Below are 60,948 nucleotides of genomic sequence, written 5' to 3'. Positions count from 1 at the left end.
TGCCACATTCACACGAACTTTATGATAAAAACTCGCAATGCCATTATTTTTGAGATAACAACTCTTTTGTACCTTTGTGTGGTTGCATTAGTTCACAATATACTGCATCCACCACACGACCCCATAGATATTCAGCTTTGTTGACGAGGTGAACGAGCTTTTGGTTTGTTATGTCCTCAGTTTAGCGTTTACGCGACCTCTCAATATTTTATTTCTTTTTCCTCTTTTCACATTTAGCAAATCCACAGCCGAAAATTCGCTGAGATGTGTAAAAAAAGAAGTTTGAATAAAACACATACGTGTAACGTATTTATAAATATAACGAATAATTTTTGATGTATAACTAATGAAGCGAAATGGTGTAGTGTGTTTAATGGTCGGCCTTACCGACTACAGCAGTCTTATTCAAATCCTTGCCAGATCACGTACACCTCAGTGCAGCTGCAGACGTATATTCAATTTGCCTTAGCTACACAGTGAGCCGTTGAATCCCTTTAACTGAATATTCCGTGCGAGAATTGTTCCGGGGTTGTTATTTTTAAATATTGTAACAACTTTCCTTGCCGCAACAAAATTTTCAAAAATACTTTACTTCTTAAGTTGTTACTGAATACTTACTTCTATAATTGGAAAGAACAGAAAAGTTTAGGAGAAAGACTTTGATAGGATGAATTCTGCTGAAAGTGGCCCGGATCAGAACACTTTGTTGGCCGTCAACCATGTGATCGAAAAATGTACGGAGAAAGTAACATTTTCAGCGTTAGGCTAAAATTTGCAACGTTTTTCTCGATTAATTTCTCGCGAAGTCGAAATGAGTTACGCTTGAGCCTCGGACTAACACTACGTACATTACCCAATAAGTTGCAAATAGAAAACTCTGCGCAGATGTTATCATAAGAAATATTTGGATCATTTTCGTAAAGTATTCTTTGAAAGATTCTTTTTCTTAAGTTGTTTTTTTTTTTTATTTAAAATCTGAATAAGACACATATCCCACCATATACTATATTCCACCGCCTTTTCCACTTCAAAAAGTGTAAATAGATTGGTGCTCAAGCTGTGCTTAGGCAAACCTACAGCGAATCACCAAAGCTATTGCTCCTCTTGGGCTTTTCCCCTGTAGAGGGAATTTTTTACTAAACTTTAATCAGAATTTTATTTCTTTTGATTTCCTTTTTCTACTCATTTATTAACTTTTCAAATGAAATCGAAAATAATTTGTACAAAAAGTTTACTAAAGTCTGCCAAGGCCAACTTGTGCACTCACTTTCCATGACAACAGTTGAAGAAAACAAAGAAGTCCAAAAATTTTTGAGTTTTTTCAGCAAAACTTTGCTCCTTGCTAAACTCTTCAAACCAATCGAGTAATTGTTGTTGCTCTTGTTTCTGCTTCTCATTCAATTCATTTGAATAATCATTAAAATCTGCGGTGAATCCCGCAAAGTAATCAGAAAATAAGGCGTGAACTTTTTCTAGAAACACATGCGGTTCATATTTTTTAAGGAATTCAGCAAGTAGTTTATCTTCTTCCAGATTTTTCGAAGACGCAATAGTCTCCAGCGTTATCTTATTCAAATAAGTTAACTTATCTTCATTGTTTTTTGCATCCTTCAAATACTCAAAAGATTGTACAAACTTATCATATTCTTCTTTCGAGAATTCTTTGTCTACCATTTTGCCGTCCGCCACTAACTCCTTGATTAGTTTCGAAGAAAAATTTCTACATTGTTCGCCAAAATCCAACGTAAACTGAACGAATTGGTTTAAGGTTAAATCGAAAAGTTTATTATGTTCGTTCAGTTGCTGATTGCTAGCAAATGTTGAACTGTCCGCATCTTGTACTGGGCTGGAGAAAATATTCTACAAATTTTTAAACATTTATTAAATAAGCATTTTTTTTATTTCAAAGATTAACCTGAATAGCGAAGATTGAAATTAAGAGGAGAATATTAATCAAACATTTGTTCATTTTGTTTTCATTAGACGCTCAACGGTTTTAGTGATTAAAGTGCAACTGAATGATCTTATATTTGCGAAAGATGCAACTTTCATTATTTTCTAGACTTTAAAGATGATGATAAGCTGATAGGAGCTATTTAAAAAACTTATAAATATGTAAGAAACTTTTAAATACTTTAACACTGGATTACCGAAGCGAGTTTATTTGACCCATTTTCGTATTTTATGGTTATATATTTGGAAAAACTAAATTGATCATTTTAAAAGATAAAATTATGAAATATATAGATACTTATTCTTCGCCTCCCCCTGCCCTTAGTTCAAAAAATCCATATGTGCTACACTATCTCATTTAATAATAAAACATAGGAAACAGTTATATTTTTAAGATAAAGAGCCGGACTTATTGCAAATATGTCGCAGATGTAGCTGCCGATGACCATTGGTCGCAAGTGCCGCTTGCTAAGCCAGATAAATTTGGCATCAAAACGATTAGAAGCTTAAGTTCTTTCTTTTCTTTTCAACACTGTAAACTGTCTGTGTTTGCTTTTCTGACTTGCAGACGAAAAAGGAGGTTTAGAAATAAGGTCGCCCGCCTGCTGAATGTAATATTTTTATTATTATTTAGCCAGAGAATCAATTCTAAGGCTAAAATCATAAAGCTATAGCCTCTGCCGGCCTTATTGAAACACGCACTTAAGATTTGAATCCACTACTATTGAGTTGTTAGTCAAGGCTCTTTGCCTACTCGGCCACTCTGGCGGATAAAATACAATAGAAAAATCTGTTTCTTTACAACAAACCTTCATTTTTTTACATCTTCAACTGTTTGCTACAAATTGACTTATTTCACGCAAAAAGCCAGCAACCTAGTGTTATTTCGTAATAGACATTATAATGCCCTATATACTGATACTACTAAAGTCATACTTAAAAATGCGGAACTTCCAGCCGTACTCTATGCGGCATCACATAGACGTCGTACATTACCAGACAGTGTTTGGCAGGCAGCCTTGCTTCATAATAAGAGTGATATCCAACTTGTGAATACCAAATTTGATAAAAAGTCACGAAAATGACAATAAGAAAACACATAGTGTCCGCCCAAGGCTGGTAACCGATTACGAGGTCAGAAAACGGTTGATAATTCGGTTAACGTCGACATTTCGCCAAACAGAAGCTCATCGCTAAGCTCAAATTGCAAAAATTTTCAAACCAAAATATACAAAATAAAGTAAGAAAAAATTTCGCAACTGTACCTGTGACTAGTTACATCTAATGTTTTACATTGACAAAGCGAAACGTATAGAGAATCAAATATCGTTTTGTTGGGAACGTTTTAACACCGCAATGGAGATTTAAATGCATAGACCTAGCTAAAAAATTCAGTGAAAACACTGTTGTGGATGCCGGCCCACCATTAAATACTGTAGCCCGATTCGCTTAATAAAGTTATTGATGTCACGGCTTTTCAAAATAAGTCCTTATATTGGCAGTAGTCAATAAAGTGATTAGATCGGAACCATTTTCAATAGAATTCGTCCTTAGGCCAAAGCAGATCAATGGGCCAAGTTCCATCAAAATATATAGAAAATTGATGCCAGTCGATAGAATAAAAGAAAACAAGACGGATGGACAAGCTTACATCGATTCAGAAAATGATTTTATATACGTCAAGTCCTTCTGGGTGTTACATAGATTCGCAGAAATAAATATACCTTTGTACCACAACTCGTGTAATGACAATTATGTATACCTGTGTACACGTTATAGCGTCTCCGATGTACATTTCGTTGCATTACGAAATGTGACAATTTGATTTTATGTTGTAAGTAACATTAGTTGCAAATACAACTCTGTAGAATGTTGGGTTGTTTAATGCAAAGAAAATGACAACGAAAAACATAATTGATAGGCGTGGGAGATTGGCACGTCTGAAAACAGAAACAGGCACGAGAGAAGAAGTCGATGACAAAAGAGAGAATGGAGAAAACCTGGACTTTACGGGCTTTCCTTACATTTTTGCTACCATCCAGACACCCATCGATAGGTTTACGCTTAAAAAAAATGTATGTAACACGCAGAATAGCTGAAGACAGACCCACCTTTTTTCTAAATCGAACTAAGCCTGTCTCTCCGTCCGTCCGCTTGTATATCGACAAAATTTGAAGCATCTACGCCCATTTTTGGGTCCTAGCCTATGTAACAATTAAACGTACACAAATGCGCACTTGAAAAATTAGCCTTTATACAGAAACAAGATATCATTTTTGTGTTCTAGCATACAAGTAAGAATTGTGTTAGAAAATGTGGGGTAGGGTATTTACTGACGGCCTTGCCCGACTATAATCTTCTTACTTGTTTCAAATATCAACTATGCATAATTGCTTTGCGGTTAGAAATTTCACTTCACATATGCGCTGTCAATTACAAAAGGCAAACAAATGTTTGCATATTTTCACAGAAAGTAATTAATGGTTCATCGTACAAATAAAATCTTTCCAATATGGTCGGCATTGAAGTGGAATATGAAGTAAAGTCAGCTTTAAATGAACAAACTATTCTGTTGAAACTTAATATTAGCAGTTTTTAAATTAAGAGATCTGCAACACAAGCAACAAATTAAGAGTATACTGCCTACAAAGTCACTATCAGTAGTAGTGGGAATGCAGCGCTCTAGTGTTATTAACACCACCGGGTTATTCGTCGTTCTTTTTTTATATATACAATATTTTGCGATTTGACATAACTAAGTACGCACATATATTTAAATTTTGTTCTTCGTCCTATCATTTCTCCTTTATAAATTTTGAATATTTATTTCTTTTTAACTCGGTTTAAATGATAGATAGATAAGAATTTTCCTTTATGTTATCAATAAATATTCCTTTTAAGACCCATCACCGAAGGATGATACACAAGGATATTTTAAGTGTGAGCGGACCCCAGTGTGAGCAACACACAAAAGGATTTGAGGTGGATTCACGTTTTACTATATGGAAAGTAGTTCTGAATCCATGTCAGCTTGTCTACTTTGTTGTGTTCAACGTGTACGCCACAAGTTTCAGGACATTTTGATGAAATTTAATGAGCTGACATATTTAGGCCCAAAGACAGGCGTTAGCGAACATGGTTCGGATCAGGCCACTTTTCCAACCACTTCACGTATAACGGCTTATTTTGAAACGCCGTTTACCGCGGCCCACTGTAATGTTTTTCGGCTTTTTTTTTTGTCACAAACATCGAAAAGTTAAACATATTTATTTACTGCAAATAGAAATCAATAAATGCCGGGAGCTTCAAAAAGGCTTATTTTTAAAAAATTATTTTTAAAAAATCTATAATTTTATTAAGCCATTGTCAATGATAAGTAGTTTTCATTAATAAAATCTTTATTTTTATTACTATTATTCTTTTCCCAGAGTTGGCTTAAATAATTCAAAGAAGGAGACAATTTCATTAAATTTGTCTTTTAGCTCACTAGTTCCGCTAAAATCCTTATGCCAGTCGAAGAGTTTTTGTTGTTCTTGCTTTTGAGTTTCGTCCAATTCGTGGGCGTATGTTTCGAATTCTTCGGATATATGGTCATAAAACTTCGTAACCGCTTCCCGAATTTTCTCACTAAATTCCACAAGTTTATACTTTTCGATAACTTTTTTCGTTTGTTCATCTTTCACTGTAAACTCATCGGTGGCAAAATCAATTATATTTCCTGTTAATGTATATAAATCCAACATGTTTGGGTCGCCTTCGCTATTCTTTACTTTTTCAAAACTTTTGACGAATTTATCCTGTTGTCTGTGGGAAAGATCCTTATCAGGCAATTCATTGTTTTGCTCCATTTCGTCTACAACTTTCGTTATAAATTCACGGAGTTCATCTCCAGTTTTAAGTGCAAACTCAGTGAGGTCTTTTAAGACTTCTATATATAATTTATTGTGCTCATCGATTTGCTCATCGTCCGGTATTGGTGAGGTGACGCAATGCTGAAAATAAAGACTTTTTTTTTTGAATTGCCTAACAACATTTCTTTAAGGACTTACTTGAACCACTAAAATTAATCCCAAGCAAATAATATAATAATTTTTCATTTTTGCTTTCTTCACACTTTGAGAAGGAATTCACAACTGGTGTATGTTGTTTGAAGTTGATTTCTATTTGCAAGTTTTCTACACATTGCTTGTTACGCGTTGTTTTCCCTAGAACACAACGATGAGCTGATCAGATTTCATAAGAAAGTTCAAAGATTATTCTAATTACAATAAATAAATGTGCCCCAAGGTAATTCTTTTGAAACTTATTATCTTTTTGATGTGGTGTGATATTCTTATATCAATGAGATTAAATGAGACAGAAATGCAGCTTGAAATTAGAAAAGCAAGAGCATTATAGTGGAGCGACGCTAATCTTTACATACCCTATACCACTTTGCCGAGTGCGGTTATTCACGCGATAATTTTCATGAAAGCCCGCACATTGAAAGGTTAGTTCTTTCTCCACGTAAGAGTTTGGTTCTGTTAAATTCACTGGGTTTCAAAGTAAACTCTAGTAGCTTGTGGACAGATTCTTTGATAACGTTAAGCCGGATAAATAGTCAAGGTAAGCAGTGCAAACTATGCGTCAAAGCGAAAGTCATCCACGATTGGAAAGCGATAGAAAAGCTAACCCAGTAGAGTTACTGCAAGAGGAATCACAGCCAACAAGTTAAGTATGGAAGTATGGATACTTGTGGTTGTGCGAAAGTGGTTTAGTTGGCCAGAATAAAAGTTATTGGTAAACCATTACATTATGCATCGAGGTTAGAAAACAACCACCTGCTATTGAGATGGAGACGTTTAGCAAACTAACAAAACTTCCGCGAACTACAGCTTACGTATTTCAATTCATGCGGCGAATAAAAACCCCATTAAAAGCGAATATAGACGAGGAAACAAATCTCGAATTTGAAAAGCTTAACCCGAGTAAATTACAAGAGGCAGAAATTTACTTAATTAAATGTGAACAAATCATCATTAAAGTCCCGAAATTAATAAGCGTTTGTTTGGAAACTCATTTCAGAAGGAGCGGGTGGTGTGGATTTTGTGAGCATCTTGTGAGAACCGTACAATCGTTTAAAATCGTCTATTGGAAAGTGAAACTTGTTTTTAGATGAGCTAACACCAGTATTAGTGGAAATCGAAAGTACTGTAAATGTCCGACCGATTACATATGTTAACAGCAATCATAACGATTTGCGAGCTTTAATTCCACTAATTTCTTCACTCATAGTAAATGTGTCTTACCCTCCATAGAGATGAAAAGCGATGGGTCAGCAATAGCGCAAATATGGCCTTTGCGACAATCCTTGATTAAAAATTACTTAAAGCGTTGGCGTAGCAAACTTTTATGTCAGCTAATATCCATACATCATTACAGAGACGATTTAGCTAAGAGCGTTAAAGTTGGTAATGTTGTCTGACCTCATGAAGACAACAGGCCAAGACTATTGCGGAGGCTACGAGAGATGAAACAGATGTACCAAGGTAAAGATGGCCGAGTAAGATCCTGAGACATCCGTTTACAAAATCAGAAAATCTTAAAGAGACCTGTACAACTTCTGTACCCGTTAGAGCTATCAGCGGCCTCCTAACTTCTGGTTAATAACCAAGCGTAAAAGCCGACAACCAGAGATAAACGCGTTAATAAAAAATTTCATAGAGAATTCTTGCCATCAACTGCTGCCTTATTTACTCTACAGTTCGAAAATAACTGATGAAGGGTATTGAAAGAAGTCCTGTTATATCCCAGGAGAGGTACGCCAAATAATAAGAGCCCCAGGATGCATTCTACCTGTTTGACGCGATAAGTAAAACATCCTTTATGTGGTAAAATGCAATTTTCGGCCCAACGCAAGCCGCATTGCCTGTTTATCTCACAAGACTGATTCCCTAGAATATATTCTAGAATATTCTGACATATATATGTCAAAATCAAAAGTAAACTAAATAAGAACAAATCACTTCCGCAAAATAACGTTTTATACCCTATAACGCTTGTTGTACAAGGACGTATTAATTGTGAGCGGAGATATACAGCACTCGGAAGGACTTGAGATAGATCTACCTTCTATCATACGCAAAGTGATTCGGAATCGATCTTGGTTCGTCTGTTTTCTTGTGTTGAACCTTTTTGAGATGGTTTGATGAAATTTAATGCACTGACATGTTTTGACCCAAGGACAGACGTTAGCGAACATGGTTCGGATCAGGCTACTTTTCAACCACTTCCCATATAACGCTTTATTTTGGAACGTCGTACGCCGCGGCCCACTCTTGGGCTTGTTATAAACATCGAAAAATTTAGCATAAATAAATGCGGGATTAATGCCTGCGAAATTTTTATTTCGTTGGTCAGCCTATTTAATAAGACGTTGTGGGGTAATTTATATAAAAAACTTCTGCTCGATTTTAGAAATTTTAACTCTTAACTTGCAGCAGCCGAAGTAAAGCTTTTTCAATGCTTATTTTTAAAAATTTGACTCTACAATTTTATTAAGCCATTGCTAATGGTATATAGTTTTTATTAAAAAAAATCTTTTTTTTCTTTTGTTGCTATCATTTCTTTGGCACGGTCGGCTTAAATAATTCAAAGAAGGAGACAATTTCATTAAATTTGTCTTTTATCTCACTAGTTCCGCTAAAATCCTTATGCCAGTCGAACAGTTTTTGTTGCTCTTGCTTTTGAGTTTCGTCCAATTCGTGGGCGTATGTTTCGAATTCTTCGGATATATGGTCATAAAACTTCGTAACCGCTTCCCGAATTTTCTCACTAAATTCTACAACTTTATATTTTTCGATAAACTTCTTCGCTTGTTCATCCTTGTCTGCAAAATCATCGGTGGCGAAATCAATAATATCGCCTGTTAGTTCGTATAAATCCAACATGTTTGGGTCGCCTTCGCTATTCTTTACTTTTTCATAATTTTTAACCAATTTTTCCTGGCGTATGTTGGAAGAATCCTTATCGTCATCTTGCTTTACTTCGTCCACAACTCTCGTCACATATTCACGGAGTTCATCTCCAGTTTTAAGTGCAAACTCAGTAAGGTCTTTTAAGACTTCTATATATAATTTATTGTGCTCATCGATTTGCTCATCGTCCGGTATCGGTGAGGTGACGCAATGCTGAAATTAAAGACTTTTTTTTTGAATTGCTTAACAACATTTCTTTAAGGACTTACTTGAACCACTAAAATTAATCCCAAGCAAATAATATAATAATTTTTCATTTTTGCTTTCTTCACACTTTGAGGAGGAATTCACAACTGATTTGTGTTGTTCGAAGTTGAATTCTAATTGCAAATTTTCTACACATTGCTTGTTACGCGTTGTTTTCCCTAGAACACAACGATGAGCTGATCAGATTTCATAAGAAAGTTCAAAGATTATTCTAATTACAATAAATAAAGGTGACCAAACGTAATTCTTTTGAAACATCTGAAATCTCTTTTTTTATGTGGTGTGATCTTTTTTTAAAAATGAATTTAAGTGAAGCAGAAATGTAACTTGTGATAAAAAAGTTGGAAATTAATATTTTAGATCTCTGAGAATAGCAAAAAAGGAAAGGAAATGTGCTCAGAATATCTGTTGCAAAAGAAAAAAGATATAAGAAAATATTTTTGGTGTAGTCGACATCCTGCATGAGTTGTTTTATTAGGTTGGCTAAACTTTTATTTCAAAATGCTTGAGAAGTTACTCAGCAGTCGAACGGTGGATGTCGAGTTTCTTTTCCACAGCAAAGCGGTTAGGTGTGTCCCACTTTTCACGCCCAAAAATCTGGTCACCTTAGACTAATAAATTTTTAATGTGTATGATCAGCAGCTGTATTACATTATTATATTAATTAAACAATTAAACCTTTATTCACTCAATTTATTGTAATAATCTAAAACAAAAGTTTTTTTTCTTCTAAGCAAAGGCACAACAGATAATAACAATGAGTGTACTTTTATAAGTAAATAGTTGTAATTATAAGATTAAAGAGCCGATAGCCTGTGTTGCTAGTGCTCAATGTCTTTTCTTTAGTCTAAGAATTCATTTCATTAGTCTAAAATTAAAATAATAATAATAATAATATAAGATTAAAATTAAGGCAGCGAAATGTTGATTACCGATTTTAGGATTGGGACACTAGAAGAGGATCTACGTTAAGGTGATCCAAATACCTTTAGGTTTTTGAATCATTCCTGGATGATTATTGAAATGTAATTAGAAAAAGGGTTTCTCAGAGACACTACGGCTACATAGCAGAAGCGGATATTATTCATCGTTCATTAAAGTACATCTTTCTGGCGCAAAGCTTTTTATCCCTGTCCTTAATTTAGTTATAAAATTGATCACGATCGTATATATATTATATATATATGTAATATGTAAAGATAATACATAGTATAATATATAAAACATATAACATGTAACATATAGTTTATCATAAATAAAAATCCTTTGTTGTTTTTAAAAAAAATATTCTCCTTTATTCTCTTGCTATATGTTCGAATAATTTCTTATAGCACTTTGTTCTGTTCCATTTGAGACATAAACATAAAACATAGTTTTTGAGCACGTCAACTATTTTTCCTGCCGATGAAAATCGTTGTTCGTGCCATTTATTTTTCTCCTTCGGGAAGAAATGGAAATCGTGGAGTGCCCTATAAGGACTGCTCGAAGTGAGGTGTGAAAGTTCGTATTACATTTAACGGCGCAGTTGCTACATGACCAGTTCCGATAGTCCGAAAAACAGACTGACTTTTTTCTTCCATAATGTTTCGATCGCGAACAAGAGTTTGTTCAATTTACCTTGAAACGACCCTGTAGTCAATTGCACCTAACTTCCCGTTTCGTACGCATATATCCACGATTTGACACCTGTCAAAGTCTTATGGAGGTCTCTTGCTTATCTTCGCTGAAGCACAGATTTCAACTCACTTTAAGCAAACCGCTATCAAATGACAAAATAGTCTCAAGATAGTTATGGTCAAAAATGTTAAACTTTCCAATAGAAACTTTACATTGCATGTCACGCCTTATAGGCTTAAAGTGTAAATGGTACAGTGCATCTTTAATTTAGGTGAACATTTTGTCGAGAAGCCAAAGATTTTGCTTTTAAATTTTATGAGCTAAAACATGCATTACTTTAGTTTTACTATTAAAACAGTGAATGTATGAAATTTAACATTAGCAAGTTAGCAGTAGAGCGCAGTTTCATAAAGTTTATTTTACTGGAGCGTACACTTTTCTCTCTACGCCCCGAAAGCTGCCAGCAATGTTTCCCTGATTGTCTTTTTGCTTATTTTGCTTGACAGTAAACATTAAATTACATGAAATCATGCTGCAGCCATCGTGCTAAGCATCAACTACTTTACACATTTTACGTGCTCTGCAAGCGTGCATAATATGTGCATATCCTTTGGGGGCTATTCATTACTTTAGATATCATCTTATGAGTCTTAGGCGAGTAGTGTTTCCTATTTTTAGATAGGAGAAAATCACATCATAAGTACTTTTTATGCTCTACGCTTTACTGTAATGTCCGGTCTAGTTGCTGCAAGCAAGAATTTAAGAGCAGACCTATTTACTTTCAAATCCTGCAAAATACATACGTAATAATAGGTCAGCAAACGAACAAGCAAACAAACGACCTACTTACGCCATACGCCATCTATGGAGAATACTTTTTGTTTAAGAGATAAAATAGCTGAGGGCTCCCAAAAATTTGTTTTTGCAAATGACACTGTCCACGAAAAAAAACAATTACGAAATACAGTTGACAAAATGCCTGAACAAGCATTTGCAAGCCTGGACTTATGTAGATAAGATATGGGGACACAAACAACGTCTTTGCTTAGCCTGCATTCTACTAAACGCCTTTACTTTGGCAGCATCGTTCTAAACGAGAATTATGACAACGCATATTTGGCAATTGTAGAAGAAAACGTAATTAATTTACAATGAAAGAATGGTCGCTTAACCAAGGCAATGCGTTATCAAATTTTGCAAACAAATTTCTAGTGAAAAACAAGCAAAAGTACTATAGTGGGCCACGGCCTACCATTAAATTCGCTAAACTACCCTACAGTTATCCATTTAACGACGGGTCAAAACAATGGAAAAGTGCTCGAAAAAGTGGGCTGATCCGAACTATTTTTACTAGCGTCTGTCTTTGAACCGAAACACGTAAGTGTCATCAAAATAACTCATAAATTGTGACCAATAGGTTGAATACAAGCAAGCGAGACAAATAGATGGACAGACTGACAGACAAGCTCAGAAAGTGATCCTGAATCGATCAGTATAGTAAAATGTAGGTTTAGCTCAAGACTTGCTTCAAATTTATTGGTTGATATGTTACGTAATCAAAAAAAAAACCAGATGAATTAGTCTAAAACATCTCTAACTTGTTCATTGAAATGATCGCAAGAATTCTCTTTTCTAGATTGTGAGCGAAGACGGGACCCGTTCCGTGAGGAGCTTTTGTGCATCCAGTTTTTATGCAAACCGTTGAAAATAAATTCATATGAAATTTTTTACGGCGTTTGCCAGCTCACGCACTTTCAATTTTACGTTGCATAAAACTATATCAATGCGTTTTCAAGTAGTTTCTGTTTTCGTCACACCACAGAGGCGTTCGTCACTTGTGCTCATGCGACCACATGTCCATCTAGCCATTAGGTGCTGAATCATTTAGCCATTTTATCTAGCATCCTCAACCAAGTGAACTGAAAATTTTAAAACATTCTTATCAGTGACATACAATCTGTAGCGTATGCATATATAATGGTATTTAGCCAGCTAGTAGGCTGATGTTTAATCAACCCAGAGATAGTGATCATCCATACAATATTAATATAGTGAGCAGCTCCTCAAGCAAATGCAGAGCTTTGCGACCTCCTGATCAACCCCTGTTTCTCTGTCCGAATGCCAGTTCATCTGATCGTCATTGCACGCTTCACATCAGCTCTATGGGGTCTTCACGATTGCAATGTTTTCCATATTTTGTATTTCCGCAATTTGGCGGCTGACCTTGCCATCTTCACTCTTTTTAAAATCTATCATCCGAATATGTAAGTGTTCATAACCAACCCGCGAATCTACTCCTCCACTGCCTCCGATTATTTAAGCAACTTATCTGTTCTTTCATTGGAGACTTACATACTTACACATGCGCACTTCTAATCTTCACGCCAAGGCACTAGTTATTGCACTACATCACGTTCTGAAAATTAAGCAAAATAAAACAAGTAAGAAAGTTGCATGCGGATGGGGCCGAATCTCGTATATCCACTGCTATTAAAATCTTTGGCGACTCATGCTATTATTAATTACAGAGCGAATGCGATAAAATTTATCTCCTTTTTACTTAAGTATAAGATATTGCTAAATAAATTCAGTCTGCCAGGTCGTGACGCCTACGATTTAATTTATGCTACGCTTTTCGCATTCTACTCTCCAAGTTCTTCCAAGTTCAAGTACCCTACCTACACTACATTGTCTAACACAGTTCTTATTTTTATTAGAGAACATACAAATTGTATCTTGTTGCTATATAACGGCTCTAGAATAAAAATAGGAATTGTGTTGCACAATGTGGTGTATGGTATTTATTTTAATCTATGAAATATTAACGTACCTGTACGTGAAATAATAACTTAATCTAAGTGTAAAACCGAAGTGAACCCGACTTTATTCCTCACGAGATAGAGAACTTCCTATTCACAATGAGTCTGATTCACTTCTTAATGTGAATTATCTGCCGTTGATTTTCTAAATTTCAGAACATGAAGAAGAAGAAAAGATAGATCTAAGTCAAATTGTTCTTGATGCTTCAACACGAGGCCGAATATAGTCAATGCATTAGGAGATTGCAAAAATTTTAACCAACGACTTCTACAGGTAAAAATGCTGAACAAATAGGAAATACCGGGGTACACATAAATTGAGTTCGACGGATTTGACCTTCCCCAACATAAAACAACAGCTTCGCGTTTAATATTACTGATCTATTCAGCGTACGCTGACGCTAGTCTCTGAACCCGAATAATTGACTTTTCGGCATTTAATCTGCTGTCAAAGTCCACCGCACACGTTCAGAAACTTATGGTGACGCTCTTCCATTATATCCCGATTGTTAGTTAGGAAAATATGTAATAGGTGATGAAATTCGATATTGTATTTTAATGAAAATTGACAAAAGCTTATCTTAACTTATCTTTAATTTAAGCAAAGATTATTTAAAAACGCTGCAAGTGGATGGCTTGCAGCTCTTGCAGTCTTACGTGCTTCGTCAACATATTTAATGCTTTCATTGAATAAAAGATTTAAGGATTTAAAGGATTTGCATGTATTTTTATAAACGTCATGTAAACAGTGAAAAGGTATTTTTGTCATTAAAATTTATATTTACAAGGGAAAATGAACATCAATACAACCGAAAGAATAATTTGAAGTCTTCATCCTTCCTTCTGCATTCTGCCCTTCCATCGTATTCGACATGTGTGTTGTTGTTTTATCTTAAAAACACAAATTAACTGTGTATATGAGCATTTTGCTTCGATGCAATATTATCTTTTTCGTTATGTATGTTTTTATACACAGTTGAGGTTTTTGCTTTACATTCGTTTACACTACGGTTTACATGAAAATCGTATGTATCGCTTGCGGCTTTGGAGATATTGATGAATTTTTCCTGCTTCCACTAACTTAAAAATACAATTCACATATGAACGTAAATTTTTTAAATACATGCACGTATGAGTGTATGAGTACATAAGTCATTAGTCGTTGCGGTTTTAAGCTACGAACGACGTCGTACATTGCCTCTAAGATAATGGTCTGAAGTTCATGCTCGCAAGTTTGTACTGGAAATGACCCAAATCGATCCAAGGACAAGTCCGCAGTGCTATATAAATTGGAAACGTCTCTAGTTCAGAAACAAACTCCAAGATATACAAAGTCAAAAATTTTCAAGCATGTTCCGTATGTGATGTAAAGTACTCCTGCAAAAATAAAAGATCAGCCCTTCCTACCCAATATCGCAGAGTATTGTAATTAATTTTTTTCGTTTTTGTTTCTAAAATTTTTCTCTATTTTAACTAATCGTGACGGGTACAACAGATACGGTCAAAGCCAATGTTCTTACTTGCTTTTACTGCAAAATAAAAAAATGCTTAATTGGATAAAACTTCCTGTCCTTGGCATCATTGTTGGTTCTTTTCATGTACGCACAGCGATGCATGCCGTATAAAGGATATTCTGAGAAGTAGTTGTTAACAGCCCTATGCAAAAATATAATAATGCAGATGAAACCAGAGCGCTTTTCGTTCAATTTGAGACTGCATTTACAAAGTTGGAAAGTGGGAAAAAAAGACCGCGTATAAGATGTTGAAGGCTAATATAGGCCCTCATTTTAATTCCACAGGTAGGCTTATATATCTATATCTGGTGCAGCTAGGCTGTATTTGCATTAAGTTATTTGTGGGATTGGGAATAAAACTAATGAAGGTAACTGACAATAGATGGAATGAAACACGAAGAGACAGCTTATCCAGCTATCCGTCCATCATTAGTCGGTCTTGTCAGTTTTATTGAGTGTACTTTCGTACATACCTTTATAAAGTTAGAAGCGGGTCTCATAAGAATACACAGCAAAATAAATTTTACTCTCAAAAAGACAAAATTATAATAACAAAACAAAAGCATGTATACAACATACATACAAAGAATTCAAATTTTGTTTATTTCCGTTGTTGTAGCTCCTACAGTCGTCGTATGACGTCTGCCTTTCGTGTTCGAGTAAGGGAGACCTTTCATGTGATAGGTATTGAGTAAAATGGTCCTAACCGTTTGCATCCCCACGTTGGCCACGCGTGGCCTAATCAGGACATCATCTGTTTACAAGTAATGTTAATCAAAAAATGTATCATAAATGTAACGATCGCTGTAGTATATTCCCACCCAGCAATGTTCACATTTCCTAGGCGAATTTTAAAACGTAGAATCGCAAGCTAGGATGCTGAATAAACGCAATAGCATTTTCAGTGGAACAACTCGTACAGCGAAAAATAGTGTTTGCACATGAAGAAGCCGTAGTTAAGCCACATCAGTTATGCGCTTTTCGCTCTCTCTTGCATTTTTACTTGCATCTTATTTTTGTTTTGTCTTGTTTTATTTGCACGCATAAATTGTTGTTGAGCCAGTTGTTAATATACCGAAGAGTATTGGGATCAGAAATAACACAAAAAAAAATAGTGAAAAATATCGTTTGTCTACGGTACTCTACTTCCTCTCGTTTTAAGAAGGAAAAAAAGGAAAACCGCACCCTTTTCCCGGTTTCTTTTCTATGATTTTTTGAACATCAAATCGATAAGCAAAGGTTTTGTTACACAATCAGGTGACCAGATACACTTAATTACGTGTTAGCTTTTCTATATTTGTTCCTTAATATTTTCTCCTCCTTTTTGTAAAAAAGAGAAAGTTAAGAAGAGATGCAGTTTATTGGTAAAGAAAGAAAGGATGCCAGTATTTTAAATCGCTTGAAAAAAAAGGAAAGTGACAAATGTAAAAGGAGGGCTACACACGCTGTCATTTGGTCTCTGTTCACAAAATTTCTGGTTACCTCATGTACAACCTACGGCGCAAAGTAACGGAAGCAAAAATTGAAATGCCATTCGATATCAAAGCAAGACAAGAGAAGGGTTTTGTATAGAAAACATTGGCGTACAACCAAACGAAAAGTATTAAATGAAATGCAAAAATTTCATGGAAATTCTAATTGGAAAAACGTGGGGAAATCAACATCAATTTCAAGTTTGATTTCACAAACAGGGAAGATGTCACCCTGACCTAAGCAAAGTAAAAAGCAAACTACGCGCAATCAATTAGCAACCTGTCAAGCGAACATGGCGTATCGTCAGTTTAGCCAAATACAAGCAATGTTCCATTAATTTCTAGTTTTTATTCATTTCAATTTGTTGCTGAAGAATTTACGCGTTTTTCTGCGTTATCGGTTATGCGCTCTTTTAAAAGGAAAGAATAAAGCGTGCAAAGCGCAAAATTATTTGTGATATTTAAATGACAGAGCCATTGAAGCTTCCTCTTATTTGAATTGCAAAATGTCAACGTAAATTGAAGGCTGAAACTGAGTATCTTGCTAGAATAGAAAAGGACGGTTACGTCGCTTTATGAAGAATTTATTAGAATAACAAATAGAGACACTCTCCAGAAAAGGGTTACATATATGTGCTGAACTAATTACAACACAACAAGACTTTATTCCGCCTTGCGCTGGTGGATATTAGTTGCCAATTATTCACTTGCAATGCTACACGTCTCCTTTATGAAATTTCCTCGTCATACGTAATGAATTTAGCTTTGTTTTTGTCTTTTTTTTTTTTTTTTTTTTTTGGAGAAAATAAATGCTGTGCGTAGCAAACAAGTCATTCATTAATCATTTTGAAAAAGTAGTCAGAAAAGCCAACGTGCAGGCAATAAATTCGTTTTTCTTTTCTTTGGCATTTGGTCATAAGCTCCAGCACATTTTGACTCGTAGCAGAAGAAGAAGGAGAGAGATAAAATACTACGCAAATATAGAACATGAGTGCGGGTCTGCGAATTACGTATGTGTCCTTCTCTAGCAATGGTTATTAAGAAAAATTATAAATGGCATGCTATCAGAAAGACATGATAAGCATGTGCATCTCAACATCTGCTTATGACAGTGTCAAGTGAAGCAAGAAAGGACATCCAAGCAAGCCCACAGGTGCCGTACACTTGAAAATGGCGAACCATTGAATTTCACTCCTTTTGAAAACTGAGTACATTTTTTGAAATTCATCGTCCTATTGCTTTCTTACTTTCTTGCAATAGAAAAGAAAGAGATCAAAGGGAAAACTGGTTTTTTAATTTCAAATATTCTCTCTAAAGAGAAGTGAATCTACTTTGCTTACGTAACTTTGCATTTCGTTCTAGAAACATAAGCATGCTTTCATAACACGAAAGAGATATCAAATTTATTAACTTTCAGTCCGACAGAAATTTTAAGCCTTCAAATGAAATCAAAAGAGAAGAGAGCTGCAAGCAAAATTTCCACATTCATAGCTTGGCGGGAAAGTTCTGTCTTATATTACTACCTGTAGGTAATTTTATTTGACAGGTCAAGGCATACCGACAAAGCGCGTCATATGGAGTCTTATTAGTTGGCGTATCTCACGAAGGATACAAGAGGATTAATTTCAATGCTCTTCATTCTTTAGTTGCTTCTTGCAAAGTGAACAAGATGGCAGCGGGTAAAGTGAATTGTATTCGGTATGAACTTCGGAATGGAAGCAACCCGTCGTTTGCTTGTAAAATCTTATGAGATGCATTACAAAGTGAAATTGTAAATGTTCGGACAGGCGAGAGATGGTTTGCCAAATTTCACCCCGGAGTTGCAATGTCAAAGAGGATCGCCCATCTGAGCTATAATAACAATTTATGGCCCGTCATGATCGACTGCTGCGGAGCAAGTCAAAGTTCTTCAAATTCTAATGTTTAGTTTAAAATGTGATATAGAACTCTGCTGCCTACAAAAGATAAAATAAGCTATGGCGACCAAAGGTTTGATTCTTTGTGTGTACTTAACATGTAGATACGTAACCATATCATTCTAGCGTTTATCCCTCTGCATATATTCTTTAACAAGGTCTCCTTGCGATCAAGACATTTTAGCATTTATGCGATGCCACATTTAAAGTAACTGGAACAAAATCGGTTTTCGCGATCGATAGAAGATCAAGTTATAACCACTTGATGTCACACGATTAACATGCTATCTAAGGTTTTTGCAATATTTTGGCACAACTACCGCTATACCTAGAACTTAAGTTTGCAAAAAGTTCTCTGAATAAGCGATCGGCCATAGTTGGCGAGTTAAACGCTTTTGTCATTGCACCCAAAGTCTGGCGTTCGTAACGGGGTATATTTCGATAGTAAAACAAGCACAAGCGATAAAATGTAGCTTGTCTTTGCACAAAACATATGGACACAACTTCTGTGGTCAATTTACCGATTTTCAAGTGTGTGAGAAAAACTTTATTGCGAAATATACACCGTTCGCGTGGTAGGAAAAAGAAACCAGCATAGCATGCGTGGTGCGTGACGCTTTTTATTTTCCCAAAACCGTTAAAATAGCCGTAAAGCACTGTTCTATGTTTTGAAGAATTACCGTACGCGAACGCCTATGGTAGGCGTACAAATATGTCGGTAGCAATTGTATCCATACAACTATCAAAAACGAATATAAAAATTTCATCGAGGACGAAGCTTCCGGTAGCAATCTCACAGAATTGATGAGTTTTTGGAAATCACTTAACTAATAGTAAGTTATACTATATTCTTTTTCTTTATGCAGAAGATGTTTATGATGGGGAACTTGTTTGGTCAATAGCTGAACACGGTTTTATGTTATTGGCATTTTTCTTTGGTTATATTTTTATAGATTTTAGTAGAGTATATACTGCGCAATTTAATTTCATTTCGGTAATATATTCCCTTTGAAATATTGACTACAAAATTAGGTGATTTTCGATTTTCGGGCTACAGTATGTTCATCAATTCATTGTTGAATGTCTTCTTTGTGTAAATGCTGTACGTTTTGCCAGTGCCTAGCGCTCATACATTGCTTGGAAAATGTACTCCACCAAATAAAAAATCACGCATGGGAACCACGGTTTGTCACTATGACTTTGTTGCGTCTACTAGCTTAATATGATTTCGAGGCAGATTGGCCTTCAATAAAGTAACACATAATAAAACTCTGAGAGCTAGAAACTGAAGAATATTTGAACTAAGCCTTGTTATATGTGGTGGCCCAAGAAGTTTAAATGGTTTTGAAAGGATTTTTTGAGTCACTTTCCTTCCTTACAAGTTATGCTTTCAACTTATTTTTCAGTTATGTTTTGCACAAATGAGTATTCTTGATGATGAGCTGCCAAACCGTTTTATTAACAACGTATTGTGTTAACCCATCGCAAATATCAAACATTTACTTAATAACACTTGCTACATATGCCAACATGAAGCCAATTGTACAATTGTCTCGCTGGGGTTGTAAAAGCGATAATCAGGCTAACAAAATTCTAGGTTATGCTCTGCTATTCCCTACCGCCACAGCCAATACTTTCAAACATGATTATAGCATTACCCTCGATGCTAATGAATATTGAAACGAGGAAAATTTGCTACGTTTACATTGCGAAAGCAAATGAATTGTGTGCAAGTGTAAAGGTAGGTATCTATAAAATAACAATACTACAATTTGAAATGTCGTAAGGATTAAAAAGAAAAAATGCGCGCAAAAGAATGGTAGTGCAAAGTATTTCCTGTTATCACATCCATCACCGAAAAATGATTTTGTCGACACGTTTGCAACGCTCGGGTGGAAATTTCACTGACCCCAGAAAGTATATATATATATATATTTGATCACCATCAAGTTCTAAATCGATTTAAACATGTTCGTTTGGAAGCTTTTTTATACAGGTCTTAACTAAGAATGGGTCAAATATCTCAAAGATCACGCCTACAATACTACGTACACTAGGAACTCGTCTGTTTTTCAAATGGAACAAAACAATTGATAACGTACAGCAATTTGCACATGTATTATATGGACAATGCCTTCGTACGTGTAAAAAATGGGAAAAGTCGACTACGTTTGTGAAATTGAACATGTCCGTTTATGCATCGGCCCCTTCTTTGTCGCATTTGTGGTACACATACCCCCGTCCGCGAAGAATAATATAGCACCAACAACTTTGCAGAATAATTTGAAAACGATCGAAGCAGGTCAAAGAGCAGGCTAACTGCGCCCACACCTGTTTGCAATCAAACTGAGAACATGTTTGCCTTCGTGTCCTTTACTCGTTGCTCATAAACTACATATAAATTTCCACAAACTGATGTGTCATGATAAAGATCACTGGACGGTGTTCCAAAAGTTATTTACAAGAAGACCGCGTGACGAAGTGACCTCCCTTCGATATTGCCAACCAATCAGTGGTTTCAAACAATTTAATTAGTTTTCCCAATCTTCGTATACATGTCCACACTTGGCCATTCTTGTTTTATCTGTTCTTTTTTGATCGCCACAGTGGTGTTAAGTAACCCAATAGGAATTGAATCCATTTTCTTTCTTATTTACTCGTTTTTATTAGTCAAAGATTGGTGGGTTCTTTTCTTCGGCTAGACCGCGATGGATCGGAGAAAACACATATAGACGAATGCAAGACAGAAAAGGAAACAGACTTCGGAAGAAGTCGTCACTTTGAAGAAGTGAATGCAAATTCGTCTGAGTAACTCCGCGTAGGATGATCGTCTTTGCACACTCTTTCGAGTATACTCCATCCCAGTGTCATATCCTATTTAATACCAAGCATATAAAATGGTCTTACGGTAAAGGCTATCAACCTAGAAGAAAATAACAGCGCAGGGCGGGATGGGGTCAATCTCCACAACTTCTAATTATCTGTAAATGTAATTTAATTCTTTTTAATATGCGAAAATATTAAGTTTACTTGACAAATATTTGACGTCTCTTCTCTTCCCTAACTTTATATAATTTTTAAAGCTCTTATATAGATTTGTTCACTTCAAACATTTGATTTGCACTTAGAAAGTTACACAAAACCATTTGAAAGTTGTTTTACAAGTGCTTCTCCTACACCATAATGTTTCTGAAAATTGTGCAAACCTTCCAATTCCGGGTAAGAAGTTATATTTTTTAGGTAAATTGTTTAAACTTTCCTTAAAAACTGAATAGTTCGTAATCATGTTATTATAGTTTCGAGAAAAAAAAGAAACAAAAAAAGAAAAACAAATTTCTTGTACATGTCAAGGAATACAGCAAAAAAGTAAAGTGCGTCTCTTTAAAAACGCATAGCGACTCGTGCAATAAGTATAGAACCAAAGGACGCAACGAACAAAGACATATTACTTTCGTGTCAGGTATAACCAAGTCTAAGTTTTATGTCGTGACCGCTGTAAAAAGTAAATAACTTTGATCGTTTACGTAGCTTCAGTAGCATTTTTGTCGGTCTAAAACGAAATCAAATATAGTGTCGTAAATGACATCAATGTCAAAGTTGTCTATACCTGAAACTTTGAAAGAACGCCTAACATTGCAAGAAAATTACTCCGTTAGATAGCATAGTTGATTAATGATGGGATTATTTTAACTTGGTTGCACAAGTGTAGGCAATGAGCATTGTACAGATCGGTTCAAAAATGCGTGACATATGATATTGGTATTGCTCGACTAAAAGTTCAAGATTAAAAAACGGCTGTCATCTGCCAGCATACATACGCTGACACCAGACAAGAAACTGAAATAATCTCGAAAGAAACTGAAAATATTTTCATCTGTAACGAGAAATACGGAGGTCGGAGGTATTTATTCAGGATTTCATGGCTAATGGGTTAATACGGCGCAAAGAACTTTAGGATGTCATGACTTGGAGTGTTCGGTTCTGGGCGTTAACTGTGCAGACGTGACAGATTACGTATGCGAGGACGTATCTAGTGTACTTACTTTGTAAACAAAAGACCGTCACCTTTACGCAAACTCTAGTAAAGATTGTGACAAACGTTTTCGTGAAATATATCATAAAACGAAAGGGAATGAAGTTTTTTTAAGGTTTTGCTTAGCACTAAGAACTTCGGGAACAGAAGAAATTCATTTGCATCGTGAATATATGACTTGGTTACACGTGTTTACATGTAATTGCACATATAGCTTACATTGCATCGCTGCAACAAACCTAGTAGAGGGCAAAACTTTCAATTTCGCTCCATACATTTGAACTGACAAGCAAGGCAAGTAATTTTATGTGAACAACAACAAACATACTGTTAACATTTTAAGCAGCGCGTGATACGACGACCTAAAATGCTGTCATTAATTATAAATACTATACATATATAATATTAAATGCTGAAATATAGTTTTAGTACAAACATACTTCGTTTTGGAAAAAGGCTTCGGTTTTATTAGTGCTTATGTAAGCAAATTCTAATCATGTGATTATGCAAGTTATGCCTTGTATTTGTATAATGCTTAGAATTATTGTAAGTACAGCATGCTGACAAATGCGTTCATTCTGTTCACGCTCTACTTGATAAGAATTCATCCTACAAAGAAAAGGAAAGAAGAACAACGAAATTAGGCTCCAGGTAGAAAATATGAAGTGAACGCACAAAATATGAAATAACAGTATTATATAGAGAAAGCCTCAATATGTGCTCAGTGCTAGCGAGTTATAACTACATATGGAATCGAAATGCATTTAAAGTGTTTCATAAATAACTACTCGCGTAGTCTTTGCATTGCCTTAAGCCGCTTTCTTGCAAAAAAAAGTTTTTCAAGCTTCATTGCTAGTCCGCGTTTAAAAAGAAAGAAGAGGAAAATTCTAGAGCCTACGGTAATTTTTACTGATTGCTAACGGGATACATATAAACCATATCTAAATAAGACTAAGTAAAATATAATGAAGAAAACCGTAAGGTGTCTTATTGTCTTTGTCGCGTAAACGACTAAAGGAATTCGATAGACAAGAAGGTCTGCATTAAATCGAAATTAATCACTTTTTTCGCCTATATTGTATAAAGTAAAGAGAAAGAAGAAGAATAAGAAGTGCATAGCAAGTTATATGCCTTTCTATGCATACGAATCCAGAACGTAATGCGCGCGTGACTCCTACATAATTCCTACATAATTAATAGAAAGCGAGAGCAAAAGCAGTAATACGAAAATAGTGACGACATATGCGCTTTTAGATATTCAGACATTAATTAATAAGTGTAAAGTGCTTCTTTTTTTAAGCGCACCTTAGGTAAAATTTGTAAAATCTCTCTAATATATATTTGGAAAACTATCTTACTTCCTTCGGACTTTATGCGTATATGTTGTTTATTTATTTTAGGATATAATGGATCTTTCGCCAGACACGGATGCTGCTGTTAGTCCTATCGGAGCAGATAGCTTACCCAATGAAATATGGCTGCAAGTTTTCGATAATTTATCGCATGGCGACTTATTGCAGATTACTTTAGTATGCAAACGATGGCTTCAACTGGTTAACAGATATAAACTACAACGCGGTTCGAAATTGGTCATTACCAAGCGAAATCTGAAGAAGATTTGCGATGCTCTAGAGTCCACGCAATTTAAATGTAAGAAGGTTGAAGTATCTAACCCATGGAGCGAGTTCAATAGCGTTGAATGCCAATTTTTATCAAGGATTTTCAAATACATAGGATCCGAAGTTGTTCACGTAAAACTGCATCGAGTCTCAACTCTTACAGTGCTGAACAACCTTTTGCCAAAGTTAAGAGAGTTGGATTTGTCAGATAGCTGGCCGGATACACGAGCGATGGTGGATCTGAAAAGCTTTTCACAACTTACGACGTTATTGATTCCCGATTTTTTTACGATACAATCCCAATTATTGGCAAGCCTGACTCAAATGCCGAACGTTCGCTTACAACAATTGAGCATAAGAATTGAGAGCTCCGCTGGTGATTGGTTGGACGTGCTAGCAAAGCATGCAACCTCGTTGCGTTGGCTCAAGCTCGGCACCGTATGGTTAGATGCTTGGGCAAGTGCACGTCTGAAATTTCAACATCGATTGCGAGAAATCTTTAGAACGTTTACACAACTGGAGGTATTGGATATAGGGACTATTTCCACGAGGTACAAAAGGCTTGTTTTAGAAAATATTTGTGAAACAAATCGTCTCAAGAGAATAGTTTTAAGCGACAATAGTGCCGATGCGTTAGAAGTAATTGTACGAAAATGGTCTGGCAGCTTAGAATATTTGGAGATAAAGCGTTATAGGGAAACAGAAAACGATGCCAAACAACTGAACCTCATGAGCGGTAAATTGCGCAGTTTGACAATGTATGACACTAATGGTTTAGCAGATGAACGTCTGCTTTATAGTATAGCCCCAAAAAGCAATGCAAAGTTAACTGAATTAAAATTGTCCCATGCGCAACTAACTAGGGAAAGTTTTTGCCATCTGACTCAACGTCTACCCAACTTGGTCGTACTTGATTTTAGAGAACTTCAGTCAACAATAGCAGACGAAGAAATGATAAACATATTTCGATATCTCACACGTTTGCGGCAACTTTTCCTGCGACCATGCGTCAGCCAGAACGATATTAAATACCTCTGCTCAGAATATAATATTAGCAATTTAAGAAGTCTTCAAACGCTTAGGTCTTGTTTTTGTCCCATCAAGGTTCTCCAAGTCTTAAATTTAACGCATACATTTAATGAATTAACCAAACTTCACTTATATTCTTGTCCACGAATCGAAAAACTTTCTTCTCCAACATTTATAGATATTGACGCACGTTTTCCAGCTCTTCAAAAATTGCGTTTTTACGGCTTGCATTGCCGCAGCAGTAATCAACAATTGCGTAAGATTTGTCCCCGTTTACAGAAAATAGCCACTGACACAATACTGGTAAAAGTATAAGCAAATTAAAAAAAATATGCAAAGTGTTTTCGTTGTATGACAATAAAATAATAAATAATTTTTTGATGAGAAATGCACTAAAAACGGGTGACTTTAATTACAAACAGGACTAGCCTTCGAAAATGATTGGAACTCAAGGACTTGTGTAAATATTTTGACAGCTAAAGACGGTTTGTAAAGCAGCTTGGAACTGGGCCGAGGTATTACGCTATTTGTGCCGGGAAGTACTGCTGCCAACCTGAGGGCTGGAAATCACAGTTATATCAAACTGTACATATCCACCATCATCGCAGGTCATCAAGGGAGCCTTTACTCTAACTGCACAAGAAATTCGTTCTAATAAAAAATTGATTAGTGCTCTATTTCTTTGCCAAAGCAGTCATATTCGTTGGAAGTATTGCAGATTTCAGATTTCAGAATTATGGTTTCTCAAATCTTCGAATACTTTATATATATCTTAAAGAAAAAGTGTCCACACTCGGAATGCATTGATTTTACAAACGAGAAATTATGCAATCATTGTTCTATTTGGCTTAGTACTTAGTGTTGTTAGCTTAAATTTATTCGAGCGGGTTTCGAATACTTGTTTTCGTGTTTTCTATTTCCCTTACACCGCTCGTCACCTAACTTACTTTTTAACACCAGAGCTGCTGACCTTGTGCTCTTAATCGCTCAAGGAGTGTCTTATAAGGGCGTTCTAAAGTCAAATTGACCCACGTGACTTTTCTAGTGTTAATACACATATCGTATGCGCTCTGTTTCCTTTTTATCTTCTTTTCTTTTCTCCATTTATAATCTAAGGCTATTGAACGGCATAGCCTAGTAGTCGTCTTAAATCTTTTATGTTCAGATTAGTATAAGAAGTTTTGTTTTATTATAAGACTAGGATTTCTAAATACGAAACTAAATGCTACCATTACGACCATCTGATAGGATTGAGATTTTTGAAATCAGGTTCATGGTTTTTAAAACCTGCACCGCTTGTGGTACAAGGGTGTATTAAATTTGTACGGATGTGTGCAACGCGAAGAAGGTGCTGAAATAGACCCATTCTTCATCATACCGATCGATTCAAAACCGATTTTTAGAAGCTTCTCCGCCCGTCCTGCTTCCTTGTGCTCTACTTAAAGGCCGTAATTTTTCACATAGTTTTATGAAATTCGGTACACCGACATTTTTTGACCCAAAGACGAACGCTATTGAAAAGGTCCGTATCAGATTTTCGACCACTTTCCATACACAACACCTTTTCGCTAAAAGTCATTGTATGAGTAACTATAGCGTTGTGAGACTATTTATTGGGGACCCTGACCTACTATCTTGTTTTCACTTGTTTTGTTTTGCGTTAGTGCAACGTAAATGTTAATGCGCATATAAGGTGCCTGAATTGTCTGTCTAACTCTATGGTCAGGACCGAAAATGAGAGAAGCACTCGGACTATAGCTAGATAAACGCTTTGTCAACACGATTCTTTAGATATCGATCTTTGAAAAGTTTTTGGATGATGTTAGGGAACTTTTAATCGAAATAAGTTGCCTTGCAACTTCGTAATGCAGGTTCGGATGTGCCTGCACAAAAATTTGATGCTGATGTTATCATATTTTCCGGATGAATCCTCTCAACTAACTTGCTTTTTATTATTTACATTTAATTCACTTGCTGGTTATCATTTGGTTCAGTGTTTTTTAAACGTTTATCAGTCTTCCTTTAATAACGTTTAAAAAGCGATATTTATAGCTTAAGGGTGAGAAAGCTGTATATAACTTTTTCTTTTTCCGGCAAAATGCTTTCGTTCTTTTCTGCTGATTTATGATATTCACATGTTTAAAGTTATTATCATAAATCAAAATAATTCGAAAATAAATTGTTGCGCGACCGTTCAGTTACTAAATCGCTGGCTTAACCTAAGATAAATGTAAAAAGGAAATTACTCAATATCCGATCAATGATTTTGTGTTGTGTGCGCCATTCTTTCCATTTCAGTTTAAGTTATTAAAAGCTTATACATACTCTCGCCTGTACTTGTGCTCAAAAGTAGTTTGAACAATGGGATAACAAGAGTTGATGCCTTTCATACTTAATATTACATTTTTGTATTTTTCATAAAACAAAAACCACGGGAAGGGAAAACACTGTAATCAATATTTAAAAAAAGGTCGAATGCTTAGCAAAAATCCACAAAGAGGTTTTTTAGGCTTTACATAAATAGTGCGGTCGTTTTATGGCGAAAATTATTTTACACTACAACAACAAGTAAGTGAAACAAGCAAGAAAATTTTATTCGCTTGCGAATATTTTATATCCATCACCGTTATCTTATGAAAGATTAAAAAATAGGAAAAATATAAATTTGCATACTCTATAAAATTCGGTGGGCGTGGGTAATTTTTGCGTATTTGTAGAATAATTTTGTGGAAATTTACGTCGCGGACCTGTGTTTTGGGGTTGTTTGAAACTCTTTTGAAAATCTGTAGCCAATATTTTCGTCTTTGCGACCGGGAGCATGCGTACTACAGATACTACACAGTTGGACAGACGGACGGACGGACGCACGGACTAATAGACGAGCAGGTGGATAAGCGAACATACGAACATGGTCAGGGGCATTCCAAATATAAATACTTTATGTGCTCTCTGAAGCTTGCTTCTTCCGTTATAATGGTATTGAAAGACAAATAAATTTTTTAAAATGTTGGGTACAGGCGCGGCCAATTTTTCTCATTTTATTACAGACACAACAGCATCGCCCATAGGATACACGTTAAAATTTTTGTGAATTTAGCTGCTGCATAATGTAGGCTTGTCCTTTGACCAACTTGGCGTATCTTTAAAACCAACTTGCAGGCAAGAACTTGCAACGTTTCTATATGAAATTTAAAGTCGATAGCTTTGTTTGTGCGGCCAGCGGCCGTACAACATACGTTACACAAACGACCAGACGGACATGTGTAAATCAACTCATAATATAATGCCGATCGGGAATATACATTTGTGGGGTCTCTGACGCTTCTTTCTGGGCGTTGCAAACGTTTTCACAAAATCGATATACCCCTCGCACCTAGGTGATGAGTATAAAAAGCTTTCATTTGTATCAATTTTGTTTTAAGAGATATCCTTATCGGATATAGAACTTTAAGATTAACTTTCAATGGGACAAAAACTTTAAGAAATATACCAAAATTTGGCTCAATGTTTTTCGTATGCGGTGAATAACAAATTGAAAGAATTGTCCTATGCGTATTATATTAAGTGTTTGACTTGATCTACGACTACCCGTTAAGAATTGACGTGACGTGTTTAGGACTTCTACCTTACCCCGATTGTTGAGATTGCGAGCGTCCCATAATATAAGATTGATAGAGGAAAATATCGAAATCTATTGGAAATGCTACGCTTCTTCATATATTTATTCATATATATATTTACCTAATTACAAAATCTGCATTATATTTTAAAATTCCTTTTATGTTATATAAATTTATTTTTGATGTTTAATAATAGAACAGCGATCAGGGAAGGTCTGAGCCGAATGTCAGCTTCTTATCCCCATTTCTCGTTTAAAATTAAACCACATTCAGATTTTTTAGGAACAATGCCATTAACAATGGAATCGGTTATATAAGTCATATAAAGTTGCATATAAAATATCTAGTATATAAATTTCAAGTAAAGCTCTCTTTGAGGCAAAATCAATGCGTATAAATCAATCTTATGAACCTATCAAAACTTGTGCAACGTCCAGACAAAAGCTTCAGAGTGCATATGTATACTTGGTTAAGACAACATTCTAAACCGATTTAAGCATGTTCGTCTATCTGTATAAGTCTATGTCTGTCTGCCACGCCCACACAATATTATAGAGTAAGAAAATTTAGGGTTTTCCTTTCATTTTGTTGCTTTTTCGCATAATGACGGTGGTTATAAAAGATTCGGTCGAGACCGAAAATGATTTTGTTTTTTTTTTTTTTTTTCTAATTCTGCTTAGCATAATATTCTCTGTACGGGGTTTTTCTCATTAAATCTTCACTCGATTCCCCCCATTAACAATTCATGTTTTATGTTATGTTTAAAGGTTTAAAGAAAAGCTAACAAGGGTGGGTGTAAAAGTGCAGATTCACGCTTAGCGCAACGCCTTGTATCGTAGGAAACTTAACGCATTTTGTTTTCAATAAAACTAAAAATAAAGTAAAGCAGGTTTTACCAGCGTTGGTTTGAGGGCTAGTTGCTTGCTTCCCATTATAAAAGCCACTATTTCTATAAAACAGTAAAGTGAAATGAAATGTGATATAGAATAATGTGATATAAGGAAATAGCTGCGATGGCGACATCCGACATCCGTAGTGGCACAATTAACACTTAAATGCAGTGTTAACTTTTTCCCAAGGAATTTTATCATGCGGATTATAATTAAAAGATTTAAATGCATATTACAGTAAAACGAGAACAAAAGAGGAGAGTGAGTTTTTTCCCTTTTAATTGTTAAAAGCTATAAAACGGAAATTTTAATTAATAGAGCCGCTCTTGTGCATTCTTTTAGGTGAAAGAACGAAGCTTTAAATTGTAAAGAAAGCCCCCCTCAAGCTTTTAGCTTCCATTCCGCTTCAAAAAATGTAAATTAAAAGAGAATAATATTATTTTGCAAAAATTGCTTTGGTCTAAAAACGCAAGTAGTTTATCGCAGATGGTCCATGTCATCCTGCTCGATTTAAAGATTCTCCTTTTTACTTGGTCGAATGCTTTGCTTTGCCATTCATTAACTACTGCATCATATCAATTATTCTTGTACCCATCACCGAAAAATTGTAGGAGGTATATTCGTTTTATTAACACGTTTGCAACGTCCGAAAAGACGCATTAGAGACCCCATGGAGCATATATATTCTTGATCAGTTACCGGCTGTTGTACACATTCTTTCGGGCGCAAAAGTGAAGCTGTCAACTCCAACGGTGACAACTTCTTGCACGCAGCTTGGTATTGAAAATGGGCCAAATGGGTCGTGGGAAGCGCCCACAGCACAACGTAAACCGAAAACATGCCTGTTTTTCAAACGAAATAAAAAATTGGGTTTTTGATTATTACCCACAAACTATAAAAGATCAATGTACAATAATTTTAATATGCGTACTATGCGCGATGTTGTAACGCTTGTAATAGCCCGCCAACCCAATATTAGAGTGTATCAAAATTTATTTTTTTTTACAACACATTTATAGTTCGCCCGCCTTGTCTGTGTGTGCTACTAGGTGATATTTGTGGTAAACATTCTCCGGTAAGCGAAAATGAAGATATCGCCTTCAAATTTGCAAACGAATTCGAACTCTTCCAAGGACACGTCTCCAACGTCCACACACCTAAACGACAAACATTTTTATTTTGAAAATAGAAAATATCAACCGCGCCCACTCCCTATTAAAGGCATGAAAATTTTTTTGTCTTTTGTCATTTTTTGGATAACGATGACGGGTATAAAAGATTCGGTCACGACCGAATATAATATTCTTGCTTACTTATATTTCCCTTCTCATGTGCAACGGATAGATTACTTTGATTCATTATTATTATTCTCATACCTACCTAATGAATATCATATTGTACACAAGTAATAAGTAAGTAATAAATTACTTTCTTCCCATAGTGTATTTGTAAAACTAGATTTCATTATAAATAGGTATACGATTGCCACTAATTTGAACTCAGCGAGTACACCTGCTTACGCACACACCGTATTTGTATAATAATTATTGTATATATACCTGCCATCAAAAGATGAGAGGCATATTTATTTCGTTAAAACGCAGGCAACTCTTAAAAGGACGCTTCAGAGACGCCATAAGGTGCGTTTACTTTTGATTAGCATAGAATTTTGAATCGACTTAAACATGCCCGTCTGTCCGCCTACAAATTGTAAACATTCTACCGGTTACAAAAACAATGCTATCATCATTAAATTGTGCAAAAATATTGAACTCCTTGAAAACTGGTCAAATCGGTCGAGCGCCACGCTTACAATACCAAAAGACACGCCTGTAAATCAAACTGAGACGTTATACTACTTCGTTCACTCTAAGCATTTGTTAATTTTTCTATTTATATCTCTATATCTAGCTCTCTCTCCCTCTCTCTGTAAATAACTAGAAAATCTTCTCGAAACATGTTTTAATTATCAAGCTATCGATAACATTCTTCAGCTCTTACGAATATTCGAACGAATATACGCTTTTAGAGAAAGCGCTGTCGTGTCCAGTTCGGCCAATTACTATCATTTGCATACTTGGCTTTGTTGTATTCCCACGTTGTCATCCAGCTTTCATTTAGTAGTTGACGGCTGATGCTAAACTCAGAAAAGCATTTCTCTGACTGTTAATTTCGTTCGTTATCGAATTATTGACACGCAAACGTTTCGTTGTTCTTAACGCGACATCACACCTGCTGACGCATGATTTTATGTCAAATTATTCATGGCATTAGTAAGCTTAAAATGGATTAAAAATTTTTGACATTAAATGCGAGCTCGCTGGCATAGCGAATGTTCACCCGGAAGTAAAGGAAGTGAAATATAAAGTTAGATGTAATCAGTTTTTAATGAACAAAAACTATTATTTTTTCAAGGATTAATCTAAAATTAGTGGAATCGGAATGAAGAACTTTATTACGCGCCTGAATACACCACAGGGGTCGAAAACGTACTTGAGGATGATAATGATTTTCATTGTTAAACTGTTTCTAACTGATAAGGAAAGTTGAGGTAATGCTGTTGCAACATTCTATATGTACGTATGTATATGCATAGAATGTTCTTACCTATACGATGGAATTTATCACACGGCAAGATGACGAAATCATCGAGTTTAATTATCGAAAATGAGCTTCAGTGACACAAATGCTTAACCAGCTATTTACCACCCCTTCAAATGATCCTTTTCAAATAACGCCTCACTATACTTCCGATAAATCAGCAAACTGGTTCAAACGTTTTTACTGAGCCAGACCGACACACTCATACTGTTCTACATTATTTCGCCATAAACTTTTCAAAATGCGGTTTTATACGTAAATTAGTTGTAAAAATGGTCCGATTCCATGTTCGCTCCTTGGTCAAAATATGTCAGTGAATGAAATTCCAACAAAACAGTTCGAAAAGTTCGACCTTGTCTATGTTGACCGCATAAATGCTTTTTCAGACATTGAATAGACAGGCAGACAAATGGACAGATAAGCTTAAGTCGAATAAGAACATAATTTCGATTCGATTCTCGATAATCAAGTTGTGACACACTTGACGTTGCTGGTTAACGTTCGATCCCCATATTTGTTTGTGGACATTAGTAAATGTTGCTACCTTTTGCGTGTTTTTGCGTTTGCCACCCCGAGTCTACATCGCGTAAAATATTTGTAAGATACACATATCTTGCGGTGCAAATTGTATTGCCGATTATCAAGGAGCCAAGTATTACTATGAATTCTAGTCCAACCGGTTTTTAAGTATGGCCTTCAATTGGAAAGCCTCCATACATTCGCGTCATTGCAGAATATTTGCAATCGCAACTCGAATGGATGGATATGCAGGCTAACTTACTACCATTCATTGTCTCTTTTCGATTAACGTAAACTCCTTCAGTTGGTGCGGGGTCGCGTCTACCCATTTAACCCCTTGAGTAAATAGTAGAGAAATTTTAGTTGTTTATTGTACACCAAACCAATGGTTACTTACTATCTGAAGTATAGATTCCAGACGGAAGCGCATATTTGTATCAATTTTTCAGTTATCCTTCTTCTTCTTTTGTGACTCAGCAAATCAACAGATGATTTACTGCGTTGGTTAAAGAAGGTTCAATGTAAAAACAAATTTAACTAATCTTTTCCAAGTTTTAATTATTTTATTTATTTTTCTCCACCTTTGATGTATAATAATATGTCTTGAGATGTTATTTATTTTGCAAATCGTCTTGCGATGATAAAGTGCAAATACAAAATGAATTTATTTTCTTTTGGAATAATTAAGCTTTAATACATAATTAAATTTTAGTTCTGATCGAGATAAAAATATGCGTACATATACATAAAAACATTTTCAAAAAGAATTCAAAAATGGGTGAACTTAATATTTGCAATATTCAACGAAAATAATTTCACAACATATAATATATAATAACATATTTTTAACATATATTTAAAAAAAAACGAAATTACGTAAAACGGTAGTTAATATGGTTTAAATGAAATTTTCCAAAAGTTCAAAATATTTTCGATTCATGTACGATGCTAAGTTAAAATTTTATACAAACATATGTATATATGTACATATAATTAATTTCATTTTCCTGCAAACATTTTGAAAATTTTAAATTTAATTTAATATTTATTGTGTGTGGCTTAAATTAATAATTTTAAACGAATATCTGAAAACAATTACGTTTTAATATCTAAAATATAAAGTATGCAAGAAATGAATTACTAGAGCAATTACTGGCGCATGAGAGGCATTTAAGTGCTGCGCGGTATTTACAACACTCTTTTTTTGGGAAGTATTGAAGGGTCCTTGCAAAGTGGCAAAATATGCCCGCGGTACTGATAGGCACACGCCTTTAATACGTCGTACTTGGCAGGAATTAGAAGTTGACATTAGTGAAGAACATCCGAGTATCTTATCGAAGACTCTCAAGTTGGCTGCAAACGCACGTTCAAAATGCGGGCTCATTGAAAATCGCCTTCGATAGTCATCCGTTTTGGCTTATTGGGCCAAAGGCCTGCGGTAGCGCTAACCGAAAATCTGTCAAATATATAGCGCATCGCAAATTAAGCGAAAGCTGGAATTTCTACTCATGATATGCGGTCTATTAAAGTTTTAATTACATATAGAAACGAAACGAGACGATTTCGACCAAATGAAGTCCTTAATTTGACAAGCATGCAAAGCTGATGTAAACTCACCACCAGACCATAAAGCAATTTTTGAAAATTTTTAAATTAAATAGACTTTTGCCACGACTTTACACATATGCAACAGTTTTGTTTGGATTATTAAAATAAAATTGTGTACAGACATATTCGCAGATACGTTAGTTTATTTTCAATTACATGCAAACATTTTGCAAATTATATAATTTAATTTCACGCAATCTTGTGGCTTTAAGCGAAAAATGCCTAAATACAATTTAATATAAGGCGGGAATTCCAAAACCATAAAAAAATACTTTTCAATGATAGTGAATGAGTGAGATAGCGTTAACAATGAAGAGCGAGATATTTACCTGCGAAATCAATTCAAGGACTTTGCTTGTTCTTTCTTTTACTTACGGCACGCACAGCTTTACTGAAAATTTTTTGAAAATACATTAAAATAGGATGTCAAACATTAGCAATACAATTATTAAAAGAAAAGGAGAAAAAAGAACAAATCCTAAGTCGCATTGCTAATTCTATAGTGCACTATACCTACAATGCATACAGACGAGGGCACATCTCTGAATATGTCAAGCCGCTCCTCTATCCAGTTTAACCAGTTACCTCGTAAACTAGTGCTCTTTTTCCATGTTATTAAATGCGATCAACTTATATAATTATTTCCCTTGATTCTATCTACCACGAATCCTCAAATTATCATCCCCAGATGCGGCTGCGTCGAAGCTGACGCTTTTTAAAAATGTTCAGAGAAAATTCACACACGCAAGGCTTTTAATTTTATTAACACATCCTTCAAATCTCTCAGTCACGCGGTCTTTCATTTGGGCAACGTTTCATGAAATCTCGCTTAACTTGAAAATTTGTTCCAAATTTTTTGCGTTTTGCTTATATTTGCTTGCGTTTCCCGAGCTTTATTTACCCCTTGAGGTTAATATGAGATTTGAATGCATTCCTTAGTCCTGTAGAATCTCTATCTGTGTTCCATGCCTTCCTGGTCGTAAATGTTCTTTCTTCAACATCTTCAGAGTCAACTTCCGTGCTCGGGAAGTTGAAATCGTTTATGAACTTATAAACCTAATAGCGTATGTAAGTACACAGCGACGGCTTCACTTCTTTTATATATAGAAGTATTTAGTAAATTCTTGTTCTTGTAATTGCTGGAATCAGTACAAAATTTTCTTGTAAACGAAAAGTCTATTTATTTATATCTAATAAAGTAGTATAAAGTAAAGTTTTCTTTAATAATCGCTCGAAATCTTACTTATAACATATATTTGGCGAACACGAATAACGGAATTGTGAGCCGAGGTTAACAAAGATAACAAATGCCATCGAAAAATACAATTAATTTAAGTTTCTTTTTTTTCTCTAAAAACCGATTGCGTTTTGTATGGAAAAAGGTGAGTACCACAAGCCAGAATGGCTGTGCTGTCAACCCTTTAAAGTTTAAAGTTTGTACTGATTATGCTTTTTCGTTGCATCTGCACTTACTTCACAAATGCACGTAGTGTACTGGAAAACTCATAAAAATAATGTGTTGGGTTGACTAACGCATGTACGTTTTGGAAATTGGATTTTGAGGTTACCCTTATCCCATGCTCATGTAAACAACAAGCAATAAATAAGTTTTCAGGCTACCTGCGTCATTCCGGAGGTTTGATTACATATTTCATAAATTTGCAAGCAGAAGCTGCAGCAACGGCAACTGCATAAAGGGCACTTTAACTAAACGAAAAGGAAAAGTGAAGTTTTTGGTTTAAAGCGAATTTCGGGAGGCTGTAGAAAGTAGAATTTTCGAGTTATATATGAAATGACACTTAGTTTATCAAGTCTTTTTCTATAATCTAAGGGGTTTATTAAAGAAGGTGCGCCAGCGGAATATGGAAAAGCAATTTATTTCTGAAAGAGAGTTCAAACGTTATATTGATGCCAATACTCATCGTGATATCATCGCCAGCAAGCATTATAGTAAATGTAGTTTAATTAAAAGTTCGCTGTCGTTTATTTATTTCCGGAAATTGAATGTATTTGCATATAAGAGAAGGACATACTTTTTTTGGTTCAAGTTTTCACTTCGCTTTGAAGGTAACATTACAATACATTAGCTTGCTGCACATACTTTATATGGTAGAGTCATAAACAAGGATTAAATGTGTTCGAAACTGAAACAATTAAAATAAAATATATTTGAATTTTTATTTGGAGACACGTTAAACTCGTTGCATACTGTTTGATACCCGGCATCACCGAAAGGCATGGGTAAACTCGTTTTGGGAAAAAGTTTGTAACACACGGAAGGATGCTTTAGAGACCGGACAAGGTATGCGTATTTTTGATCAATTGCAGATTTTATATCGATCATGTATGTCTATTCGTCTGTGTAGATGAAAACTACGATATCGGTTTCAAATTTGGTAAAAACATTGCCAGTTGTTTCGGGCAACAATGATTAAATCGAAATGAACCAGCTCTGTCGAGGGTCACATTTACAATACAACATAAATCAGAAACACCTGTCTTTTTAATATAAAACAAGTAACCACATTATAGCCGACCACAACTTACCATAAAATAATGTACACAACTTCGATTAATACGACTTCGATTAAGCGGCTTTTCATACAAAAATGTATATAAAAATTTATCATTATATGAGAAGTGATCGAAAAGGTGGCCCTACCTGCGTCATTCCCATTAGTGTTCGTCCGTAGACCAATGCATGTTGCTACATTAGGTTCAACCATAATATCGGGAAAATGCAGACTCGCAGGCTGGACACAATAATTAATGGACAGACTTCAGAACGACAGGTAGGCAGGCAAGCATAGATTTAGAAAATGTTTCTGATACAGAAATGTCATTTTTTTTTTTGCTAGGGTTGGAGGTGCACTACATTCGGCCAGAGCCGAATTTGTTGTCCTTATTTGTTTTTGTCAAGATGCCATATGAAAGGATATTAATGTTCAATACGGATGCTACCCAGCTGTTTGCAAAGTATTATATATGAGAATATTTAATGGCTTTCGCGTTACGACAAAGATGCATTTGCTTTTATTACCGCTATCCGAATTTGAGGTAAACTAGTTTCATGCGTTTGTTCGTAACGCGAAGGTCCTAGAAAAATGTGATAATAATTAGCTCGGAGTTTTGTATGGATTTGAGCTGGTCCGTCGATCTATCGACTCCTCTGTTATAGGAATTCTCGCAAAAGTTTAATAAGAAACGCTAGGTTTTGCAAATACAATTTTGGGTTACTTCCACTAATTAGGACGGCAAATAAGCACGACTTGCCTCCAAAATCCTATAAAATCGTTTGTTTATATTTTTCTTAACATTGCATTTACCTGAAGCGGTTACTTAGCAATGACAACATAAAAGAATTAAGTTCAGCATGTATTTCAAAACATAAATTTTGTTTATTTATGTACTTTTTTCTTATATGCGGCCAGTCACCCAAGGGAAGTCTCCTAGGAAGTTCTGCAGGAACGATGTCAATGAGGAAAGATTATAGGTAGAGAGAGAGATGTTCACTTTTTCATCTAGATCAGAAAAGAAGAATAGAAATACGAAAAAAATATAAAATAAGGAACATTTCGAGACATAACTGTAAATAATCCATAAGCCACGTGCAAGTAAAATACAAATTGGTGAAAATGCGCTTACGATTACCAGAAAGTTTCGTAACTTTTGTTTATTTAAAAGTGGTAATGAGTATCCAAAGTTCCTTTCAAAGTGAGCTGACAGTGGTTATGCAGTCACCAATCCTGTGGAGTTAAATCTAAAAAAGAAGAAGCTGACATTATCTTTGAAGCTGCCTGGAAAGCAATCGTTTCTCAGCACTCGCTGCATGTACAACTAATTTTTTGTTCCTTTTGTTCCCAAGTTTATTGAACACTAACACCATCACGCCTATGCCCTAAAAAGGCAGCTTTGGTCATTTTTCTGAGTTGGAAGGAAAGCTAATAGAATAATATTTGAAGCAATTATCAATCATTACACCTTTCATTAAAAAGAAAGAGAATTTTTTTGGAGTAATATTACAAAATGGCAAACTCGAGCCATTCTGTCAAGGCAACAGGCTTTACGGCTCATGGTCTAGTAGCCGCAAATTTGAATTTAGAAAAAAACGCATGTAATCTCAGTATCTGTAGCCAAGAGATGCCTAAAGAAATGCTGATTTCTCCGTGCTTGGCTGGCTTTTGGATGGAGAATTTCAATTTCCGACCAAAACAAGCGAAAACACTCACCTCACCGCTAAATATTCTACTCCAACTCGCAAAGACCTTTTTCTTCACTATATTATATGATGAAAAAGATGAAAAAGCGGTCCAATTCGAACCAACTTGAATAGCGTTCAAACGTGTGTTGGTTAAATACAACAACGTAAAAAAAACGTAAATCGATTCAGAATATGGCTCTGGTTTGGTTACTGCAATCTCGCACAAAGTTGCTATACCCCTATACAACAAGTAACAAGTGAGAAAAACTCCTTTGTACCTTTTGTGACATCCTTGTTTTAGATGAGAATAATCGAAATATATGGACTTGACTTACTCTTTTTGCCCATTTTTGCACTAGGGCTTTACAGTCACTCAAATGATGATCGAATACATGTACTTGGAAATTCTGTATCCGATGTCAGTGCAGGCGTGCCCATTAACAGATCTGACCCTATTTTCAATACCAACATGATTGCAATAACTTATGATGTCTTTGTCAAGTTTGGAGCTGATGGGAAGAATGTTTATCATGCCTATTTTCATAGACGGACAGATGGACGAACAGACGGTGTATAGATAGATCTAGAATTTAATTCTTGATCAAGAACATACATGCTTTATAGGATCTTTGAAGTTTTCTCCTGCCTGTTACAAACACTTTAACAAAACAACCATACCAGTCAACCTCCGGCGTGGAATATAAAAAGCCGCCATTTGTAGTGTACGAGAATGGTAATAAGTTCCAGGCATAAATCTGAAGTGAAGCATACGAAACACGATTAAAATTTAAAAAAAAAAATGCTGATTAACTTTTTGAACACAACAGTGCTTTTCGCTTCCTGTTTTCCGACAAAGGGCTTGATTTTCATAACAATTGCTATATATTTTAAAGTTCGTGCAGTTATTTTGAGCTAAATTGCTACTACGCACCAACTTTCATCGTATAGTTGAAAAGTATACCTTCTTATCATAAACCGATTTACTTTCCATAGGAACAGTCATATTAGGGGGTGTTCAAAACAAATTTTTCAAACACTATCGCAATGCTGTTGCACGGCGAGTTTTGTTGTAAATCAAAAAAAAAAAAAGGTACAATTTTTTCATGCAATCCAGTATAAGGTTTTATGCAGGGACCGGCCGAAAAAGTGGACCGATCTGACCGGTTTTCAAGAGTATTTCGTTCTTTGGTCAAAGCACGTAGGTGTAGCAAATTTCACCAAAATAGCGACCTATAGGTTGAGGCCAACAATACGGACAGATGAGCTTAGATTGCTTTAGAAAATGAATGTGATCCGAAAGGCATAATAAAAAGTAGGGTTATCTGAAGCGCTTCTAACTCTGCACAAACTTAATATACTTTGTACCACAGGCTATTGAAATATGAAAGATGACAACTGATGGCAATAATCTCTTGCCTTAAGGACATAAAAAGCTGCACATCATGTTCAGATATTCTACCACATTCTCCGTTGTGGCAGATTTTACTGCAGACGCTGTTGAGTTTGCTGCCTTTGCACTATACCTTCGCCTTTAGAGAAATGATTAGGAATGCGGCAAGAAAACGTTTCATTCTGTAACGGAGTCCACAGTCAGCATGATGGTCTTCATGTCACGCTCCTAGTACAAACACTAACGTACTTCGAATCGATCTCTAAGGTTTTTCTACGCTCGACGGTCCATCCTTTGCGCGCGAGTACGGGTTCGAAACCCATTCACATCACCTGTCATATATTTTTAAATTAAACAAACACATAACAATATAAATAATTTAATTATCAAATGCAGTCCTATCCAGCAGCAGTGCAATAGGTGTCAGCTTATCTATCTTTCCACATTTCAAATTTTTGCGCCTCATTTTTTTCGGCAGCAGAATTACTTACTCAGGATTTACTTGTGTTCATATGGCCCAGTCTAGGGGCAGATGGGAGGAAAACTCAACTTCGACCCCTGCTGCTGGTAGGCCATAAGAAATTGTACTCATTGTACATATTAGAGTGTATTAGAGAAGTTACAAACTAACAGAGAGGACATTGTATGGCAATTTCCCATCATAGACTTACCTAACATAGATGATCGATCTCTTCGTAGCACTGAGAAAAAATTCTTTCTGATAATGAAAGGTTCCTCAAAAGCCGAAAAATTTACGGCAGTGCTGCGTTTGCTTGGTTGAGCGGACAAGGTTTTGTAGCCCAGCAAGGGTGGCGTTAAAATTATGATTCTCTTTTCAGTACGAGACCGACATTTCCAAATTCCAAAAATAAAGTTTTCACGTAATTGATTGCGATAATGACATTAGTACGCAATTTCTTTGTTTGTTATTTGTTTTCAAAGTCATAAAACCTTTTCAGCAAAAGTACCTGCAATCAAAACACCTTGTAAATTTGAAACCCATTAATTGCGTGGGAAATCCTTTTTTCGACAAAATTTCCTCATATTTAAAATTTCTTTACACTATTATGTGGTCAACGTCTTAATTGTTGAAAGTTTCTAAATTTTCCGATAACGCAGTAAATATTCGAAACTTTTCCTACTGCTAAGGATTAAGATTACAATTTAATGCCCCCATGTATTATCGAAAAAGTATAAAAAGTGTTATCTAATAAACCTGCTGCTCAGTTTGCAAAGAAAAGCTAACAGCGTTAACATCGGTCACGAAACAAATATCATTTAAGTATGGAAATAAACGCTAACTATATCAATTTGGTAGACTATCCATTTTACGAGGACTACGGCAACCTGCCAAATACCTATACGGATTTTGCATGGTTGATTGGAGGACATGACAATGCGGGAGCAGAACCAGTGCAGCAATATGGTTCAGCGTCTACATTAATTGCTGATCAACGCACTGCAGAAGTGTGTTCAGCAACCTCTATGCAAAGTGATTTGCTGCAAAATCATCAAATTGTTGGTTATTCCGAGAGAAGTGGAACCTTTCAACGGCCATATCATCCTTTCGATCTAGGATCCACTAATCAGTCGTTGGCCCCAGACCCCAGCCATGCGATCTGCTGGTCGCCAGACTCCTTAATACAATTAACGTGCCAAAACCCTTTCAATTATACCCCATCTACACCAATAGATAAGCCTGACGACTATCCAACTACGATTCACGAAATAGAACAACGTATAGCAGTCGAGAGAGATGAACAATCTCAGCAATGTGATTCATACCCAATCAGTACTAAAGGCTCGTTAGAAGGCGGGCCCTACAATTCCGGAAGCAATAACATTGCTAACGCGGATATAATAAATGCTGCATTTTTACCCGAAATTAGTGGGTTTGCAAAAAGCGCTTATGTTCAAGCGCCAGTGGGTACCTCGGCCGCGCAGTCAAAGAAACGTAAACGCGATGTCGCTGGTTTTGGCGAGAGCCCATCTTCTCTCAACTATCCGAAACGTAAGCAAATACACAGTAATGTTGCTGAAGTCGATGGCATTAAATTACCGGATGGTGCTTTCAAATGCCTCATGTGCGACAAAGAGTGTAGTAAGATGTATGGTTTGAAACAGCACATCAATGTTGCTCATTCGGGCGAGCGCCTGCATCGTTGCACTTCATGCGGTAAGCGCTTTGATACCAGGGAAAGCTTAGAACGTCATGGTTTACGCCATACAAACAGCGGCAAGATGTTTAAGTGCCAAGAATGTCCAAAAGATTACCATCAAAAGAGTGATCTAAATCGCCACATCAAAGAAAAGCATACACGAGCGCCATTAGGATGTCATTTATGTACAAAAAGATATTCCCGAAAAGATCATCTACTGAAACACATCAACACGCATTTGAATCCCAAACGAAGAGGAAAACCGGCCCAAAGTCACTCCTGAGTCATACATAATAGTTTTAGGTTAAGAAAAACAATTTTTTGATTTGCGCTGACACACTCTTGCACATTTTGTAAGAGACTTTAAAATTTTCGCTAGCTTCTAAGTTTGATAAATAACATTATATATATTGTAAATAAACAAGTAAAATAAAAATTTTGTTGTTTAATTCAATCAAATATTTGGAAACGTTTTCGTTTTAAACTTTCCTTAAAATTTAAGATTCGCTAACACTGCTGCTCAACTATTCCCTTAATTTCTTAAATTTCAGTTCTCGAACTAAGGATTTGCATCCCTTGCTTATAAAGCCTACAGAATCGATAGCGAATTGTACAATTTGCTCTTGCTGGCTTAAAAGGGCCGGCGGTTGCCCGTGCAGCAGAATTACTTACTCAGAATTCACTTGTATTCATATGGCCCAGTCTAGGGGCAGGTGCGAGGAAAACTCAACGTCGATCCCTGCTGCTGGTGGGCCATAAGAAATTGTACTCACTGTGCATATGAGATGTGTGATGATTGCTAACAAGAGGACTTTTCCATTTTCCTTAAGAAAATTTTTTGTGCTCATACGATCTAAATCTCCTCAGACGCAGGGGGTGCTTTACAAATCCAATTGTTTGATGGGAAATGGCCTGTGAAATTTACATCGTTGAACACAAAAATGAATAGCTGCCAGTTCCTGCACGGGTATTTCAAGGCCAGTCGCTGAATTCATTCGCGAGCGTATTCGGGATATTTCATGATAATCGATTTCGTTTTTTCTTTTGTTGTCCGAAGAGAAGACTTATAGCAATTAACGGACATTTCGTAGTATTATTTAGGAAACAGTTGAAAGAATGATACATGGAATAGGAAGATAATATTATTATAAGCGACATAGGCTTAACTTGTTGTAAATATTTTAAATCAAGATTTTGTGAAGAAACGAGTTCTTGTTTGTCCCATTTTTTTTTTCGTACGGCAGCGAAATTTTCTACTTTAAATACGAGTTACATACATTTATTTATATATTCATAATATTAGTTCATATTTTTTGTGTTGTCTTATAGCTCTAGTGTCCGACTACACATTTATATAAAAATGTCATTCCTTGTTGACATATCAATATTTCAGTTGTAATACCACTTTTTCATAGAATTTTTTTACATTTTAGTTTATTGAATGAAATAATTGTTGTCTGCTTTATGTGTCATACAATTTGTTGTCATTGATACAATTTTTTCTCTGCGGTAACGTAATTGGCAACAGTGGATTATTATATTGGTATGGCCATTGAAAATGTGATAGTGGACAACACTTGCGTATATAAAATGAATCGATTAAATATACTTTGAGAATGATATATGCCAAAATCGTTAAGAATGTTTTCGGGCAAACAGCATCATAAAGGAATGTACTGCTGTGATTAAAAAAACAATTGCTCTTGACTGATTTTAAAAACACCCAAATTTTTGGATAAAAAAATCGGGAATCATTCGTCCCGTTTGCTCCACAACCAATCTATTTGCCTGATGTAGCAACGTGTGACTTCCGTATGCTCAAGAAACTAAAAAGACCGTTCCGAGGACACCATATGTTCGATTTTGTTGGGGCTGATTTGAAGACAGTATTGAAAGCCATCGCGAAAATACTTTTCTAACGGTTTCGAGGATAACTCGGCATAAATGTATTGTGTTGAGTGCATTGTGTCGATCGAATTTTTCATTTATTTATTTAGTTATTCTTTTATGGCTGAAATAAACATTCAGACGAATTAAGCAACAGTGTCTAGATTGAAGTATTAAGCTATGGCATTATGGAGAAAAACATCGATCAGAAACAACAGCTCAAAGTAAACAGTTTCCAGATCAATATCTTTAGGCTTAATGTACTAAGCGCCGAGCCTAGGTCTAGGTCTTAAACTATGGCGTGAAGAAGGAAATCGATCGGAAACAACGCCAAGGTTCAAAGTAAACGGTTTACAATATCTGTAGCCTTAACGTACTAACAAGCGAGCACAAGCCGAAGAAATTGAACGCTTGCAACTCTTCTCTATAGGAGTGACATCCGAACACTGGAACATCGTGTTAACTGTCGCGAGTCTTACACATGACCTGTAAGTTTACAAACCTTTTGCCAAAAGTCATTAAAGTGGCCACCAAAAAATGCTTGCAAATATGTGTTCCATCGTCTCCCTAATCAATTTAAAATTAGCAAATAGTCTTTGTATGCTTATGGTTAATTTCATACAATTTCAATGCAACATTCACCCATGGAATCTCATTAATGTATGTTTACTTTTAATTTTTACATTTTTTTATTTTTACTTTCAATGAGGGAAAGCTTTTCATGCATTTCAATCCGCGTGAAAAAGAAAAAAATTTACATAAACCCAATTATAGCACGTCAACGAAGAAATACTGAAAAGAAAGAAACACTTAATGATATTTAAATCCTTTTCTCATTTGCTTTACGCGCTCCTTCAATGACCGGCTTGTAAGGCATTTACATTTTTAAAGCTGCAAAATGCGAAGGCAATCTGTGAGTAAGAATGGAAAATTCTACATATGTTTTAAAGGCTTGAAACAGTATGACAGTAAACATTAATTCATCTACCTTGTGCGTCAAGCACTTAATGCGTAAATATGTATTCTTAAAATAAGCACACTTTAGGGGAATTATTGCATTATTATATTAAATATTAAGATTCAAAAAAATATTTCCCGTGAATCATGTTTAATTTTTACATACCCTTTTTCAATAGAAAAGAAACAATTTGGAAATTTAATTAAAGATCCTTGTTTCTCCTTACGTACCTGTCGAATCTGGTGACTAACCTGAAAATACCTGTTTCAGATGAAATCTTAATCACACTTACGCATCTGATTGAAGGAAACAACAAAAAGCATATTATAAAGCTTTACAGCAGCAGAAAATCCTACAAGCAGAAGAAGAAAGACTAAACGTTATATAGTATAAGTATAAATATGTGTGCTTATATACATTTGTATGCATATAAGCAAGGAGAATTCTCTTTGAGGAATGTCCACCAGCAAGTCGTACAAAATCCTGCGGAAGATAGGTCCAAGGTTAGGCAACAACGTAACGCGGCAACAAACAACAGAATAAAAATTCCAAAAGCCTGTATTACAAAAAGGCAAAGGTATTTATGATTCTGAATAGAATGATATAGGAAAAGGTGAGCCATGGTTATACACATACGTTAACATAAGTTTTTATATCCTGTGAACCAACTAGTATAAGACATAGTGAGAAAATTAGATACATAACACGACATACAAGGAAAAGTGAGTTCACTCACAAGCTTTTTAAGAAAAACTATGATTGAAAAATGAAAATACTTACGTGTTAACCCTGATCTCGTTTCACTTCTATATTCAATCACTATCGTGTCAATCAAGATCAAAGCATTTCCAAGAACCCGCCTTGGCCATGGCATTCCAACCCACCAATAGACTCTTAAGGAATCTAGTCCACCTATTCGCAATGGCGAAGAAAGTTTTGAGATTGAATGTGTACCCTGTGAACGTCAAAAGCTTTCCAGTGTTCGGAGTCGTCTTCGGGATGCGCAACTCTATGAAAATCTTAAAAGTACGCGGAAAACATATTATCAGCAAGATATTCAACTTTATTAAAGTAACCAGTCTGCCTTTTAAAAAGAAGAGGGACCGACAGTCTTGGTTGCTAATGCTCGTCTTATTTTTCTGTCCTAGAATTTATACCGTCGCGTTTTGGCCAAAGAACAAACGCCGTTGGAAATTGTTCGGACTAAGTCTCTTTTTCGACCACTTTCCATATACATAAGACTTGTAATAAAATTGGTTGTATTATGAGATGTTATGTTTTGCAGATGCTTACAAGATTTCTATAGGACCAACCGTTCCGAATGCGAATCTTCGAAATGAGGAAAGTTTTTCACCTTCACATATTATGCGTTTAGTTGAAAGATTTTGTCCGCAAAAGCAAACTGGGGTAAGTAGATTTCATAAGGATCTCTGATTCTACGTGTATTGTAAATCGTATCGCATTAATATTTCTGTGATAGTTGGCAGCGTCTCATAGCTTGTTGTAGAAACTTATTTCCATGTTTTCCGTAGTCCTTTTTATTTATATACATTCTTTAATAATTATGGAGGGATCTGAAAAATCATAAATTGAAGATTAAATTTAAAGCTTTCAGGTAAGCGCGATGTACAAGGTTGTAGTTATGATTTAAGGAAAAGGCGAAAATTACATATATATGCAGATATATTTATATATATGTATTTTTTGTTAATTGTAAGGCTCTGTTCAGTTCCCGACATTGCAAGAAAAAACTTAATGTCAAAATGGTTCTCGTACACAAAGTTTTGAAGTAAGTTTCAATAGATTCACCCTTAATCGTACCTGTCATTTTGCGTGTATGAGAAAATATCATGAATTTTTATACTATTGGAAATTATGATGACATGTGCATATAGAAAGCATATGTTTAATTGCACATGGACATTTAAAATGAATAAATGCATAATAAGCCACGTGATGTTTTGTCTTTACATGATTTTGTCATTAGAATTTATTTGTTTAACGAATTAATGAAAAGGTAATTAGGTCACTGTGGAGTTGAGAGAGGGGCACATTTGATGATTGTCAGAAATATGATGAAAAAATCATTTATTATGAATTGCGTATTTATATCAGGAAACACTGCCAGCTTAAACGTCTATACATATTTACCGAAAAACATACCATTAAATTAATTTCATGGAAAACCGAAAGAGTTTCCTATTATTTTTAGAGTGAAACCAACTCTATTATTTTCTAATAAAAACTATTGTACGCACGTGCAGCATATCACTCAATAATTCAAAATGGCGACAGACCCACATAATTCCTAAGCAATGCCAAGCTTTACTATTTCTGACAGACAATTAAGTTACAAGTTAGAGCTGTTTTAGTGAAGCTACTGTTGCGGTTTTCAACATAGTAGAAACAAGCTACATTCTTTGTTTTGCTTTCTGATGGGGGAATATCCCGTTACCAACCAGTATTGCCTGGGAGTTGTTATGTCGTTTCTTGCCTTTCAACAAAACTTATGTGGGTAGTTTGCTAATTTTAGCAAAGTCGCATGGACACCCACAACAACGACACATGTCGTTAGAAGATTGGCATTATCCACAAATCATGGCTCTATCAACTGTGTTGCCATATCAATGTCAGGCCGGAGAGATATTAAATGATGTCATATAATTATAATTTTGAATAGACACGCAATTCATTTGAATGCAGCTTTTAAGTAAATTCACGATATAAAAAATTTTGATCGTAAGTGGAGATATTGTTTTAGGCTGTCGCATTTTTCGGTTGAAGTTAATATGAATCAAACAAATGATTTTAACAAAACGACATTTTTTCATTTACTTTGCTTTGTTGGAAGAAAGTAATTACGTTTCTTACAATTTTAGGATCAATTCAATTAGAGTGTTTACTGACGCAGTGTGTTCCGGTGGAATGATAACAAAAACTTTTCTATGATTTGTGTAAAGAAAATAATATCTTTTAATTTAGTAACAGCTCTGAATCTGAGTATAATTTTCTTTAATCATAATTACCTTTCCTTGTGTGGACATTGTAATCTATTATAATAGGACTTAATGGCTTCAAGGTTGCATAAGCGTCAGGAAGAAAATATAATAAACATTTTAAAGAATTGCGAGTTTTGTTTTTTTTCACGAACTTGCTGGAAAGGCGAACGTAATTTCGAAAAATGATGAAAAAACATCTTTGTCTTCGCTTCTTAAGTGTTCAGCGAGACAACAACATATGGTTGCCCGCGTTATGAAAAGAAAATATTTACACTTCTTTGTTTAACTGAGCTTTTTTATTATGATTTCTTATTCCTTCCTCGTTTCATAATTCAATTAGTTCCATTCCATTCCATTATTTTTTTCCAAATCTGAAGGTTGACTCTGTGCTCCTATCTTTCTCACTCTACAATGCTGAATGCTTTAAATTTGTTGTTTAACACTCCCACTTGGCGCTACTGACATTAATCATCGAAAAACTTGTCTTCTTAGAAAAACTTTTGCAAATTTTTGATTAGAAGTATGTGGAAAATATTGGAAATGTCCGGTGAAAAGTTTTTTATAAACTGCACTTTAACCAACGACGAGAAGATAATGTGCGTTTTATTGTCTCTAAATAAGTGCTGGTTCGCAACGTTAACGGATGACGAAATCAAACAAAAAGTCGAGGTATTTGAAAAATTGTTTCCTTCTCTCCATCATCGAAGGATGATTTCGTCAGTATAATTGTTTTACTTGTTTCCATACCTCCTTTAACTATTAACTATTAATATCACAGTTATTAAACAAACGTATGGAATATAATAAATTCGTGAAAAATACTTTATTAAGCGGCGATTTAGCACAAGCTTCTATAGAAGAATTGGCACAAACAAACATAAGTGATGGAGTAAACAAACGTTTATTGAAATTAAAATATCGTATAGAAGAATTGCCATTTAAATTCGAGTGGTCTTTAACCCAAGCGTGCACGGAAGAAGTAAGAAAGTTCTAGAATATAATAAAATAATCTCCTTATTCCATTTCAAATTTTGTAAATTTGTTTTCCAGTTTCAGCGTAATTTTTTTCTTCTTCTGCTTCTAGCTGTTGACGGTTACAGGCAACAAGTGCAGGAACTAAAGTCAATAATACAGAAAAAAGATGAGGAAATTAAACAATATCGTGGAGAAGGTTTCACTTTACGTAGGAGTAAGCTTTTTTTTCATATTTATATACACGTTTGCACATGTAAATTTAATTGATTTTAGCTACGGTTCTCACCAAGCCGTTCGATGCTGACGACTTCAATAATAAGCGCAAGGATCGCAAATGTGTAAATAACTTTGAAGATTTATCAAAATGTGTTTCAGCACTCCAAGGTACTCATCAATTAAGTAACGCTGTGTCAAGTAATGAACTTTCGGATTAATCTTTGGTGCGCTGATATTTGTGTGAGTGATATTCGCAGTCTTACATCCCATTTGGCATCTTGTGTCTAACAGTTTTCCAGATTCTTCGAATATTTCTTCAGTAATGTTGTAATCCGTCCCGCTCTTTGTCTCTTCATTTGTTTTTCGCCCTTTTGCCAGCGATGGAACATTTTGCATTCTAAATGGAATCTCTTGATTTTCTTCAGGCTGCATAGATTGACCTCCTTCAATATTCTCATCGTTAACAAGGGGTTTCTCGGAAATCGGGTTTACCTTTTTAATGCGACCGTTGGGATGCTCCAAAGTACTCATCAATTCAATAACGCTGTGTCAAGTAATATGAAATCATCCCCATCACCAATCAATAAGAAATAAAAACCTTTTTAAATAAACACAATGGTTTTACATTTACATCGGAGACTTATTTTACGGGCTATATTAAGTTTGCGCGGACCTTTGTAACACCGTGGGGCGTTTAAGAGAGGCCCTCCTTTTAATGTCAGAAAATCATTGTGGATCAGTCCAGGCATGTCTGTCCGTGTGATATTTTGTTTTTTGCTTCAACCTACAGACCGCAATTGTCGGGACATTTTGATGGAATTTTTTACCTTGACGTGTTTTGACCCAAGAACGAGCGCTATTAAGCCTTGAGGTCGTTTGGCTTTCTCGACCGTTCCTCATATAATGACTTTTCAAAATAAGCCAAAAGATAAAAAAAATTGCAATATTGACTGTTTCCCGGGAAAAGTCTTTCACATATTGAATTTCTGCACGCATTCTTACATACCCGTTCCTATAAAAACTGAACCATTATGTGGTAAAAAGAAATTACTTTCCTTGCAATCCAATACATAATTGAAAATTCACGCAAATTAATTTCTATTGATATGAAATTCTATCCACAATCAATCATTTGAAGTTATGGTATTGAATATCCAAATGTACGTACGGCGAACAAATCTTTCGTTCTTTGATTTAGAATTCTGTAAAATCTGCAAATAATCCAAAATGGACCTAAAATAATACCTGAAATTTTTTCCAGTAAAATAACATATACATGTACATAAAATTATGAGAAAAGTTTCATTTATATTATAGTTATAAAAACTGGTTTACTCTGCCTATGCATTTTGTATGTAACGCTAAATGAATTTTAAGCAAAGTTTGAAAATTTCTGGAATTTCGTACATTTAATCTATAATCCTAATGAAAGAATAGCAGGTATGTGGTAAATCATAGACAAACCAAAAAATTAACAAAGCGTCGGATGTAAAGGGTAGGTAAAAGAAAAGTCTTTGAAATTCCACAAGAATTCCACAAGAACTAAAGGTACCTGCTTGTGTGTATAAAAGTCTTCCAAATAACTGAAAATGAAACAGTTTTAAAATAAAACCTTGTGCGTTAACTTAAATTTTGCAAGTGCCCAGTGATATATTTTTAAAAATGGTGAAAAGCTTCTTAAAAGCAGCGCATACTCGTGTAGAGGAATTGAAGCGACATTTCGAGGTGAATTTACCGAAAGAATTGCCTAAAGCAACCGGATCGAACTATGAAAAAATTGAGGAGAAATCCAAAATCGAAGAAATCATTTCTCTATTTGATGCAAAAATCTCCAAAGCTGCTCGTGGTAAGAAGGGAGAATTAACAAAGTTTGGAACATTGATTAACGAACATTCAGCGGAAGGAGAGCCGCAACCGAAACCATTATTACTTAAACCCATTCCTAAAATCCGTTATAATGTTCTTCATAAGAATAAGCGAGTAAGCAAATGTGCTCGGAAGCCACCGGTCGTAAAATGTGCAAAGTCCTTAAATAATAACCATGAAAAATCTCGGCTTCAGCATCCTTTAAGTGAGCAGGATTTTAGTCAACTTTCGGTGAAAACTAAAATCCTTTTGTATACAAAATTCATCGAGGACATGTTAAAGGTAGATGCAAACTACGAATATAAAAATATAAAGACTCGTCATCAAGAAAACGTATCCCAAGCATCAGTTAAACGTTTAGTAGAAGAATATGAAAAACGATGTCTTCTAACTCGGCACGACTTTTCAGCCAAAAACCAAACACGGTTAATACAAAAACTGGACGAGATCGACTCGCGCGCATCGTGTAAAGCGTCTGCAGAAGTTGGCGAAATCATTGAATCGTTCATAACTGCTAAGAATTTCAAGATAACTGGCAATACTAAAAAATTTCCAAAAGAAGCTGAACAAAATCATAACTGCGGCTCCCCATCTGCAAGCTTAGCCAATGTTAATGTAGACAACTTAGAAGATGACATGCATTCCCGTAAACGATGCAATGCGGATACCTGTGATACTTCATCCAATAAAAATAATACCCCTCATATGCCACAAGGCAACGCAGCACTGCTTCGAAATCAGGAGTGGAAAGAGCTATTCCATAATTGGCTGAAAGAGCAGGATAGAAGCTTTTTTAATTCGAACTTTTTTGAAAATGCGGGCGAATCTCCATCAAATAACAGCAATGCGTCGGAGACTTTTTCGCTCTCGCAAAAATGCGCTTTTGATAGGTACTTAGAGGAAGCTGTAGGGAAACTTAAAAATGAGTGTTCGAAAGACAAACAAACCGCTTGTGTTAACGAGAAGAAAAAGGACTCCAATGGAGTCGCAACAAACGAAATTCCAGCGTTCGCAGATTTCGCGCAAAAGATTGAATTAGAGGACATTACTTCTATTAGTAAAGTTAAAAGTCTAGAAATTGAATCGGGCTTAGCCAAGGTAAATGTTATAGATTTCCTAGCAAAAGCATAGGAGGCGATTATAAATTTCTTTCTCAATTATTTACAGAATGAACACCGTACTGTTTGCTTTCTTAATCTGACTAAAGAGGATTCCGAAATAATGTCGCCAGAAACACTATCAAGGAAAACGAAGCCGGATTTCGCCCACACACCTGCAAAGGAAACTTATAATCATTGCTCATACTCGGACAGCGATTTTGAATCTTCCACTTCAAACGAATCCAAGAAATTGTCTGCGGAAAGTAAAGACACGAAAAGAAAACTTTTCGCTGATAGCAACGATGTATTTGTCAGCAAGTCTAGCGAAGAGCAAAACCATTTAATATCCAAAGCCGATTCGTCGCCTAAATTCAAACCGGCCCATGCTGTAACAAGTCGATATTTGACATCCACACCAAAGTCAGAAGGCGAGATGACAGATATCGAAAATGTGACGAGATATTCGCTACTTGAACACTTGTTTGTCGAAAACGTTTCTAAATTTTCCGGGTTTATCAAACAAAAATTGAAAGATTGTTCCCTCATCGGGAGTCGAGCGGTTAAAGACTCTAAAACCAACTGTTCCAGGCCACCAAGTTTATGTTCAGAAATTACCTTCAACAGTTCTCCAATTCAACTTGACTTGTCCAGGAATTCGAATTGTCAAACAAGGTCCCCGGACAAACCTGTCGCATATCGTATTAATCTCTCAACTCCAAATATAAATCGAAAACATCAAGACAAACAGCAAAATTTTATCAGTTCCGCACGCTTTCCTCTTAAAAACCGCCAGGCTAGTGTCCGTGAAAGCGAATCTCGGCTTCAGGAGGCTTCAGGACTGATGCACGCAATTCAAAGCAACCAACCTTCAAAACAGTGTGATGTTTGGTCCACTATACCTAGGCATTCTTCAGTATCGGAGCAACAATTCTCTGACGAAAATGGTAGGAAGACCTCAACATTTTGGATAAAGTCGGGGGATTTTTTGTTAACTCTTGATATATATTACGTTGAACCGGAAAAGCTGCGTTTTCATTATGATATGCTTTGTCAGGAAAGCGGTAAAAATCAAATAGTGCACTTTGGAATTGATAATTACAAATTTTCGATACATGAACCAGTCCAAAATGAAAGCCGCCTGTCCTTGCCGAAGCTATCATCGCACTACTGGTTTGCTACCGACAATATAGCTATACCGTTCAGCGGCAAACCTTTGAATGAGTTAAAAATAAAACGAATTTTTGGTTTCGTTAGCGCTTCAGTTTTGGAGACTGGACTTTTACGTTTTGGTGTAGATCACATGGACTTTTCAAAAATACCAGAATTCGTTCTAGAAACGCAACCTTTATCCTTAGAAAGCAATTGGAGTCAACTGATAGGCTTGCAAACGGGTTACAGTAATGGGTTGGAAGGACGTGACCAGTTCGCTTGGCCTTCAACAAAGTTCAGTCTTGATGAACATGGCAATGCAGAAAGATATGAACTGTCATTTCGATTTAACGACAATAATTCCGTTCTAACTGATTTGGACGCTGAACCATCCAGTATGCAAAGCAATTGTGATACTATGTTGGATGCAGACTCACAATATTGTTCCGACTCTTTGGAAAACGCATTCCAACGCATTGAGATCACTTAAACTATGCTCCTGAAAGTAGTCTCGCATCGATGTTTAAACAATTATTTTAATTAAAATATTGGGATTTATTTTTTAAATGTTCGTAATTATTACTTTTTTAAATAAATTTTTATTTTACAAACGAGAGCAAAGTCGGGTTTTCTTTGTTTTTCTTTTTTGGCTGTTAACAAACAATATTAAAAATAGCTTTAAAGACCACATTCGACTTTAGTCCGATCAATTCGAATCAACAGTAAAAGAAATGTATTTTTACACCCTACATCAGTTGTGATAGAAGGATAAATAAAGTTTATGTGTATATATGCAACGCCCAAGAGGATTTGAGATAGACGCCCCTTTTATTATACCTATCGATTAAGAATTAGCCTTGTCTGTCCGTCTAGCCCTCTGTTCATTTCTTGTGTTCAAATTACAGGTCTCCATTTATGAGATGTTTTGATGAAATGTATTACGCTGACGTGTTTTGGCCGACGGAAGAACGTTAGTAATAAAATAGTTCGGATCGGTCAGCCTTACTTTGACAGTCGCTTTATGAATATGTGTATTAAGCAAAATTACAAATTGATGCTTAATGCGAATTATTAAAATTCGTGTTCCACCAGGGTACACCAAGCGCTATCCTTCACATTATTTTATGAACATGCTTGTTCACAGTCATTTTGTGAAATTCCATTTTTGGATGGAATACAGCGTGTCAACACGAAATCATTAATAATAGGGAGAATTTATATATTCGAAGCAAAGAGAACACTAAAAACTAGATATATAGGCAGCCACGTATTACGAAATTTATGTCACAAAGCATATAACGTCATTAGTATATTTATAGTTTGTCCATAGCGGCCACGAGAACTACACACGCTATTCTTTCAAAGGTAAAACCTTGCACGGTTGAATGTCATTGATGAACTTTTTCAAGGGGCGCAAACACTCTGTATATATATCTACTTACTCGTGTGCGTACGAGTTGTTAAGTTTTAAATTAATAAATGCATTCTCTGCTATCCTTTACGTAGTTCGTTTGATTACATTAAAATAAAAGAAGAGCAAAATATGTTGCTTTAATAGAACAATGGTGTACACTGTCTGTTAGTAATGTTCTCTACATCATCCTGTTTTCTGCTTACACCTGCTAATGTTAATGCATACATTTATTAGACAGAGATTATGTTTGCAAACTTTGATACATGAGTTAGCTCACGAACCTAGTTTCTAAAAGTAATTTGTCAACTGTGTTAGTGTGATCGTTGTTAAGCCTCTTGGCAACAAAGACATTAACATTATTATTAACTTGCTATTATTAGGATTGCGAAAAAGTTGTTCTTGACACTATTCAACAGAGCAAGAATCTTTCATTATAGTTGAAAGATTCCGAGCACTGCTCAGGCAGATAATGAATCGTATATTAGGACATTTGTTAATTAGAAAAGAAAACAACTCTCGAATGCAGCTACCATTACACATTCGCACTGCTAACGTACTCTGGACAGTGTTTGAAGTGTTTTCATGTACTTGTTAATTCACTTCGAAAGTATTTTCATTTTGAAAGTGAGGGAAAATTTTACAATATCCTTTCGTCTAGAACGACACACCTACTAGATTTGTAAGAAGTTTCTTGTGTATATTGTGAAGATGTGTTAACAAAACTCGCAAGCCGGAAATAAGGTGCTATTTATGGATTTGGAATTTAAGAGGGCAACTCTGATCAATCGATCGCTGATCAAATTGATAAAATTCTTCCGAAGATTGACAAGAATCTGCAGATTTTATCTGGTCACATCGCCGCGAGCTTAACATTATCTTGAAAACCAGCTTCGAATGAGTTGCAGAAAGCTGGATGCAAGACACTCGATTTTTGCTACAATATGAGTTAGATAATAGGTGAAGAAAAGTGGATTGTACCAGCTCTTGGAACAAGGCCGGGCCATTGATTTTTCGCTCTACATCCTACCGCTAACTACGACGTGCAGTGGCGGTTAATAGTTGAGAAGTGAGGAATAGAAAACCCGTCGCTTTCTAATATGATAATGACAAATTGCATGTATCTTTAAAACTAAAATGGCTAAGCTGAAAAGTATATCCTGTCACATCCAACTACCATTTGCTTCGCTCTCTACTCCATTTTTTGAACGGTTTGAAGCTGCTTTCGGAGAAAGGCTGTGAAAACCATTTGATTTAGTTTCTCGCGCGGAAATCTTGCAGTGATGAAATAATTTTTTTTTACAAAGGACAATATTGGCTAAGAAAAATTGCGAAATTTTCCTTGGCTCATTATAAACATGTATACTGTAGCGGTTCTTTGACTGGGTGAGAATATAACGAATTTTTCATTAAACACGCGCGCACAAATAAGAGCTCAGCAAGCCTAGCAGGTAATAGTTGATATTGCCACTATTTTATTATCGCATAGCGGAATAACAAATATTTTATTGCATACGTTGAGATATTTATGGCAAAATGTGTGTGGTCGTCAATTTCAACCGCAGTTGTCATTGGAGTTTTATTGCAGCACTTACATTTTTTATATATTTTGATGCGTTTTAAGTTTCATATCGAGTTATCCTCTTTACATTAGTATCTTCTTTTTTCTGCATAAATCAGAGAAGGAAAAATGCAAAATATATGAAAGCGTTACGAACGTTGAGTGGATGAAGAACAAATTAAAAAACATGAAGCTCTCAACTCACAGGCACCCTCAATAAATTCTTCTGCTTTTCTGAATCCTTTTTGTATTTAAAAACTGAGTTATTTGAATTTTAATAAATAATGTTTTTTAAGAGCAATAAGAACCGCGTTTGGAAGGAATTTTACTTTCCTGTTTAATTCAAAGAAAAACCTTGATTTAGTTGATGTTAGTAAATCCAAATGAATACGCTACAATAACGATCGGCTATATAAGGAAAATTTGCGCTATTGGACGTTAGAAACGTTGAACCGACGTATGCTACCACGTCGTTTGTAGTAACCGCACACAAGTCCTCTGATTGCCACAACTGACAATTCAAGGCTTATCAATGGTCTTCTCCTGGGCAAATCTAATCGATAATGCGAGAAAAATGGACAATATATTTACTAATCATTGGAGCTATCATCTTGACAAGCTTTTAATAAAAAAGTGTCGGATGAAAGCAATTCATCTTATTACATACACACTGAAATATTTTGAGATGTTCCCAGTTAAGATATTTGTAAGTGGACGCCATTCCCATGACATATGCACTGTTTTCGGTACACGCCAACGGCTAGCTGTTAAATTGTATCCAAGCGAGCTAAGAATATAAATGAGTGTATTTTTATTATTAGCATCGTGAATCACGCTTGTACATATCACTATGAATAATTCAAGGAATTATCAAATGTTTGACATCAGCTTCTTTCATAAATATTTTAATCTAGACAAAAATCAAAACATTTCTTTGCTGATCCGCATGGCGTTGGTTAATTTTTTGCATATGATTTCAAATCGAAACATGAAAGTGTTGAAGAGAAGGGCCGTTCTTCGACGTTTCACGATGGGCAAATAAAGATCTTTTTCACGTAACATTGTTTGGATCGGCACAATCGGCTTTGGAAGATCGTTGTGACCTTAAACGCGCCAGGCGATAATGCAACTTCTTGAAGACCATTTAATTAGAAATTCAAACAAATCCCCAGAAATATCGATTCTCAACTGTCCTAGTCGCCTGATTTAGGTTAGGTGCTTTTGATTTTTGGCTATAGTCTAAAAGCGATCAATCGTGTCGACTGAAAATATAAACCTGAACTAGGAAGTTCCACTTTCCACAGGAAAGTAAACAAGCTTGTTTTGTTAAGCGCTGAACATGTTTATATGAAGTTTAGCTCCGATTTGACTTAGGTTTCTGCTAAACTAAGAAAACATGTTCACATGAACCTTATCTCGCATGACTGTGCATGTTTTTATGCTTAGATCAAAACAAGAACACAGTCTATGTTTGATTGAATTGATTTTATTCAGAAGCTCCCCACTTTTCTGCTCATACATTACAAAGTAGAGGATGAGTAAAAATTTCCTTGTAACATTGTATGGAAAATTCTTCTGTACTTGTAGAGAAATTGTGCCCGCATTGTACTTGGGATGAAACTAGCCACGCCTATCTAATGTTATAGAAAATCGAAATTACGACTTTCACTTTCATTTTTTGATTTCTTTAAGAAAATGGTGGTGGAGGGTATAAAAAATTCGGCCACAATCGAAGTTAGTTTTCTTGATCTTTTTTTTTGTTTAGAAACTTTCTGCTTGGTTAAAGAGGAAAAGAAAACCTATAAAAGCAACAATTTCTTTTTCCATTACCGTTTCAACAACTAATAGTTGTCTTTGAATAAAAAAAGAGAGCAGTTGAGTAAATAATGTACCAAGAAAAGCTAAAGCAAACATGTGAGCAAATTATATTTGCCTCTGTTTGAAACTTTTATATAATTTGGGGAAAAATGGAATTTCGATGCTCTACATTATTGAATGGGTTTAGCTCTCGTATAGAATATAAGAAGAAATTTTTATCATCCTTTTTTTTTTTTTTTGTTATACTGTAGGCATGTTCTTGGACCGATTTTCAATACCAAATTGCAGAGAAGAATTTGAAACGGTCTTCCCAAGTCTGAAACCGACATGTTAATTTTTTCGGCCAGTAGAACGTTGACCACAGGCAGACACAAAGGCGGACTAAGAACGAACAGATCTTGAATTTTGATGTTGACCAGGAATATGTATATATTTTATAGGATTTCTGAACCTTCCTTCTGGGTGGTGCAAACTTTTTAATAAAACGAAAATATTCCCGGCCATCATTAGCTTATATAAAATAGGAACGATTTCATTAAAAGAAAAGGCCAAACGATAACTAAACGGTTAAAACCACGTATCCGGACAATAATAATGGTAAGACAAATTATTTACTGGCAATAAAAAGGATAAAATTGACTGTAAAAAGTAAACATTCGTCAATGTGTCTTCATAACCGATTGAGTCTGCACTTTGCAATCGAAGTTCAAGTACTATAAGTTGATACAATCGAGTGCAAATGATCGTCGCAAAGCGGGATGTTATTGCTACAACGCACTGATCGACCTGTGGAAAGTGATACATTGGAGATATTTGCTAGTGGCTTACAGAGAACATTAGAGGCGTTAATAAGAATGCACAAACAGAGAAAATTTTTTAGAGACCAATAAACACAATTAAACGCACAAAAGCAATTAAAAGGATACGAAAGAAACCGGACGTTTATCTTTGCATTTCCTGCTTACCATACATAAGTGATGTGTATCAGGTGTACATGTTATCTTATGCTCATTTACTACAAGCACAAACTTTTTCATCACCTAACCACATCAAAATACTGTTATTTAGTACTAAGAACAAATTGTTGTGTTGCAGATAACGACCCAAAGAGAAATCAGAACACTTGTAGACTTCATCATCATCATCATCACATAGTACCTATAGGAACGCTACCTTGTTTTGTGCTACGATATTCTTGTTCGTTGCTTAGTTACATAAAAAATTGAAAAAAAAACACAAAACACGTACGTATGCAACAATATCTTCGTTACAAATTGTGTCGAAAAAGAAAACCTGAAGATTTCATCATTAATATTATCACGTAGACGTAAATCTGGAAATCCTTAATCAATTACTATCCAAATGACAGAACAGAAGTTTTGCACAGAAAATGAAACTTTATCAAGAAGAATTTTTTTGTTTTGTTTTTAAATTTCTATGCCACTGTATGATCGATTTTGCAACTATGCGTAGGATTCGTTCACGCATGTATTACGATTTAAACTTTATTTCATTCATTACTGAAGAATGCGACTTTAGTGAATGGATATGTCTTTTTGCAAGTACACCATTGTTGGGCAAGAAGGCTCATGAATGCAAAAATTGTAATAGTGAACGGATGGTAGGATGAAAGTTTACGAAAGACAAATCAAGAGTGAAAGACATGGAGCTGCTAATCAATCGTTTACTCTCCTTGTAACACATTTTCTAAGTAAATTGAAAAGAACCGATATGATATAGAGAAGCACGCGTAGATATAAATATATATGCGTGCGTAGATTCGCACAGATAGGCACGCGTTCATCCTGTGCCTCGATTAAGTTTTATGGGAGACCGCTCAACTGAATATCTAAAAAATTATATTATCTGGCCTACACGAGTATCCTAGCAAACCCCAACACCGTCCTTTGAAAATCAAATACTTACAATGGTCCAAAAATTTGCTGTAGTACATTTTGTTATGTTAGATTACTGTTACGATATAATTTTCATCGGGAAGCATTGAAAATTATACCTTCTTATCGTATGAACTTCAGTTTTCGTTATATAAGAGGAGGTTAAAGAATAGCCCCCCAGTTCAAAATTTTCATACCAATTTAGAATGCCCAGATACTACTGCTTACATTTTTGTCGAGAAATCACGAAAATTTTAATTGTTTTCCCTACAACGACTTTTCAGATTAAACCTTTATGTGGGGAGTGATTGAAAAAGTGGACCGATCCGAACCGTTGAACACAAATTTACATCGACAGACATCAGACGTACAGACGAACAGAAATGTGTCTTATGTGCTCAGCTTGATCTTAAAAATTATATCTTACTAGTGTAACGCAAGCAATCACTTTAAAAGTTGCTGCCATAGTTTAACTAGAACTTCTAAAGCTCTTTGGTACTCAGCAAGCAATAACAACTTGCTTCTAGCGTAGCGTGGTAGGATAGGACAAAGCTGACGAACAAACGGACAGACAAGCTTAGACTCCTTATCTGAATCGACCGGTATAATAAAAAATAGGTCTCTGTCAAGTCCTCATTTTTTATCATGTTCACGTCCTTTCGCAGTTTTCCGCTTGGCCCTTCATCATAACATAATTTTTGCCTGCGCTTTACAACTCAGTAATTTCTATAGCTTATAGGTTGCTTTTTTATCGTCTTTTATATATCGGCAATTTTTGCCGTTTTCTATTGTACGTTATGAAGCCTACAAATCATTTTGCATTTTATACCCTAAATTCTCTACGTGCATTTTAAATATTTTTTTTTCAAATAACCAATCACTCATGGAATGCTCCCTGTTCGTGCTACACGGTGACGGTCAGCAAGAAAT

General features: G+C 35.4%; 6 protein-coding genes across 7 annotated transcripts; 3 read left to right on the top strand and 3 right to left on the bottom strand.

Moving 5' to 3' along the window:
• Nucleotides 1-1,176: 1,176 nt before the first annotated feature.
• LOC119633978 lies at nucleotides 1,177-2,056 on the bottom strand. Its single transcript, XM_038027855.1, has 2 exons — nucleotides 1,916-2,056; nucleotides 1,177-1,860 (listed from the first exon to the last, which is right to left on the bottom strand). The coding sequence occupies exons 1-2, from the start codon at nucleotides 1,967-1,969 to the stop codon at nucleotides 1,264-1,266; spliced, it is 651 nt and encodes a 216-aa protein (XP_037883783.1). The 5' UTR covers nucleotides 1,970-2,056; the 3' UTR covers nucleotides 1,177-1,263.
• Nucleotides 2,057-5,351: 3,295 nt separating this feature from the next.
• LOC119633805 lies at nucleotides 5,352-6,113 on the bottom strand. The gene is made up of 2 exons (XM_038027556.1): nucleotides 6,003-6,113; nucleotides 5,352-5,945 (listed from the first exon to the last, which is right to left on the bottom strand). The coding sequence occupies exons 1-2, from the start codon at nucleotides 6,048-6,050 to the stop codon at nucleotides 5,367-5,369; spliced, it is 627 nt and encodes a 208-aa protein (XP_037883484.1). The 5' UTR covers nucleotides 6,051-6,113; the 3' UTR covers nucleotides 5,352-5,366.
• A 2,403-nt stretch (nucleotides 6,114-8,516) lies between these two features.
• On the bottom strand, nucleotides 8,517-9,289 carry LOC119633838. The gene is made up of 2 exons (XM_038027617.1): nucleotides 9,179-9,289; nucleotides 8,517-9,122 (listed from the first exon to the last, which is right to left on the bottom strand). The coding sequence occupies exons 1-2, from the start codon at nucleotides 9,224-9,226 to the stop codon at nucleotides 8,553-8,555; spliced, it is 618 nt and encodes a 205-aa protein (XP_037883545.1). The 5' UTR covers nucleotides 9,227-9,289; the 3' UTR covers nucleotides 8,517-8,552.
• A 14,048-nt stretch (nucleotides 9,290-23,337) lies between these two features.
• Nucleotides 23,338-25,556, top strand: LOC119633529. Its single transcript, XM_038027130.1, has 2 exons — nucleotides 23,338-23,446; nucleotides 23,948-25,556. Exon 2 carries the CDS (start codon nucleotides 23,954-23,956, stop codon nucleotides 25,508-25,510), a length of 1,557 nt encoding a protein of 518 aa, XP_037883058.1. The 5' UTR covers nucleotides 23,338-23,446; nucleotides 23,948-23,953; the 3' UTR covers nucleotides 25,511-25,556.
• A 15,752-nt stretch (nucleotides 25,557-41,308) lies between these two features.
• Nucleotides 41,309-42,466, top strand: LOC119633602 (zinc finger protein Gfi-1b-like). Its single transcript, XM_038027219.1, has one exon. The coding sequence runs from the start codon at nucleotides 41,309-41,311 to the stop codon at nucleotides 42,464-42,466; it is 1,158 nt and encodes a 385-aa protein (XP_037883147.1).
• A 6,001-nt stretch (nucleotides 42,467-48,467) lies between these two features.
• On the top strand, nucleotides 48,468-49,622 carry LOC119634046. Of its 2 annotated transcripts, none has more exons than XM_038027958.1 (5): nucleotides 48,468-48,696; nucleotides 48,806-49,006; nucleotides 49,078-49,216; nucleotides 49,276-49,458; nucleotides 49,539-49,622. In XM_038027958.1, exons 1-4 carry the CDS (start codon nucleotides 48,550-48,552, stop codon nucleotides 49,434-49,436), a joined length of 648 nt encoding a protein of 215 aa, XP_037883886.1. In that variant the 5' UTR covers nucleotides 48,468-48,549; the 3' UTR covers nucleotides 49,437-49,458; nucleotides 49,539-49,622. The 2 variants fall into 2 exon arrangements, with proteins under 2 accessions (XP_037883886.1, XP_037883885.1); XM_038027957.1 differs by having other exon boundaries at nucleotides 49,510-49,596.
• Nucleotides 49,623-60,948: the final 11,326 nt, after the last annotated feature.

Source organism: Glossina fuscipes, unplaced genomic scaffold (assembly GCF_014805625.2).
Source record: "Glossina fuscipes isolate IAEA_lab_2018 unplaced genomic scaffold, Yale_Gfus_2 2, whole genome shotgun sequence".
Taxonomy (NCBI): Eukaryota; Metazoa; Arthropoda; class Insecta; order Diptera; family Glossinidae; genus Glossina; species Glossina fuscipes.
Note: the sequence above shows the minus strand (reverse complement) of the source record. Positions and strands in the feature narration are given on the sequence as shown.

Bases quoted from the DNA above. Each gene is read 5' to 3' on its own strand.
- LOC119633978 (XM_038027855.1), bottom strand. From the start codon at position 1,969: ATGAACAAATGTTTGATTAATATTCTCCTCTTAATTTCAATCTTCGCT. The intron at 1,861-1,915 runs GTTAATCTTTGA...AAAAATTTGTAG, and splicing joins TTTCAATCTTCGCTATTCAG to AATATTTTCTCCAGCCCAGT.
- LOC119633805 (XM_038027556.1), bottom strand. From the start codon at position 6,050: ATGAAAAATTATTATATTATTTGCTTGGGATTAATTTTAGTGGTTCAA. The intron at 5,946-6,002 runs GTAAGTCCTTAA...CTTTATTTTCAG, and splicing joins GATTAATTTTAGTGGTTCAA to CATTGCGTCACCTCACCAAT.
- LOC119633838 (XM_038027617.1), bottom strand. From the start codon at position 9,226: ATGAAAAATTATTATATTATTTGCTTGGGATTAATTTTAGTGGTTCAA. The intron at 9,123-9,178 runs GTAAGTCCTTAA...CTTTAATTTCAG, and splicing joins GATTAATTTTAGTGGTTCAA to CATTGCGTCACCTCACCGAT.
- LOC119633529 (XM_038027130.1), top strand. From the start codon at position 23,954: ATGGATCTTTCGCCAGACACGGATGCTGCTGTTAGTCCTATCGGAGCA.
- LOC119633602 (XM_038027219.1), top strand. From the start codon at position 41,309: ATGGAAATAAACGCTAACTATATCAATTTGGTAGACTATCCATTTTAC.
- LOC119634046 (XM_038027958.1), top strand. From the start codon at position 48,550: ATGTGGAAAATATTGGAAATGTCCGGTGAAAAGTTTTTTATAAACTGC. The intron at 48,697-48,805 runs GTATTTGAAAAA...TTAATATCACAG, and splicing joins AAATCAAACAAAAAGTCGAG to TTATTAAACAAACGTATGGA. The intron at 49,007-49,077 runs GTAAGAAAGTTC...TTTGTTTTCCAG, and splicing joins CCCAAGCGTGCACGGAAGAA to TTTCAGCGTAATTTTTTTCT.